The sequence below is a fragment of the Pteropus vampyrus genome, unplaced genomic scaffold (genome assembly GCF_000151845.1).
Source record: "Pteropus vampyrus isolate Shadow unplaced genomic scaffold, Pvam_2.0 Scaffold302, whole genome shotgun sequence".
NCBI lineage: Eukaryota > Metazoa > Chordata > Mammalia > Chiroptera > Pteropodidae > Pteropus > Pteropus vampyrus.
In genome coordinates this window covers 3,568,073-3,640,161 of record NW_011889083.1, presented here as the reverse complement: position 1 = coordinate 3,640,161, position 72,089 = coordinate 3,568,073, and the positions used below count along the sequence as shown (strand labels likewise).

General features: G+C 37.3%; 1 protein-coding gene and 1 pseudogene across 2 annotated transcripts; one reads left to right on the top strand and one right to left on the bottom strand.

Annotated features, from left to right (window-relative positions):
- The first annotated feature begins 26,381 nt into the window (after positions 1-26,381).
- On the top strand, positions 26,382-44,160 carry INHBA (inhibin beta A subunit). Of its 2 annotated transcripts, XM_011376705.2 has the most exons (3): positions 26,382-26,528; positions 29,094-29,618; positions 38,962-44,160. In XM_011376705.2, exons 2-3 carry the CDS (start codon positions 29,231-29,233, stop codon positions 39,852-39,854), a joined length of 1,281 nt encoding a protein of 426 aa, XP_011375007.1. In that variant the 5' UTR covers positions 26,382-26,528; positions 29,094-29,230; the 3' UTR covers positions 39,855-44,160. The 2 variants fall into 2 exon arrangements, with proteins under 2 accessions (XP_011375007.1, XP_011375006.1); XM_011376704.2 differs by lacking the exon at positions 26,382-26,528 and having other exon boundaries at positions 28,931-29,618.
- Positions 44,161-58,023: 13,863 nt separating this feature from the next.
- Positions 58,024-58,141, bottom strand: LOC111730169 (annotated as a pseudogene).
- Positions 58,142-72,089: the final 13,948 nt, after the last annotated feature.

The window sequence follows — 72,089 nt, the reverse complement described above, 5'->3', positions numbered from 1 at the left end:
AAAAAAAGGAAAAGCATGGCACTTACATACATAGTTCATTTTTGAGAATGAGGTCTCCACAACTGGTTGGTCTCTTGGTATGTTTTTTTTTTTTTTTAGCACTTTTCTGTTAAGAGATATGTTATTGTTATTATTATGCAGTTATAATAAACAGTTGTGCTTTACTGTCTTTCTTAAGAGCAAGAAAACAGATTTATTTACTGAGAATTTACAAGGTGTTGGGTACTGGCTCTGTGTCTTTTGTAGTTCATTCAATCTGCCTTGGGAAGATCCATATATTGAAGGTAGAGAGACTGAGGTTCAGTAAGGTTAAATTATGTGACAACAGTTAGACCTAGTCAACGGCAGAACTAAAATTGCACAGGTCCACTCATCATACCAATTTAAAGGAACTGCATTGAATTGTAAAACCAAGGTCCACTGTCAGAGCTGGACATCTGAGGTTATATCATTCTTCCCTATTCTCTCTGCAACCCAAACAACTTTGCTGAAGGCTGTTCTAGAATTCTTGAACTTGGAATTAGAAGGCTTGCCTACTACTTCCTGTTCTTTTCCTTAATAGCTGTGTGACCTTGGGTAATTCACTGAAGCCTCCCAAAACCTGGTTTATTCCTTTGTGGATTGAGGACAATGGTAGTACCTTATTCACTTCATGCAGTGGTAGTGGGAGGGGGAGGGATTGGTTTAAACTCAAACTAGATCCTCTTTGTTGTATATGCTTTGGAAAAATTATAAGCTTTAATCACATTTAATGCATTGTTTTTTATTTATTACTGTAATCCCAAGGTATCATTGTAGAGAAAAAATCTACTTACTGTTTTAGTTTTCAGGCTTCAGGTCACTTAATTAGGAAAATGCTGACTCCATGAACACTTAGTATCCTGTTCATGGCACCAGCCACAACTGCAATCAAATAATCAGCTGTTTAATGTCTACCTTCTTCCTACACAAAGAGGGAAGCCTCTTTCATTTGGAGGTCTATTTTTAGCACCCACCACACTAGTTAGTGTATATCAATAGGAATTTAATGAATTTTAATGTCAGGGCTATTGTCATGTTGACAGGTTAGTTAGGCAATTCCTAAAACCTAAAAGAGTGTATCTTAGTTTATATTACCTGCCACTAGGGTAGTTATTTTGGAAAGGGAGGGCTTTTAGAGTTATGTCAAAGGTAATTTTTTTAAATGAAATTTATTAGGGTGACATTGGTTAATAACATTATATAATTTTCAGGTGTACAATATTACAATTCAACATCTGTGTACTCCATTGTATGCTTACCACCTGAAGTCTAGTTTTCTTCCATTACCATATATTTGACCCCCTATACCCTCTTCATCCTCCTCTCACCCCTATTCCCTTCTGGCAACCATCATTCTGTTATCTGTATCTATGAGTTTGTTTTTGTTTGTTACTTTTTGCTTTTATATTTCACATATGAGTGAAATCATACTGTTTTTATCCTTTCCATTTGACCTATTTAACTTAGCATATATCTCAATATTTACCCATATTGTTGCAAATGGCAATATTTCATCTTTTTTTATGGCTAAATAGTATTTCATTGTATGTGTGTATATGTATATACCACATCTTCTTTATCCAATCATCTGTTGATGGAGACTTAGGTTATTTCCATGTCTTAGTTACTGTAAATAATGCTACAATGAACATAGGGTGAATATATCCTTACAAATAAAGGTTTTCATATTTTGTGGGCAAATAGCCAGAAGAGGAATTGCTGGATCACATGGTAATTCTACTCTTAAAGTTCTGAAGAACTTCCATACTATTTTTCATAGTGGCTGCACTAATCACCTCACATCTGTTAGTATGGCTATTATCCAAAAGAAGAAATAACAAGTGTTGGAGAGGATGTGGCAAAAAAGGAACCCTCATACACTGTTGTAAATTAATGTAAAATAATTTAATGCAATTTAATGCAGGTACTATGGTAAATGGTTTTTGACTCAGACATCTTATAAGGCTGATCCTACTGAGCTATAAGAGGAAGAACTGATGCTGGAGAAGTAAACACAGGAATGCTAGATAAAGTAGATTCTAATTGATGGGCATTTTAGTGCTTCCCTAAAACATCAATTGCCTGTGTACTACATTTACTCACACATAAGAACATGTATTCCTAGCCCCTCTACATGTGTTCATGTGCATGAACACATGCCATAGTAGTGGGAACTTCTGAAGAAGGCCAACTTTTGAAATCCAGCTGATTCTTCCACAGACCACTGCATTATTTAGCAGGGATGGCAGCTACCGTGCAATCACAGCATTAGGCAGTCTCTGGATCCAAGTCTCTGGAACCCCAGGTTTCTGCCTCATCATAGTTTCAAAAATTGAGAAAAGAAAAGAGTGGGTTTTTTTTTTCTCTAATAATACATGATGCAAACCAAACTCAGCTTACAAGTGGTATCCAGGAACATAGTCTTGGACTCAGCTACCTGAAAACAAGACATTGAAACAGGGTTCTGCCAACTTCACTGTCTAACCACCAGCATAGTTCAGGGCAGTATACATGTACAAGCACTGGGCTGAGACATGAAAAGAAAATAGAAACATTAAAGGTAGATGGTAAAGAAAAAAAGTTTTTGATTAGGCAGCCAGTTGAGCAATGAAATAAATTACTTGGGGAAACATTTGTGGCGTCCTAAATAGAGGCTTTAAGGAGAAAATGAGATAGAACACATATTCTTATTGTCATTATTAAGCAGAACTTATTGGGTGTGGACAGGGTAAGAGGTAGCTTTCCAAATGCACAGGCACCCCTAGTTCCTATGGAAAACTGTGGGGAAGAGCTACATTTTGGCAACTCTGGGCTGTGGTAGAAACCATGACTCATGAAGACCCTGCTGGCTGACCAAATGTGTGGCTCTGTGGCAAGTTTACAAACTCTGAGATGCCTCCTGCTCAGAAAATGATGTCTCAGGCTGGTTATGAACATAGAAACATTAAATATTATTGTGATCATTAATGGTAGCTCTAATAGTTAGTACATTTAGAATTCTATGTGTTATTTTACTTGTTGTCGTGTTTTAAAACATTACTAATCAGACAAATCTTTGTCTTGGGTATTTGATAAAGAAAACTGTGATTGTGAATAGCAACCAAGTCATGATGTATACTGCCTAACTTTGAGTAGAAACAGGCTGGTTAACAGAAAATTGAATGAATACAGGGGGCAGGCTGGAAAGTTCTATCTGCAGCAGGCAGAAAGGTCAGAAACATTTAGAGACCTTTGTTTTTGTCCAGAATTTTATTGTATGTCATAAGGGGGAGAAAAGTTTGGTCAAGATGCTCCATAAAAACCTTGCATAGAGATCTGCCTTTCTTTAGAACCATTTCACTGAGGGAAAATAGGAACACAGTTGAACTGGTTCATTGTTTCATAGAAAAACAATTGCTCCTGATTCCTTTTTTGGTTACCTTTAATAATAGCAGACAATCAAACAGGAATTTAGGGGATATTTTCATTAACTCTGATTTCACTGGGGCCTGACTGGACAATCTATGCATTGACCTATGAAATAAAGTAGTGCTTTTCATCAGAAAGAAGAAAGGAAAATACTTTATTCCTCTCCAACTTTAGACTCCTGGCTAGTTAACTGAACACCTCCTCTTTCCTGTATAGATAAGGCTTTCCAAAAGGCCTAAAATATCGTCCTTTTTCCCTCTTTCCCTTTTGGCATTCTGCATTAAGTTGTGAGACTGTCACTTCCAGGAAACAAGGGCACAGATATTGGCATTGAATCCTGGAAATACCAACATCTTAGTAAAACTCTCCTTCAGGGTTAGAAATGGAAGTACTTCCATAAAAATGCCTTGAGAATTGTAGGTTGTCATATATACCACTAGTGCAGAATAGCACAAACCAGTCATATTAAGAATGACACTTGGCAGAGTCTGGGAATTGCTAATAACCTACCTTCCTTCCAGGGTATTTCACCACATCATAGAATCAGAGAACAGAGCCAAAAAATCTGCACACTCTGTCTAATTGCAAACATCAAATATGAATAAATCTCTTTGAAAGTGAAGATGAAAAAGAAAAAAGAAAAGATCAACATAAGAACTATGTGGTTAAAGAAGAAAATTGCCCATGGTATTTAACATTCAATAGAAAAGTATTCTTCTTATAATTATTTACTAATAGAAGAATATGTTACAAATCTGGTAACCTAAAGCAGCCTAAGAAAAAGTGAGCTGAAAGAGAGAGTGATGTTATAAAAAGCAATAGAATAACTTAAGAAAGAAATAAACGATGAAAAAAAAGCTAAATGAGATTTAAAAATAATTGTAAACAAATTAAAATTGTAATAGCAGAATTAAAATCTGTATTAGAGGTTACAAGGAACAAGATTCATATTAAATAAAATAATTCCACACATTTCAGTAGCTCTTCCAGTAAGAAGAAACATACTGAGAGATGAACACTGAGAGAAGAAAGGTATGAGGTTAATAAAATGGAAAGCCAATTATAGGAATTATAGATGTCCTTGGAGAAGAAACCAGACTAATTGTAAGAAAACTTGAGCTAAAAGAAACACCAGAGTGTGCAGATTGAAAAAGGCAGTTTTCAGGAAATGTTAATAAAAAGAATCACAAGTAATTGCATCATGACAAGTTTTTAAATTATAAAGATAAAAAACAGAATAAAATGAAGCTTGTAAGAACCCATGTAGAAAATAAAAAGATAGTAACAACCTAACTCAGAGCAACAAAAAAATCAAGCTGCCTTCAGACTTCTACAGAAGCAAATAGAAGGCCACGGAGAGATAACATTAATTGTGTTAAGATTAAGAGATTACTGCCTGAGAATTTGATTCAATCAAATTCTGCTCTGTAAAAATTAATAAAACCTGTTACACACATTTTTGAAGAATCACTTATAGGCTTATGCTATAATACAATGATAAGTTATGGGACAATTGAAGGTTGTCCCATGAATGAAGGTTGGTGATGAATATTTGTAAAAAATATTGTTTCTAAGATGATTGAAATAACTTTATAAGATATTTACTGAAATTCCAAAAAACAAAACAAAACAAAACAAAACAAAAAACCTTGGGAAACAAGCAGTTGATGAGATTTATGGTCTCTATATTTAGAGAAACTAGGATTTAACTAAATTAAGTAATGTGAATCAGAAGCTCATTAATATAAATGGAGTCAGGATTTGTATCTTCAGATTCTTGATACAGAGTGCACTAGCTATCAGATTAGCATTGCCTCTTTCTCTTTTGATTTAATTTTAGGAAGTTTCTATAATAAAAATAAGAGAAAAAAATTGGCTTGAGGGTTAACCATGTTTAAAATAAATTCCTCTTCTTTTTTCCAGGATTAAGTTAGGGCCTATGTTTAATTAGAAGCTTTCTTTAGATTCCACTAACAGTTTTGTCAACTATAGTAGGGAAAGGCCTTCAATAATGATAGGATCTTATTTTGAGAGTCCTTAGTATGTTCCAGGCACTGTTCTGGGCAGTAGGGCTAAAGTCATAGAGACAGAAACCAAACAAAATCACATACTAATGTCTCCTAGAGTTAGAGGAGAGGCTTTTTGAGAAAACAGACCTACTTAGACTATAGCGAAGGGTACCTGTTCTACCTTTAGTAGTTAACATACCAGCTAGTGGTAATTAACATGCTTCATCTTGAAAATGAAGGGACAACTTAGGATCACCAGGCAGGAGGAAAACCAAAGATATGAAAGATGAACAAACAGAAAAACGGCTGATGGAAAAAACAAATTATTCAGAGCACAGAACAGAAAGTCTTTTCTAATGAAACTTTACAAAAGTGCCCTTAGAACTATTTTAAAAGACATTAAACCCAGAGACAGAAAAGATACAAAGACACTACACAAATTTTTACAGATTAAAAATATAAATATAAATTAAACCAAAAGTAAAGGAAGGACTGGAAGGTAAAGTTCGAAGAAGTCTCGAGAACAAAAAGCAAAAATATGGAAAATATAAAAGAAAAAATAAAGAAGGAAGCAATGGGAGCATTAATCCAAAAGATCCAACAACTGATTAATGAACAGTTGTGGGGTATGGTTGCACAGTTTGCTTCTGTTGTGGTGGTGGTGATTGTTATTGTGTATTAGTAAAAATAATAGCTAACATTTGTTGAGGGTTTTTATTGTGCTGGAACCTGGGCTAAGGTCCTAACCCACAATGTCTCATTTTATTATCCTACCACTTTTTAAATGGAACCACAAGGCTAGGCCAGAGAACTATTTATAACATAAGTGATGATTGGGTTATTGGGGAAGAGAAAATAGTCAAGGGTTAACTCTTGGGTGCTTGGACACCAGTGACTGAGATCAGAAAAGCAAAAGTAGGAGCTGATTTTGGGGAGAAAGATGTGTTCAATTTTAACATGTCGAGTTGGAGGTTCCTAAAGGATATCAGAATGGATGTGATCAATAAATGGTTGGTTGTGTGAGCCCGAAGCTCAGAGAAAAGGTTGGGTCAGAAAGAGATTTAGGAATCACCCACATATCAGTTAAAACCAGAGTGGATATAGTCACTCAAAGAGAGTCTGAGTCTAGACAGAGCAGAACAGAAGGCCAAGGAGAAGGGAGCCAAGGAAGAGGCTGGGAAGAAGCACGTGGGGAGTGGGGACAAGAGAGACTGGGAAGGAGTGGCCAAGGGTGGAAAGAGATGCATTGGAATTTTCCATGAAGAGAATTATTGGTAGGCAGTATTTGCCAGAACAATTTTAATGACATTCTGGGAAAAAGACAGATCACAGCTGAAGAATGAATGAGAAATGGTTTCATCAAGTTCTTCATGTGTGGAATGGATGAATAATGCCTAAGTCAGCAGATATTGTAAGTTTAAGAGATAATGCCTGCAGAGTATTTAGCAAAGTGCTTGACACATAGTACACACTCAACAAATGCAGGATATCTATATATTTATATCTGTCTATAAATTTTTTAACGAATGTATTACAATGATTGGTTGTATGGATTTTGGACCTAACTAGACTTAGGTTTTTAGTTTGGCTCTGCCACTCTATAGTTGTGTAAACTCGGACCAGTCACTCTGTTTCTGTCATTGTCTTTTCTTTCATCTATAAAATGGGGAGTAAATAAGCATCTACCCTCTATAATGATCTTTAAGTATTATTTATTGTTCTTTCTTATTATGAATGGTATATTATTTTGTGAATATTTGTGTTCTGTCATTGGACTGAACTCTCTCATGTTAGCATGTGGATTGATAAGTTAATTTTGTTTGGTTATATAATGGTGAATACAATTTAATTTAATATTGGTTTGGGTTTATTCTCCCTAGCATTCTCATTTCTCTGTATAAAAGGTAGACTACTGCAGGTCAGACTTCCTAAATTTGGAAAATGCAATGGTGGGTTTTGAGACTAGGAGGGGGAGAGTGGACATGGCCACAGGAAGAAAGAGGCCGGCTCTCATCTTGCAGGAGAAGTGGCAACTTGCAAGAGTCTGGGCAGCGCCTGAGAGAGAAGCAAAGTCTCAGTCCTTGTGGAACCTTGTAGCTGAGATACTGGTGTCCCAGTACTAGCCAGTGAGAACCTACGAACAGAGGGGCTTTCTTTTGGCTAAGACCTAGGAAATGTTGAAATAGGGGGAGGGCAAAAATCGTAACATAGGTTGGATTTTCCACTGATTTGTGTTGATTTGAGAACTAAAGAAATGTAACGCATCTTGCACATTTGTGCACTGAAAAATAATACCCACAGCACACTCATACCATCTACCAAAAATATATGTAATTTTGTTTCAATTTTTCTCAGTTTTGCTCATTATTTTTATATTTTGCTTTATTATACTGACCAAAACTTGCAAAACAATTAAGAAGCCTCACAGTTAAGAATGAGGAGTAATTTAGTCGTGATGTACATAGAACAAAAAATCTGGGTGGATACAGGCAAGATAGAATTTGATCACACCTTATGCTCTACCAGCCTACCAAAACTGGGAAAGTAGATGAGCTCTCTCACTCCTCACTACCTTCACCATATCAGAATTCAGGTGCAGGGGAAGATTGGGAAACTCCAAATGGAGTGAGGTTCATTTGTTAGCATATGATAAATTGAAGGCTCATGTAATGTAATGTAATTATAGAAAAACAAAGTAAGTTATCTATCTTAGCCACCTGTGTGTAGATTAAGATTCATTCTTACTTCTCCTTCAACGCTTCTGAAATTTTTATCTTGTATAAAATCCTCATAAGAGCAAGTATAGCAAGAACAAGTCGAATGCTACTATTCTAACCAGGTACTCAACATTAAAAATGTTTTAATCTTTAATGCTCTTCTAATATCTATTAATACATGTAATTATTATATTTAAAAGTTTTCTTATGGTATTAGAGATGAGTATATACATGCCATATATACTGTATTTTAAATATGAAAGTTTAAGGTCAATTACTGTTTGCTTGTCAGCCTTTTGGTCCCTCCCAAATCAAGGCCTTCCAAGAATATGTCCTTTCCAGTAATCCCATCTAATGGATTCTGCGCTTCCATCCTTCTTCTTCCCATGCACCCCTTCCTAATATCCCACTTACCTTGCTTCGCCATGAATAAGCTGCCACTCACATCCAGTTTTCACCCTCAAATGCTTCTTCCACCATCTAATCTTCTCTGACATCGAGTCCTCCTTGGACTCAATCAAGCATGCTCCCACATCCTAGAGAAGACGCAGGTGGACAGGAGCCACTAAGGATTTTTATTCCTTGCTTCTATTGCTAAATAAGAAGGCAATAGAGTTTAGAGCTAAAGTGCATAGGTTTTAGTGCCAAGCTGTTTGGAATAAAATACTAGGTCAATCATACCTTCAGTATATATTTTTGGAAAAGTTCTTCTGTCTTTCTAAGTCTCAGTGACTTCTTCTGTAAATGGCAATAATAAGAAAACCTACTTCAAAAGGTTGCTCAAGAATTAAAGGAGATTTATATCACTTTGTCCCGGGTCTAGCAGAGGTGAGTGCTTGTTAATCGTTAAGTAATAATGGCATCATCTTCATCACATTTTCATTTTCATATAAAAGCAGGGCTTTGAGGCCTTGGCTATCCAGTTGTACATGTTGTGTGCCTTACACCACTTCAGCTTTTTTATTCATCCAACCCTCTGTTACAGAGCTTCAAATGTCATAGCGCCAAGGACTTTCACACTAATTCCACAGAAGAAATCCATCTTATGACCACAGCTTGCTCTTTTTCACCGCTTATAATTGTTTGCCTTTTGAAATCTTAAACTTCAGTATTCCACTCTCTGAGAACTATTTCCTGTCAGCTCTCTCTGTCTTGCTCCAAACATACCATTTTATATCATCAATACCTCTGATTCCTGGAGGATTATATTTTTTACAAACTGTCAGTTGTTTTCTGCCTTCACTTCTTTCTTCATCTACCATTTCTTTATTGCCATTTCTCTCATTCCCATTTTATGTTGTCTTTCTGTGGCTTCGGCTCTGCCAGAAACTCATTCTGTCCAATGTGGTAGCCAGTCACCACTGACACTTTTTAAGTGTTCAACAGGAACATCTGGGCAATGATTACTGTATTGCACAGCACAGATTATAGAACACTTTCATTGTCACAGAAAGTTCTATTGGACAGCAATGCTTTATCTAAACAATTAACTTTTTCTTCTACACTTTGGGGTGAAGAACACTGCTGGGTAAGACAGAACAATTATGTAGTTGCCGGCACTTGAAACTTCACCGTGTTTAATCTCAATAGTCCTTAAGGATGCCTGGAGCTGTTCTAAATTAGCTCCATCTCCTATCTCCCGCCACCATTACAAAATTTCAACTCTCTCCTCAAAATTACCACCTCACCATCCCCACCATGTAAAGTTTCTTCTTATTAGCAGATGAACTTTCTTTCTTTTTCACTGGGAAAATCTATCATAATAAATGAGAATATTCTTAATTCCCTTCTCTATCAGTTACAGTCATCTCTCTCTGTGCTCACACTTTATTTTTTCTTCCTGTTTAAAGCTAATCTGTGCTTAGGATTTATTCACCAGCCAACAAACACTTATTGAGCAATTACTACATGCCAACCATAATTTAGGTGCTGAAATTTAGTTATTCACAAAACAATGTCTTTACCCCCATTCTAGTGTTGCCAGGTAGACAATAAACAAATATCTCTGACGGTGATAAGTATAATAAAAAAACATTTTAAAGGCTGGGTGTTAGGGAGTGCCAGTTTGGAGTCAGTTGCTATTTGACATTGAGTGGTCAAAGAAAGCCTCATCTGAAGACAACTGACAAGAAGGTCAAGAAGTTTGCTGAGGGAATGTCTGATGAAAAATGATGAGATTCCTGGTAGAAGTAGTAATAACTACAAAGTCTCTGGGGCAGATGTGGGCTCAGTATATTGGAGAGCTCTGAAGGGGACCTATGTGAGTGGATTATGGAGTGAGAAGAGTACAGAGAAGAATATGTGATAGGAACAGAGGCAATTCACATAGCTCCTTTCTGACCACAGTAAGGACCTTAAGGTAGTCAAGAAGCCATGGGAGGGCATGGATAGATAAGGGACCTCAACTGATTTACATTGTTTTAAAGGTTGCTTTGAGTGTTGAATTATGAACATTCTATAGGGGCAAGGATGGAATAGGAAGATCTGCTAGGTGGATATTGCAATAATGCAGGTGTGGTGGCAAATTTAAGTCAATGGGATGGCGGGTTGGCCAAAGTGGCAGTGATGGGGGTGGCAAGAAGCGGTCTGAATATGGATCTATTTTGAAATCAACCCATACTTTCTTACCACTGCAGGAAACTTGCTCCTTTTGTGGTAGCAAGGCTTGAGCTAATTGCTTCCTAGGACGGTTGAAAGTTATTTACTTCCCCTTACGTCCTGCCAACCAATCAAAATACACTTTCCTTATACAGAAAGAACATGCAAGTCTGTAACTATATGGAAGTATAAGATGTGTATAAAAGAGAAAGCCCCACTGTGATCGAGGCTCAGCCTTTGGATGTGAATCCGCTGAGCTCGTGCCGGTAACAATAAATGCTACTTCCTGCTTATTGCCTCGGTGTCCCATCTATCTGTCTGAGTGTCCTGCAACACTTTCTCTTCTCTTGTAGCTTGTAAGTTATCTTTGTTTTGGGGAACTTACCCTTAGTCCCCTCACTGAAATTTGCCCCTAATCATGAAGCTGACTTGCTTGGGCTGGAACCAGCACCAATTCAAACATTGTCAGATCTATTAGCCATTTCTGTTTTTGTTGTACTTGACTATATCATATGACACTTCAAAACTCTCACTGTGCTTGGCTTCCTTGATAACGCTCCTGCTTGTTTGTCTCCTACACATCTGGCTCCTTTTTATAGTTCTTCATAGGCTTCTCTTCCTCCACTCACCCCTTAAATATGAGGCTTCCTAAGACTCTGACCATAAGTTTCTATTCCTCTTATTCTCTTTCTTTTCCCTGGAAGATAATAGCTGCTATAATAGATCCCAAAATATATGATGTCTAAAAATCAATGGAAGTTTATTTTTCACTCAAGCAACAGTATGAAATAAATGTTTCTAGTTAGCGGTATTCTAAAACTCAAATTCTAACCCAGAGACCAAGATACTAGATCACTATCAGATCCCAGAATGAGGATGATAACAGACCACTGTGGAAGAATTTTTAAAGTTGATATCTGAAAATAGGTTCTGTGATTTTTAAAACCCCTAATGGATGTTGAGAATACAAAAGTTTGAGAGTGGAGAGGAAGGGAAGGATTTGTGAGAAGCCTTCAGGAAAAGCACCTGCCATGTGAGTCCTCCACCCTCAAGGGGGGACTGTTAACCTTCTTTAACAGGAGTGAGAAAATGTAGGCTTCCACACTGCTCCCTGCAATTGGGAGATACTGTATAGTGATCCTAAGCTCATGTCTGAAAAATGTAAATTGGTCAATGGCAAGACAGAGAAAAAAGTAGGTTATGTTTGTAAAGGAACCATATTCCTACCAATAGTGGGCCAGAAATGCATGAACTTCTTGGGCACCTAACATGGTCTCTTTGGGAAGGAGAGTAGGCCTGGGGCTGTTTTAAGTCCTGCCCAAGAGGATGACCTGGGAGGAGGATATAACAGAGAGAGTCTATATGTTGTAGACTCTGGAGAAGCGGGGCTTGAGTAGGGAGCAGCTAATCAAAAGAGGGTCATGATCTGTGTCAGGGCTACTATAAGAAAAGGGACAAACAAAGTGAGAGCAGCCAGGTGAAAGAAGACTCTTGCTCACAACATGGCAATTGCAGGTAGAGGACTCAAAATGACTCGGAAGCTCCCACAAGGGAACATGTCACATGTAAGCATCTGCCAAGCCCAGAGTTCATGAAGCAATTTCAGTTTTCTCCAAGATTTGTTAGTGATGGCACAGACTCACCTCTAGAGATGGGGGCAAAGGATTTATCATAGGTGAGAAAAGAAAATGAAGAATAAGAGCAGTAAATGTGGAAATAAAGAATGAAGTACACGTAGCATACAAAAGAAAAAGGCTTCAAACTTTGCAGCATTTTTCTAATCTAGTTAATTCCAAAGCCAGGGAACAAACTGAAATTTTAAAGAATATTTCTCCAATAGAAAGTGATGTGCTCCCAACTTGGCAGAATGGGCTCTGGTCTCAGGGTTACATTGAAAGCTCCTGCTTATGGCCTCAGCTCTTTTCCTGGGTTCCAGAGACCATCAGCACTCAGCTCCAACTAAAGATTTGAGACTAGGATTTTAATGGTGTTCAGTAAAGTAGAAAGGAAGATAAATGAGCAGTTATCTATTATTTGGCGGCTAATAGTAGGCCTCAGTTGTCTTATCCCGTTCAAAAAATGAGTTAAAAGAATAGAACAGTGACATAGATCTTATGCATAAACCACGCAACTAACAAGAAGGAAACCAACAAAATAACAAAGAAAGTTAAAAAGTACACCCCAAAGTTAAAGACTTGTTAAATCAATAATTTATACCTTCAAAAAAATTAGAAACAAATTAGAAATTTGACAAAAAAATTGTCAAAAATAAAAAAAATTCTGAGATGAGGAAAGATCTCTCTATTTCTGGAAGAACATAAACTGGTTTTCTTTGAATGATTAAATTTCAGAGCATTTATTTTTACTGCCTTCCTTTCTTCCCTCCCTTCATTCTTTCTCTTCTTCTTTTACTTCCCCCTTCCATAGTGTTCACATTTTTACAACGAACATCTATTATTTTTGTAATCGTAAAATCCTTTTTAAATTAAAAATATTGTTTAATAATATGCTACCATTCAATGACAAACTGTGAGTAACTATAGGTAGAGAAACCTAGAATTATCTACAGTTGTCATAAATTCCTGACACTAAGAAATGATATTTTAATCAAAGTAACTGTTGGGTATAGACTTGAGTCAGATACATAAAAGGGCCGGAGATAAAATGGAACTAAAGTTTAAAATGTAACAATATATAAAAAGGATCATAAACAATAATCAAGTGGGATTTATTTCAGGGATGCAAGAATAATTCAACATCTGTGAATTAATTGATGTGATACACAACATTTAAAAAAACAAAGGATGAAAATTACATGAACTATCTTAATAGATGCAGAAAAAGTATTTGATAAAATTCAACATCCTTTCATACTGAAAATTCTCAGCATACTAGGTATGGAGGGAATTACCTCAACATAATAAAGACCATATATGACATACCCACAGCTAACATCAGATTTATGGTGAAAAGCTAAAAGTTTTCCTCCAATGTCAGGAACAAGACAAGAATGCTCGTCCTCACCACTTTTATTTGACATAAGTGGAAGTTCTAGCCAGAGTAATTAGGCAAGAAAAAGAAATGAATGGCATCTAAATTGGAAAGGAAGAAGTAAAACAGTCTAAGGTGACCAAGGAGACTGTGCCCTGGGCCTTACAGGATACCTACTACATCAGCCCACTCTACCAAGACGTGGAGACATAGCAGCTCTACCTAATACATAGAAACAAACACAATGAAGCAGCCAAAATGAGGAGACAAAGAAACATGTCCCAAGTGAAAGAACAGAAGAAAACTCCAGAAAAAGAACTAAACAAAATGGAGATAAGCAATCTACCCGATGCAGAGTTCAAAACATTGGTTATAAGGTTGCTCAATGATCTCAGTGAGAACTTCAACAAAGAGATATGAGACATAAAAATGGAGTTAGAAAACATTAAAAAAATTTAGAAATGAAGACTACAGTAGAGAGAACCAACAGTAGATTAGATGAAACAGATGCTCAAATTAGCGATTTGGAAGATAAGGTAGCAGAAAACACCAAATCAACAGCAAAAAGAAAAAAAAAATCCAGAAATACGAAGATAGTTTAAGGGGCCTCTGAGACAACAACAAACAAATCAACAGTTGCATCATAGGGGAAGAGAGAGAACAAGGAATTGAAAAACTATTCAAAAAAATGACAGAAAACTTCCTTAATCTAGTGAAGAAAACAGACATATCAGCCCAGGAGGTACAGTGAGTCTCAAACAAGATGAACCCGAAGAGGTTCACACCAAGACACAAAAGAGAATTTTAAAAGCAGTAAGAGAAAAACAATTAGTTACCTACAAGGGTGCTTCCATAAGTCTGTCAGCTTATTTCTCAATGGAACCTTTGCAGGCCAGAAGGGATTGGCAGGAAATATTCAAAGTGATGAAAAGCAAGCACCTACAACCAAGATTACTCTACTCAGCAAAGCTATCATTTAGAATCGAAGGACAGATAAAGAGTTTCCCAGACAAGAAAATCCTAAAAGAGTTCATCACTATCAAACCAGTATAAGAAATGTTATATTTATAAAAAATATATGTATATATAATATTATATATCATATAACAATCTATAAATGCTATATATTATAAGAAATGTTAAAGAGGCTTCTTTAAGAAGAAAAAGAAAAAAGATTTAAAATATAGATAATAATATGGCAGTAACTACATATATATCAACAATTATCTTAAATGTAAATAGATTAAATGCTCCAATCAAAGACATAAGAAAACAATTCTTTTACATATGCTGCCTATAAGAGACTCACTTCAGATTGAAAGATACACTTAGACTGAAAGTAAAAGGATAGAAAAATATTTCATGAAAATGGATAGTAATACTTATACCAGACAAAACAGACTTTAAAACAAAGGCTATAGCAAGAGACAGATAAGGACTCAGTAATACCACTTCTGGATTATTTATCAGAAGAAACCCAAAACATTACCTCAAAGAGTCATGTGTCCCACATGTTCATTGCAGCATTATTTACAATAGCCAAGATATGGAGGCAACCTGGATGAATGAATATGAACACATATGCAATGAAATATTACTCAGCCATAAAAAAAGAAGTACAAATTAGTAGTTGACAGATGGTCACAGGGATAGGGAACACAGCATGGGGAATGCAGTTAGCATTAATGTATAGGCTAGGTGGAGAGTCAAAAGAGAGAAAGAGCAATTAGGGGAATCATTTTATAAACTATAAAAATATCTAACCAATATACTGTATACTTGAAACATAAAATAAAATTTAAAAAAATGAATGAAACCTTGTCATCTGGAACAACAAGGATTGACATAGAAGGTATTTTGCTGAGTGGAATGTCAGACAGAGAAAGACAAATGCCATATGATTTCATTGATAAGTGGAATCTAAAGAACAAAATAAATGAATAAAAAGAAACAAACTCATAGATACAGAGAACAATTTGACGGTTGCCAGATGGAAGTAGGGGTTAGGGACATGGGTGAAAAAAAGGAGAGGATTAAGGAGTATAAATTTGTAGTTGCACAATAGTCATATGGATATAAAGTACAGTATAGCGAATACAGTCATATAAAAATGTTGTAATAACTATAGGTAGTGTCAGATGGTTTCAAGATTTATCAGGGCAATCACTTTGTAAGTTATATAAATGTCTAATGATTGTGTTGCACACCTGAAACTAACATAATATTGTATGTCAACTGTAATAAAAAATAAAAAATTATTTAATAAAACTATATTATGGAGCTATAGTAATCAAATAGTATGACGTTAGCACAAAAACAGATACATAGATCAGTGGAACAGATTAGAGAGCCTAGAAATAAACCCATGCATGTATAGTCAACTAATTTACAACAAAGAAGCATGATTATACAATCAGGAAAGGACAGACTTTTCATTAAATGTTATTGGGAAAACTGGACAGCCACATGCAAAAGAATTAAACTGAATTTCTATCTTATACCATATACAAAAATCAGCTAAAAATAGATTAAAGACTTGAACATAAGACCTGAAACTGTAAAACTCCTAGAAGTAAACATACAGGATAAGCTCCATGACAATAATTTTTTTGATTTGACAACATAAGCAAAGGCAACAAAAACTAAAATAAACAAGTGGGACTGCATCAAATTAAAAAGCTCTGTGCACTAAAGGAAACCATCAACAAAATGAAAAGGCAACTTATAGAATGGGAAAAATATTTGCAAATCATATATCTGATAAGGGCTTAACATCCAAAATATGTAAAACTCATACAGCTCAATAACAAGAACGAGATCCGATTTGAAAATGGGCAGAGGAACTGAATAGACATTTTTCTGAAGAAGACATACAAACAGGTATATGTAAAGGTGTTCAACATCACTAATTACCAGAGAAATGCAAATCAAAACCACAATGAGATATCACCTCACACCTATTAGGATGGCTATTAACAAAAAGACGGGAGATAACGAGTATTGACGAGGATGTGGAGAAAAGGGAACCTTTGTGCCCTTTTGGTAGGAATGTAAACTGGTGCAGTCACTATGGAAAATAGTATGGAAGTTCTTCAAAAAATTAAAAATAAAACTACCATTTAATCCAACAATTCTACTTCTGGATGTATATCTGGAAAAAGGTATCTGCATTTTCGTGTTCATTGCAATGCTATTTACAATAGTCAAGACATGAAAACAACCTAAATGTATATTGACTGATGATGAGTGCATAAAAAATTATTAATCTGTTGTGTATATACAATGGAATATTATTCAGATATTAAAAAGGAAATTATGCTATGAGCAACAACATGCATGGAACTTGAGGGCACTATGTTAAGTGAAATATCAGACAGAGTAAGACAAATGTCATATGATTTCACTTATATGTAGACTCTAAAAAAAATAGACATAGATACACAGAACAGGTTGTTTGGCAGAGGCAGGGAGTGGGGGTGGGTGAAATGGGTGAAGGTGGTGAAAAGGTGCAAACTTTCAGTTATAAGATAAATAAGTTCTGGAATGTAACTTATAGCATAAACATTTTTTATTAAAAATATATGTTAAAAGATCAATATTAAAAACAGAAAAAATATAAATGAAATAGAATAGAAAGCTCAGCAATAGATAACAGATAAATGGAATGAAGTATAATGCTTATATTTGTACACATTAGTCAGTGATAAAAATGGCATTCCAAAAGGAGAAATTGATAAATAATGCTAATTAAATCTTTGGAAACAACTTTTAAAAGTTACAGTTTTTTCTTGTTCTGTATGTCAAAATATATTCCAGACATTTTGGAATAAAGAATAAAATGACAAAAAATATTTAGAGGAAAAAGTTGGTGAGTATCTTTTTGATTTCTTGATGGAGAAGAAGCCTCAGCATAAAGATAAATAAATATTCCTAGTTTAGTCTACATGAAAATGCAAACTTTCTTTGGTTAGAAACCTTATAAACAAAATTAAATGGAAAAGAACAAATGGAGAACAATTTAAAATAATATCTGGCAGACAATAGGTTAGGGCTTTTTTAATATAAGAAGTTCTCATTAATAATATATTTCAATATAAATATAATGTAAATTGTATGTAATGAAATTTTATTTAAAATATAAAACTATATAAGTATAATTTTATAAATAAAATACTTAAACAATGGGCAAAGAATATAAACAGATAATCAAAATAAAGTGTAAATGGATAATAAAATGTTTTATCTTAGCTAATAATTTAAAAATATTAGTTAAACCATATGCCATATTTTTCCTTGGGGAAAAACTATGATAACATTCAGGCCAGAACATGGGGAAAGAGCCAAGCCCCATCACTATTGGTTATAATGTAAATAGGCAAAAACTTTCCAGAGGGCAATTTGGTAATATATATGAAGACCTTAAATATGTACAAATTCTTAAATCCAATAATTCAACTTTTAGGAATTTATCTTAAGGAAATAATTGGAGATGCACTAAAAATATAAAAATATGTGTGCAATACTATTTATAATTGCAAAATTTTTTAAACAACTTCGATGTACAATAATAATAGACTGGTTTAAAAATCAAGGCACATCTATTTGATAGATTATATCCAGTCATTAATATTTTCAAGGACTAATTGGGCCATTTAAAATACTCACCATATAATGATGTCTCACTTTCTCTGGTGGTCATTCCATTTCTAGGTCTCCCAGAAATTTGTATAGAAGTTGGATATACAGTCTTAAATGTCCCTTTAAGAATTTCGTCTGGTCACACTCTTAAAGTGTGGCAGTGCTCTGTCATCCTTTTGCCCGATGACTTGTGCTCTGTCATCCTTTTGCCCTGGTTTCACCCAGGCAGCTGCTAGAAATCGGGAATACCTCCCTCTTCATTGAAGAAAAGTGAGGCAAAATATGATTCCATTCAGTGGCTGTGTCTTACTGGCCAGAGACAGATTCATGGAAGTAGACAAATTCATACCTACAATCTAACCTAGCAACCAGACTCTACCTGAACCCCTACTTTGCTTCTTAAAAATTACATGCTATTCTTCATGGTATCAGTTAGGGGGCAGCAGAAATCATGGCTTCCTTTGCTGTCTAAAGGATGCTTTCAATTTGGAGATCTTAAAGTTGTTATGTATTGTATTTAAATATTACTTCATATAACCTGGTCTGGTAGTTCCTTCTTGCACCAGCTGATGATTTTTGAGAGCCAACCACTCACCTAGTAAAGTGCTTATAATTCACTACTGAGCAAACGTGAACCCAAGTAATAAATTATCCTGTGTAATTACTGCACTCTGCCTTAGCTGAGCCAGTTTCATCACTATCTAAATATTACAAAGCCCCAGACTTCTCTTTTGGTCTGACATTCTGTCTCTCACACATGCTTAAGTAAGCAGCTTTATTTTGACTCCTTAACATACCTTAAGGATGGGACTGCAAATAAAGGGATGAGTGAAGACATCTATAAAATTGCTTCTGCAAGGGCTACAAGATGCTGGTTTAAGAGGATGAACTATAAGCTCAGCCTGTGGTAAAACTTTTTTTCCTGATATATATACATTATGGAGATGCTACTTTTTCAGCTATTTACCAGATATATAAAAGCGGTGAATGCTGAATTTGAACCTGGGCAGTCCAGCTGCAGGACCCACATACTTAACTACCACCTTTAAGTACATCTTTAAATAGACTTTCTCACATTTCAGATTCCTGGGGTGCAGAGCCTGTACCCTTGGTAACCATGAAGCTGTGTCCACCCAGATTATTTGGATTCTCTTCATGATGGGCTGTCCTCTCCAGTCAAATGCCACCAGGGCCAGAGTAAACCAAGAGTCATTTGGGATGCTGTGGTTCTAAAAACTGCCTCCATCTCAAGTCCAGGAAGAAGCTGTTTTGAGGAAGACTTGCCTCTTGGGACACGGACTGTTGGTGAGATTTGGCCTTTATATGCCTCCATCTGAAAACTAAGGTTTTCTATGAGAATTTGGATTGAAGTTTAGAGATGATTGCTCAGAGGGGGAAAGTGTGAAATGGTAATCGCTTTCATATGACACTTGAGAAATGTTATAATAAAACTGAGTAAATTGTAGTATGAGTTAGCCAGTCCTTTGCCTAATGATGTCACCCACTTTCTGCTTCCTCCAGCCTATGATTAATAAAAGGAGGATTATTACAGTAACTCACTCCTAGTGGGCAGCAGTGACGTCAGCAGCAGCTGAGCAAACTGACTACATTTAGTCGTGCGTGTGTATGTGGGCATTTTTTTCCCCCTGTGACTAACATGAAGCTAACAGCATCTAATAAAACAAAAGCTCCCTGAAATTTGAAGAACTTAATGGGTGAACTCTTTTCTACAGGGAGAACCATTTTAATTATTCTCATTTCATAGTTACATGATGTTGGAATTGGCCAAAATTACATGATTAGCTTTCTGCCCCTGTTCATTAAGTCATCACGAATTAACCCCTGGCCTTTGGGAGGGAGGTTCTCTGAAACTTTTTTCCTTCTAATAGAATGGCTCTTCATTTATCATTCTATCTCATCTTTAAAGAGGAACTCAGTGAGTATTAAGAATAGAGACTGTGGCCATAAGTTATTTTTTTGCAAGTTCAAGACTAGTTGTAGAATACAGTAGCTCCAGTTAAACACTCAGAATATTATGTTTAATTAGTTTGCTTTTCCAAGCTGATAAAAACTAAGAGAAGTCCTGCTTGCTATTTTACCTTTGCAAGCTTGACCTTCCTAAAATTAGAGTGCAGCACCGGGAAATACTTACTAACCGAGATGAGCCACTGCCAGAGCATGCTCTCAGTGTATGTGAGAGTACACAGGTCCTGGAACAATGGTGTGCCGTGGTGTAGCCTGAAAGCACCTCAGAGGGCTCCAAGAGGCCGGAATCTTTGGACTCTTTCGATCAGTTCATGAGGAAGACAGCAACTTACTGATAAATCACACACACACACACACACACACACACACACACACACACACACACGACTGCCCCCAGCTTATTCTGCTTTCCCTTCTGAAGCTATAATTTGGGAACAGGTTGTGGGACAACTGTGTGGATAGGCGAATCTGGATTTCTGCCCCTGTATCTAAGTCCAGTGGAATCTAGATGCTAAACCTATATGTCCTCAAGTCAGTAACATGGCACTTATTACCCAAGGGAATCCAGGTGAGAAAAATGATTACAACAGCTGTTATATGTTCTTTTGTGAGTACTTCTCTTAATCTTCTAAAGCAATAGGACAATCAACTGCTATTGCAGATGTTTCCTGATTGAATTAGAACTTAGCTATGATAATCAATTTTAAAATACATGTTGATCAGGAAGGACTTAGAGGGTGTAATTATTAATTTGAGTTAGTGCTGTCTTTTCTGCAATATATGTTTTCCTATGGAGGTTAGAAATGATTATTTCTCTCTATATATTAAAATTTTCACAAGTACTAAATAGTTACTTCTTGGGAAGAAATCCCGGCATTTCTGAATCATTCGGAAGTTGACTGAGGCCTTTGGTTCCAAAATGACCATTTACCTGAGGAGACTGATTCACATGTTGGAGTCAATGAGATGGCGTCAGAGTCTAAGACATTCCTCTCATGGCTCTCTTCATTTTATAACAGTTTCTGACCAACCTCCTCCTTCTGAATGATCCAGGTCACTCAGAAACTAAGTGATGAGTCAAAGAAGTTGACCTCATCATGCAGAGGATGGCATTTCACATGTAATAACCAAGTTTGATCCAGGCAACCCCTTTTGTGTGTTTCACCAACATTCATTGGTTATTATTACTATTTTTCGTGATGTGGGCCCTTCATAATAGTCAGCCAGTACTCACAGGAAAGCAACATCTAAAGGGGCATGGCCTTCTTTCAATAGTCATACCACTTCCTTTGAAAGAGGAAGTTTGGAGAATAAAATCTTGCTTGGAAGATGCACTAGGATTTAGCAATGCACTCTGTTTTATCTCTGGATATCGATAGTGTGTCATTTCACCTATTGTATTAAACAAATAAAATCAAGCTACATTATATTGGCTTGCTCTGAGAGAAAGACATGGTAATCTCTCTTTTGTGAATTTTACTTTAGAGAATTCTCTATCGCATGGATTTACCTTATACTGAATTGCTAAAATGAATAACTTATTCCTCATCCACTTACTCTTTTCCATGAGTTTGTTGCCTCCTAACAACTTGGGTATGGGCTAGCTCATCTCATTTTTTTGCTGGTCACCAAGATTCTGCTTTTGGTTAGAACACAAAGCCAACAGGAAATGTACTGAGGCTACACTGGAAAGCTGGTTGGGACAATAGTAACATTGTTGAAGAGGTATTCTTACTGTGTCAGTGTCTGCTGTGTGGTGTGGGCCTCCACTAATCAGGAAGCACAAGACACAGGAGGAGGCAGAATCATTAGAATTATTAATACTTTACATAGTTGCCAAGGCCCCTTGGAGCATGGATGGGAAGAGAATTAGATGAAACTTTAAAATTATAACTCTAAAGCAGGGTTTCTCAACTGTGAAACAAACAACATTTGGCCTGATAATTTTTCTGTTATGCTGGCTGTCCTGTGCATTGTAGGATGTTTAGCAGCATCCCTGGCCTCTACCCACTAGCTACCAGTAGCACCTCCCCATTTTGTTATGCCAAGCAAAAATGTCTTCAGACATTGCCAAATGTCTCCTGGGAAGCAAAGTCACCCCTGTTGAGAACCACCGCTCTAGACTGAAGGATAATAGTTTATTTACCGTTTTTTTTTTTCCTTTAAATTTCCCTAGTCATTTTTTTCCTAGCACCTGGATTCCCCCTGTTCAGATAAGGCATTTCCAAATTCTTTGAACACACTGCACTTATACATAGTACAAGGTCTTGTGGGATATTCTGGTAATTTTCAGAGAAATGTGAAATTTAGGAAGACAATTTTGGATTAACTATTTCTGACTTTTGTTTTCATATGAATTCTGGAGGAATTTTAATGCATCTTTGTGTGCGTGTGTGTGCGTGTGTGTGTGTTTAGCTCCATTCATTGATTTAACTTAAAAGCAAACAGCTTCCCAGTTCAATTTTGAATATGAAATGCTGACGGTTCTTTGTCCCAACTATGTCTACCTAATGTACAGCCCAAGTGATAGGCAGGCTCTGGCTGTCCAGGAAACAGGCAGAATTTGCCAGCCCATATTCAACCTAAACTGTTTGAGTTGACTCCGGAAATCTTGCTGCAGTAAATATCACTCTGATCCTGCCCACGTTTTCTGGATTCTGAGCTGTATCTCAAGGAAGTCACTGCTCCCCAACTAGGCAAGGCTTTCCTGCCTTGAGCCCAGAATAACACATCAGCTGTTGTGAACACCTCGAGTCCTTTTGATTTCTCTCCATAGTCACGTTTTATGTTCAGTTTCCAGACAGGATGAACCAGAAATCATGCTTTTTTGGAAACAGATTTTTCAAAGGAAGGAATTAAAACACCCTGAGTTGTCAGCAGCTTAGTCCATACTCTGAACTCCCAGCTTCATGCCATTTCAGCTGAATCAGATGACAACTTCCCAGTCACCTGCTAGGGGTGTTCACGTCCCCTGGCATGTATTTTTCACTGAATAACAGCAATGCATGAGCTACAGCTAAAATAACAGAGCCATGAAAAACAGTTCCTTTTTCTAGGGCTGTCTCCTTATTCCAGGACTAGTGAGCAAAGAGACCAATTAATAGCATGGATGGAAGCCGAAGGACATACGGTTTGCTTGAGAAGAAAAATGAACATTCTTGCTTCTTGCTCTATGCCAACTTCGTATGGGGCCAGCTGTTGCCATGGGTAAACACCACTTTAGGTTAGCCACACCCTAAGGTGTATGTCACCACGGGCCACAGGGAGGCACAGACATGCTGGTCTCTCCCCTGGTTGCATCACTGAGCTCTTATCCTTAAAGGAACTTTGTTTTTGATCGGCTCACTAATTGTGATTGAAAACACCAGCTCCCCAGCAAGGCACAAGCCCTGGAGTTAGCAGCAGCAAGACAGGCCCTAATTGCTCCATTTACATAAAAGTAGAAACATACAACTTCTAAATATAAATCTCTGGCACGTCGTGCATTTTGCAATTACAGTAAAATAAGGTACCACAGCTTCCTTTCCTGAGCCTTGTCGCAGCAAGCTGCTTCGCTGGGTTCTCCTGGGGCAGCTCCTCTAGGCAAGAACAGAGCCCTGTAAATGCTCCAGCTAGGAGTCGGGCGCTTTGTGAAGTGGCCAATCAGGCCGCCTGCACTAGGTGGAAAATGCGGTGGCACCGGGCCACTGTGCTAGCGCAGTAGCTGGTAGGACCCAACTCCACCATGGGATAGGGGCGTCAATACCTCTGTCGCACCTCTGTCCGCTCTGCAGCCGGCCCGCAGGTTCCCATCCTGGTGCCTGACATTGGCTGTGCTTTCAGCCCTGGCACTAAGGGCCGGTTCAGAGATTCCCAGATGCACTCACTCAACATGGATTCCCCCCCCCCACACCCCCTCTAAATTCTTTAGCTGCCAAAAGGCGGGGGGTGGGGTGTGTGCGTGTGTGTGTCGGGGGGAGAGATCAAAAGCAGCTCTGGAAAGAAGTTGCCCTGTTGGTGCTCTGGGTAAAAATAGAGGCGGCCGCTCCGCACGGCTTGGCGGCCGCGTTCTGGCGTGATCTCCGGGAGCTGCCAGCAGGTGTTGCTCAAGGTACGGTAGCAGTCTAGCAGCCGGCCGCAGGGCCGGGGGTGAGGAGCTGCTGGGGGAGGGGGCAGGAAGTGAAAGAGAAACCAAACGGAGGAAGGGAGAGGAGATGCTTGTCGGGAGCTGGGCTAACCAGCTTTCCCTGGACCCTGGAGTTTGGAAGGGGAAAGATCACTCCCAGTCCAGAATATTCGACAGAAGTCAGCTTCCTCTACCACCCCTACCTTAATTTCCAAAGAGTTGAGAGGCTGGGGATTCAGGTGGTGAATTACATCACAGCTGGTGGGCTGACCTGGCAGGTGGGCATCTGATGGCACACCCGGTCTGAGTCACACAAGCAGGGTGGCTCCTCTAGTCAGGTATCTGTAGATAACTGTGACACATGTTTAGAAAGGCAACTCAGAAATGGATCCCACTTTATAGATGAGAACACTGAGGCCTGAGGGTACATGGTTAGTAAACAGTGGGGCTTGGGTCTCATTCGGGTTCATTGTGTGCCCCTAAACTCGTGAACATGGTGGTATTTCCAGAACACCAGGATTCATGCATGTGGGAAGAGGTGAGTTTAGATGCCCTGAGAGCCATTGCTTTTGTCCTCAGGGGGCTCATCAAATTGGGTGGGGAGGTTCCTTTCTTATAAAGAGATTGAGTCTATCCAAGTCTAAACTGATGATCAGGTGTGGTGTTAGCCAACACTGATCCTGTTTCCATCTTTCCTTCTCAGATTCCTTCTGTTCCTTTACAATTTAATGCTTTAATTTTCTACTTCGTTTCTGCATATACAGTTCTTAGAATACTCTCTACCCCCATATACAGTTTGGTATCCACACATTTTCTGTGTTCAGCCACGGCAGATCCCCTTATACAGAAAAATTTCTGGTGTCCTAAAGGAACCTGCTTAAAATATAGATCAGGAGGCCAGAGCCTCTATATTTTGCATGTGGGCACAGTGAAAAGTTTATTTTATGCATGTTAAATCCTGGACACAAAACAACATATCTGGTCATATGGCTTTCATTAGCTCCCAGTTTTGCACATTTTATTCAACTTGTCATGAGGACCCAGCTTATGCTTCAGTTGTACTCCTCCAAACTACCCTTCTCCTCTATTCTTGTCTGAAGAGTCCTTCCTCCTGTGTTATTTCCCAGACCTACTAACACTCCCCTCCCCACGCACAAAGAAAACCCTGACGAACTTAACCCCTATTTGAAGGAATGTTCACGTCTGTTCATTAATTTCATGTTATGTTTGTAAGAATTTAGAAATCATAGGACTCGAAGTTCTGATAAAGAAGAATGATGGATGACAATCTTTTTTCCTATTAGATTAGGATTCTGAAGACCTGGGAAAGATACTTACAATGTTCACTTGCAGAGAATGACTATTTTCAAAGTTGTTGGTGATAAATGATTTATGAAGCAGGCATTCAATTTCAAGATGTAAAATAATAGAGGAAGTCTGGCGAGGGGAGACCATCATCATATAGGTATACATATTTTCCTATTTTTTCTCACTGAAATATCTTATTTTAAGTAAAATTAGAATACCTATAAAGAGCACTGTGAATTTCATGCCTGTAAGAAACAATAAAATACTTTGCAAATAGAAGCAACTTCATGAAGTAACAGATGTTTTATGTGAAGACATAAAACTGAACCTGAATATAATGAGAAGTGTGTGTGCAAATAGTGAAAGAAAAGTTGGAAGTTGGACACTCGATGAGATATAGCTGCTCGATTCTAGTATTTTTCTAAAAAGTAGTCTAGTTAGTCAGAGGTTTAACTGGCTCAGTGATCACCCAGTAGTGTCACAGCAGCTAGGAAAGGCTTTCCATTAGATAATGATTATGAAATATGTCTCACACTGGAAAAACCAGTCATCTGCTGATGTCATGCTGATTCTAACCAATCCTAAACAAAGCCCCAGCCCTCCTCTGTTTGAGTGGTACCAAAGCGTGAGTGTACAAGTAAGTAGTACAGTATAAAACTTCACAGTGCCAATTCCATGAAGAGGAACTTGTACAGCTCTTACCACACGACACAAGAGGCTGCTGGTGAAAGAGAGAGCACCGGAAAGGTAATGCTTTTTTAACTCTTACTTGTGAGCTATAGTCAGAATGGTTAGAAGGAATTTTACAACTTATTGGTATTTTCATGCACATTGTGATTTGTACCTTTTCATATTATTCAGGCAGGTAAATAGAGCTTTTAATAGTAGAGCATGTAAAAATAGATTGTGTTTATACAACCAGTTCAGCACATATATAAAGTACATATGCCAAAAAGAAAGCTATTTTTTGAGTTGCATTTACAATAGTACATTTAGGGAACTCACACATAAATTTAGGGGACACAGAGAGAATCCACATACTGATAAGTTGCACTTATCTAAGTACTACTATTAGGACTCTTGAGTTGTTCAGAGTCATTAAACTTTTAGTTCTATTTCAGACTCTCTTGTAAAACTTAATTGGATTACAAAATGCTTTGGGTACTGTATATGTGACGCCAAATAGCTAGATTATGTTAAGTATTATATTTCAAAGATATTCTATTATACAATTATAATGCACATGCCCCCCTTCACCACCCCCCACTAAAAAAATGAGACTTTTTAGTGAATGCTGACAAAGTCTTAACAATAATAGCAGAGTAATTGGTGTTCCTGGAGGTGAAACCCCAAAGCTGATAGATAGCTTATAACACAGAAAGTCTTGCAAGAAGTTGTTTTGGGAAAGGGGGACAGTATATCCAATTGAGAAAAGCATTGTTACCTGTGCAAACTGTAATTTTAACTTAGGGTCATAAGTTTCTCACTTTCCTCCCCTGCCCTCAGGTCTTATGCTTATACTAATGACATTTATTGACTTTCCCCCCCAAACTGTATTGCTCGACTATAATGTTCTGAACACACTAGGTGTCAGATATAAGCTGACTGTATCTACAGAAACTGAGAGGGCTTATGTGTGGGAAAGAAACCCAGAGGGAAGGAAAGCTTTAACAGATGGACCTCTTAAAGATACTTCTGCAAGATAAAAGCAATAAGACAGAAAATGAAAAAAAGGGGCTGGGTGGGGGGTAGGGAGGAGAATAAAACAACTCAGTGGCATTGTTTAGAAATTCACATTTTTCTTTTTCTGTGAACACTGAAATCCATGATGATTTCTTCTGTGCTGTTTCTTTGAGAGAAAAAGAAGCCGTCAAGGGGCCAGTCCATGAACACACTGGTCCAGGATGGGGTGGGGATGGTCTGAAAAACTACCACATGACAGAGAAAATAATTTGCCAATATATTTTAGAGATTCTTTTTCCCATAGGGCCAGTTATTCAAGTCATAAGAGCTCACTATTTATGTAAAATGATGTGGGAAAGGGCAATTAAATTTTGCATTTTATCTATAAAGTCAGGGCAAGTGGTGGTAGGCTATAATTTGTCAGTGTGAGTGTGTGCAGGGCAGGAGGGGCTGGTGGCTAAGGAGAGGGGAAAGCACTGCATATGACAAGAGCATGTAAAATGCTGCCTGCCTGCCTGCCTGCCTGCCTGCCTGCCTGCCTGCCTGCCTTGCCTGCCTGCCTGCCTGCCTTGCCCGCCCGCCCGCCTGCCTGCCTGCGGATCTTTCAGTGCCCACCGGCATTTTATAGCTGGGAAAAGTAGAGTATGCCATATGACCCCAGACGAAAGTTCTGTTGCCCTCCCCTAAGATTGCCAGACGGTGATTACTACTCTAAACATTTAAATATGAATGAATGGGGAAACAAAGATATCCAGGATTTCCTCAGACCAGAAAAATTGACTGGCCCTAGCAGCACAGTGGGCCTCTGGCCTCTCTACCCATCCTTCCAAACTAGTTTCCAGTCCTCCAGGACCCCAAGCCCCACCTTACAGGCAGGTGGGCTTTGAGACAACTAGGACTGTGGCTGGGGGAGCGGGTAGAGGGGCAGACCATTTCAATCAAGTCATCCCTGCTGATTTAGACAGTGCATTTACTTGGGGTTTTCTTTCCCCTCCAAAAGAGGAAGAAGGTGAAGCAAGGGGACTGGGCAAAAGCAAACAACAACAACGACAACAACAATAAAAACCAGTAGAACAAAATTAGAATGATTTCTTTTAGAAAGGAAAGTAGAACTCCAGAGAACGGTGGGTGATATTTGAAGAGAGGTGTGTGTGAGGGAGCAGTGAGCAGAAGGAAAGCAGCCTGTCAGAAAACGGGCTGTCCCTCCCCTTCCTAATCACAGCTTTTACTCACAAGACAAACTCCCTCCCTCTCCCATTTACTCACTCACTTAGGGCCAATCGTTCTCTCTCTCCCTCTCTCTCTCTCTCTCCCTCTCTCCCTTTCTCCCTCTCTCCCTCCCTCTCACTCCCTCTCCCCATTCTCTCCCTCTCTCTTCTGTCCCTCTCTTTTCTCTCTCCCTGTCTCTCCCTCCCATCTTCTCTCTGTCTCTGTCTCCCCCCCACCCTGTCTCTCTCTCCCTCCCTCTCTCCCTCCCTCCCTCTCTCCCTCCCTCCCTCCCTCCTTCTCTCTTACTCGGAGACAGTCAGAACTCTCCTCCCTGAGAGCCACAAACCTACAGCACTGACTGCATTCAGAGAGGGAACCTGCAAAGAAAACTTCACAGAAAACTTTTTGTTCTCGTTCCAGAGAATTTGCTGAAGAGGAGAAGGAAAAAAAAAACCAAACCAAACCAAGCCAAACAAAAAACTTGTGCGTAAGGGGGTGGGGGGTGGCAAGAAAGCAGGGCCTTTAAAAAGGCAACCACAACAACTTTTGCTGCCAGGATGCCCTTGCTTTGGCTGAGAGGATTTCTGTTGGCAAGTTGCTGGATTATAGTGAGGAGTTCCCCAACCCCGGGATCTGAGGGGCACAGTGCAGATCCCGCCTGCCCGTCCTGTGCGCTGACCACCCTTCCCAAGGATGTACCCAACGCTCAGCCGGAGATGGTGGAGGCCGTCAAGAAGCACATTTTAAACATGCTGCACTTAAAGAAGAGACCCGAGGTCACCCAACCGGTGCCCAAGGCTGCGCTTCTGAACGCGATCAGAAAGCTCCATGTGGGCAAAGTAGGGGAGAACGGGTACGTGGAGATAGAGGATGACATCGGAAGGAGGGCTGAAATGAATGAACTGATGGAGCAGACCTCAGAGATCATCACGTTCGCGGAATCAGGTGGGTGCCGGCACGGGGGTGGGGGATGTGTTTCTCTCATAGTCCTAGAAGCAACTTCTTTTCCTTTTAGCTATAAACTGCCTGGGAGGGTCAATAGTTATTAGGTAGGTATTAGTAGCCAGCGGGTAGAAGAGAGGCTGGGGACTGGGAGGGAGAAGACTTTGCAGAAATGGAATTTTGATTGAGCTCTAGCTGGAGATGGCTAGCTTACACTTGCTAAACTCCACCAGTCACCCGGAGAAGGCTCTAGGGCCAGTCTGGAGCTGAAAGCCAGTCTGTGAGCAGCTCCCTCAGCCTGCCTGTGTAACCAGGTCTGAGCAGCCTGTTGAAAGCCCCGGCATGTTTGGGTGCTGGGGGACCCCATCCAAAGTTTTTATTGGAGGTGGAGGTGGGAGTGCGGAGTGCAGGATGGGGTAGAATGGCACAGATGAAGTCATTGTCTTAAAACAAACCTTCCCTTTAAAAGTCCAGTCAGGGGCCACATCAGAGAAGCAGGGCAAATTTATTAGTGACGGTTATTTGTATCTTTAGAAACTGTCTATAAAAGCACAGGAATCACATTCTAGGCAGTAAAGAGTGACTTTGAGGGGCATTTGACATTGAACCAGCAGTCACTTTTGGAACAATGACTTTTGCTCTCTGAACCGAGGAAAAAAAGAGTTTTGTTCTCTGTAAAGTTACTATGAGCTCTCTGCCAAGGAATGCAACCTTGACAAAGTGCTCTCAGATACTACACTGAACTCTCACTTAATCCTTAAGAGGAATAACTTTAATAAATAGATTCTAATCGTTGGCTCAGGACCACACTAACCTGTTGCCGAATAGAAAATACCTGTCAAAAGTGGAGGTGGAGACCTGGAGGCAGGTTATTTTTACAGTTATGTGACATAGATCCTTTCCCATGTCTACAAGCCCATGCATGCCCAGACGATGTGTTAATACTATGTCACTTTCATGGTAATGCCAGGCTAAGGAATCTTATCCCTTGCCAAATCTATTTGAAAGTAATGCCATTGTTTCGTTTGGTAAAGCATATGGCCAGTAAAGTATGTGCAAGGGCTCCCAGCATTTCTGTTTAAAAGTTTGCTGCAGCAGCAGTATAAACAATGAATGCAACACTCAGAATTTCCAATCCTGAAAACCTGTTGACTCAGATGTTCTGTTTTCAAGAAAACTTTTCAAGACCTGGCATCCTTTTGGGGGAGCAGATAGCCTGCTGGCTTCCTGGCTTCCCCCTGTAGGAGAAGCCCTGGTGTCCTGCAAGCTTCCTGGCAGGGCAGTTTAGCTCTCTCACCAGAAGCTTCTTTTAAAGATGGTCTTAACTTTCTTTCCCTAAAACTCTTTCTTGATGCAGCCCCCCCCACCCCAAAGTGATAATTATAACTGTATCTTTTGAAGCTTTTTGAGAAAAAAAGTCAGGTTAAGTTTTCAAGTTGCTGCTCAATTTTTCTCAGCCTTTCCTGGTGCAAGGTAGTAAAGAAAGTGCTTAATGACACTGGGTCCCATGCAAGGGAGTGCAGTCGAAAAGGTCTGCTCCCTGTCTTGACACACTGGAACCCTATGTATGTTTTTATATACCAGTTGCCATATGTGGATGGCCTTAATTGCAGCTTCTCCAAAATTGGCTTTACAATATCATATGACTAAGTATACCTATGCCTTTGACCACTAGTAATATACACCTGATGCTAGTAATATATATTCCCCTCTTTCTAACTTATCTGATTTGTATAGCAAACCACTCTCTTCGCATTGGGAAATTTTGCAGATTTTTGCGGAAAGAATATGACTTTTTACATTTTTTCTTATTTACAGCCTTTATCTCACTGCCAATCTTTTTCTCAGTTATTTGAAATCTTGTAATTTTTAAAAACTTTTTTGTTAGGTGTTCAGTTTGAAAGAAATTGAGCTACTTTTTAAAAGCGATTCATTTGGCCCACATGTTGACTAAAGTTTAAAGTTTGGAAAACTCCTCCTGGTTGAGTTTACAACTTGACTTTGGGTGAGCCGTTGGATTCTTAGAAAAGGTTTATTCCACTTGCTTGTTTTTCTCTTCTGAGAAGTTTCACACACCAACTTCAAGTTGATTCAGTATGATTTCATAGATTTATTGATTGCTGTATGAACAATCTACTCTAAGTAGAGTACCATGTAAATATTTTGCTATTTTCCTGGGAAAGAGATTTATCATCTGAGTGAATATATGAAAACCTCTTGTTGTTTTTGGACCAGTCCAACCATAATAAAATTCAGACTACGTCAAATGTCAAGATTTTTGTAAAATAGCAAAGGGCATTTATTTTTCTTTTATTTATAAACTATTTTGTACAGCATAGGCTCCAGTCAATAAGTGTCACCTGCATGCATGCTACAGATGCAAACCCATAGATGTATCTTTTAACTTCAAGATTCCTCAGTTGGTGAGTCATGTTTAATTTTTGCCTCTAGTCTCCTTGATGGTTGAATAAGCCAAGACATGGCCACAGCAGTTGAGGGACTACAAAAGCTCAAGTGACTAAAAGTCTTTGAACTGAGTCTCTCCCATTGTGCTCAGGTGGAAAGTGCTCATCTTTGTAAAACTGGTATAAGTTGTTATTGACTAAGCAGCCAGGAATCACTCTCAAGCTCTCTGAAATTTATTCCAAGAAATAAAAAATAATTTTCTTTTTATTTATGTCACTTTATGTCAATCGTCATCGCATTCTTTGCGTGGCTGGCACAGAATCCTCTGTGTTTACCTTAAGACCTTAAAGGAAAGAAAGAAGAGACGGGGCAGAGCCAAGCCAACTCTCCCTGTAATTGTCACTGAAGCTAAAATCAATGACCTTCTTGACTGCAGTATCTTATTTCAATTTGTGGCAATAGCTGGTCAGTCAATGTACAATGACAATATATCACTGAGTCTCCTTATGCTCTTTATCTGCTGATTCCAGTAATTAAGTTGGCAGTTGATAGCACTTGTTGAAGAAAGACAAATGAAACATTAGGAATTAGAGAATATTCAGATAGCCTGGGTGGTGTTGAAAGCAACAGATAACTCTCCCCTTTTGGAGAGTCTAGTTATAGAAGATTTGAGTTAGAAATGTACATTTCCCAAACAGGGGCCTAAGAAAGCTTGCTTGGATGACTGTTTCCCCCACCCCAAGAAAGTCATCTCAAAGTGGAGTTGACTCCCACCATTCCGCACCAGTCTTCTAAACTTTTCTGCAAATTACCCCTTCAACTGAAGGGTATCTTACACACTTTATTCTCTGAATAATGGGAAATGATTGGCCACAAGAGGGCGTATTCCAAAGACTTTTGCTCTTTACCAGTTAATATTTTGAGAAACACAGTTTCACCTACTGGAAGCCCCAGTCTGTAGTGCCTTAATCTTAGTGATTATCATTTTCATCTTATTCCTCTCATCCTCCTCAAAAAGTTAGGATTTTATGGGATGGGAGGAACACAACTACCTGTGATGCGTTAAATGAGACAGAAGGAAAGGAAATGGGAATATAGTGGTACATGTGAACTTTCCGGAGCTCTATGGAAGACAGAGGAATGATACATTTCGGAAACAAACAAAACAGTGCATGGGGAAATGTGACCATGAATCATCAGCAATACTGATCTGCTCACACATCTCCCTCTAATACGGCTGCTTGGGCTTTTGCAAATATGTCTTCCGTCTCCCCTGATTTTGTTGCCTAGTTTGCCTATATTTTATCAATGCTTTTCACCAGCAACAAATGACAACTGAATGCCAACAAGGAGAAAGAAGGCTATTTATTTAACGCCTTGTGGGAACGTGATGTACAGCTTTGGAGAATGTATTTGTTTCCAAACTGAGAGTGTGGAGAGAAATGGTGGAGAAATTAAGTGAAAAGAGGTGAATAGTAGTTTGGGCCTGCAGAGTAGGTGTATTGGAGTGGGGGAGGTGTCAGGGTAGAAATTCAGTTTTATTATTCAGAGACCTGGGAATAATACCTTCCCAGATACTTTTTGTAAACTTTTTGTAAAAATAGCTATTTGTCTTGGCTCTCTTTTACTAAAAATGTACTTAAGCATACTCTCATAACTGTATTTCAGAATTCATACTCAACTGATTCCTAGATCCAAAATCAAAAGCATAAAAGTTTTCAGAAACTTTGGAAGAAGTTTCTGAAAGTCTGTGGGTTGAACCTTAAGAATGTTTCTACTTCTCTTAGGAACCTAAAACCCCTTTCTTTCTAAATATTTAATTTTTTTTCCCATTTCCGTTTAAATAGAAATGCAAGAATGTGGCTTAGCATTTACAATTCAATAGCAGATCCTAAGAAAAGATATTAAGGCTAAAAAAATCAATCAAGATAATTTATGACCAAACCTGCAGTTCTGCTACAGGCAAGACCCTTTACTGTAAATTAAAGGAGGCATAACCTTTATGACCTCACTTGCTGCCTCATGCAGCAACCCCTGGAAGCAGTCCAAATACAAAGTTAGTGGTTCAGAGAACACATATGCTATAACTGGTAGCTTTGTATGCTCCCACCAGTTTCTATACCATCTCTAAGCACAGTAAAACCTTGGCAAAAAATGGAAAATTAAAATAACAGCAGCATTTCACAGTGAGGCTTTTCCCCCCATGGTGGAGTTGAAATCCTCTATAAACAACAAGGCTTTCCACATTAACATCAGAGACATAATTATTACCCATACAGAGAAGAGCAGCGTACTTTAAGCAGCACCCCAGTGAGGAAAACAAAACAAAACGAAACACTGTGTGAGTATTGCTTATTTCATTGGAAATGTTCACGTGCTAGTCAGTCCACAGATCCGAATTGCTGGATTTGGGGGATGAGCATCATCTTGGTGTGGGGGAAGGGAACAATGAGTGGCTTGGCTGCTTAATCCTTGGCACGCTTGCTTTCGTGATTGACCTATTACAAACGCTTTTAAAATTCTGAAAGCAAAGGACAAACTGTTTTCAGGTGTTTTAACTTCCAGCTTCTAATCTTTCCTTTTTTCCAATCCCTTTCATCTGGTAACATTTCAGAGGTGTTCCCTGTAAGATGCAAAATTTAACCCTCCTACCCATTTTTATGCACTTTTTTCTCTCCCCTTGGTATAGGTCCACCGAGCTCATAGAGGTTTAAGTGATGGAATATTATCACACGTGGGTTTGCGTGGGACTTTCTTAGTGAATTACTCAGGCAGAGCAGGCTGTGATACAAGCCTTGCTCAGAAGCCTCAGGAGGGAAAAAATAGCACAGAGGATGAAAAGAATATTATCAGAGAGTAGATAATAAAAAGTTAGCAAAGCAACCAGCTATATCTGGTTAGATAGGTAATAGTGTAGGAACCCAGTGTGCACCTGTAGAAACTAATGCTGTACCTGCTCACAAAGCATCATGGGAAGGCTTCCATTTCAGGATTTTACAGCAGGAGATATATTTAAGTCAAAACCTGAAACTGATTAGTAATTGATCCTAAACCCCTCAGCCTTAGGCAATCTCCTTCCATTTTTTAAATTGTTATGAGTAGAGATTTGAAGAATGGAGCATCCTGAAAGCATCACTGCAGTATAGCAATCTCTCTGAGGTAATATACAAATAAAGGGAATATAACCAAGAGGCTATTTTTCCTACCTAAGAAATTTGAAGGCTGTAATATCTTTCTGAAGCCTACAGCCTTGATAAATATTAATTTCATCTCAGCTTCCAGCTGTCTCATTCTCCCCACCCCCTCCTGTAATGAAAGCTAAATGTAAAAGAAAAATATATGCACTGTTTAATAAAGTCAGAATACAATAGAACTTTTAAAATGTACCTGCATATAAGGTAGACATTAGGAAGACTTGATTCTCTCTCTTCCCCCTGTTCTCCTGAGCATTATGGCAACAGCATTTTCATGAAATTGGATCTCAGTTTTACTTTTTTCCTGATAAAATATCATGCAGTATACAAATAGCAGTTCCAGAAATGGACACCAGGAGAAGGAGGCGATAGGCATGTCAATTAGTAAGGGGAAAATCCAAACGTCAGAAATATGGGGGAGAGATATAGCACGCAGGCAATGATGAGAATACAGGGAACAGTCTTTCAGCTAAGATAATGAAACTTATGTGTGAATCAGCACCGTTACTCTCCACAACACCAGGCAATGCCATACAGTTAATTATCCACCAGGACCAGGATGAAAGTCATTTTATGATGACTCTCTGATCCTAATATAACAGCATCTGACAGATTGAGCCCCCTCTAATGAGTACTCTCTTTGTACAATCCTCTCTCAGGAACACTAAATCATTTGCTTCCAAGTACAGCTGCCTGTGAAGAAGGGGTGGGGCTATCTCAAGCATTAGAAACCTGCTCTTGTGAAATGAGTGGCTGTCCTGTAGGCTGTTACTGGAAGTAAGTGGACTCACTGGCTCTACAAAAGCAATTTGCATATGCTGTCGACTGGTTCAAGTCTGCCAATTAGCCCTCCCTCGTCCTCTCTCCACTCAGCATCTGTAGATATTTCTGGATTTTATTTATGGAAGTCCAGTGTATGTGGGTCTGTGCTGCCATCTGTCCCCTCTCTTTACCTGAGGACCATCTACCTTTATCCTCAGGCCCTCCTTGTCAAGCACAGGTCAGAGAAGAGCAGAACCTGTGGGAATGAGTTATCTGAACCCAGTTCTCCCATCCTGTGGAAAAGTCAGTTTCTTTACTTTCACAGAAAGCTCTTTCCTAGAACACAAAACGCAATCTTGTACCTTCTGGCTTCTCTAATTTAGCAGCTACTATCTCTCTGTCTTTTGAGTGGCACCTTGTGCAGTTCAGGATTTCAGAAGCGGGACTTCATGAGGCAAAAGGGAGAGCAGCAGGGAGATTGTTAGCATTCTCCAGGGCAAAGCACTTGTGCCTTCAGTGGCAGGAGTCTGCACACTCTTTCAGGCCATTTTTGGGGGGCTTACGTGGCTTTGGCAGCCTTTTCCTCTGGTCTTGGGTGGACCCTACCACCTTAAAATCGGCTGCTGAACGTCCTCTTAAATGTAAATGATTAAGATCTCCTTCCTGGAATCTTCTTTTTCCTTTCTTAAAAAAAAAAAAAAAGAAAAGAAAAAGAAAAGAAAAAGAAAAAGAAAAAGAAATGAGAACAGCAATCCACCCCCGGACCTTGACCACCACTAATTTTTAGGCAAAGGAGAATACTGGATTCACATTTTGTAAAAAAAGTCATCATGCTTCCTAAAAAAATACAGCTTCCCCCTCTAACTGCTCCTCACTCTGATGATCTAATCCTAAACCCAGCTTTATTTTTCATTTCAACTCCTGCCAGAGACATGAGGTCAAAAAACTCTCCCCACCACCACCACTGAGGCCATTATCCTAGCAAGTTTATGCAAAAATGCCAGAGAACCTTTCATATACATACACAGCCCTCCTTGGCCCTGGCCTAAGTGAATTTACCACTATCATAATCACACTGTGCAGAGTGTGTTAAATTAAGAACAGAATCCACAGTGCACAATGCACAGAAAAGCCTGCCTTCTGCTGCAGAGAACTTGAAACTGTGCCTAAAATTTATAGTACCGTAAACATCTCAGGGCGGAGAGTGATAAGTATGGCTGGATTTCCGTTAGCTATAGAAATCTAGGCAGGGAGACCCTCCTAGGGAGTTGTAAGTTCTAAGATGAATGTCTTTAAGATTGTTCTCGGATTTGTACACGGGATGCGTGTATTCCCAACAGTTATAAGCAGGTACATGTAGGAGGTGGTCATAAGAAGGTTATATTTTAAATACCACCAAATAGTACAGTGGAAATGAGGGAAAATATTTAATCAAAGGATTCCAGTCTGAACATTTGCTCCTTACAGTACTTGCAGGTGCTAATGGAAAGAGAAGGAAATAGATGACTTTCTAATAGATGACTTTCTAACTGAGTGGTCACAAAATCCAATTGCTCCACCAATGCAGAGATTTCCCCTTTATTGGAAGCAGTCGTTATAATTGGTACTTATTAAGCTGCATTAAAGGAAGGAGGGAAAAATTGGGGATACAGAGTTAGGAGGTAGGCCCCTCAATGTAATATAAACTCAATGCTAAGGATGTATCTATTTGTTAATAAAAATCAAGTAATTGCTAAACACTGGGCTCTGACATTGCACAAGATAGATAGGACCTCAGAGCTGGGCATCCTAAACTTGGATGTCAGGAGGGTAGGGGCAGACATGTTAAGGAAGGCTTCTAGAGGCAGTGGTGTTGTCTAATCTGTAATCTGAAATCTTACTAAGAACAGCCAGTGAGGGTGGGATGTTGGGAGCAGGAGTATTCTAGGCAGAAAGGATAGCAGGTGTCACTGCCTGAAGGTGAGAGAGTGCATGGAGTGCTCACAACCTCAAACAAACACCCTGTGGCTGGACCACAGAGAATGGGACACAGGGAGAGAGCTGAGGTTGAAGGCAGGAGCAGTTCAGGTGGAGCCCAAAGTCCTGGGCAGTTTTTGTTTTAAACTGAGGGCAATAGGAACTCAGTAAAGAACTGTAAAGAGCAAGTGACATGATCAGACCTGCCTTTGGGAAAGATTCCTTTCCCACCTTTATGGAGAAATGATTGCAGAGGGCATTGGCTCCCTACTGGAGAGGCAGATTAAAGAGAAAGCTGATGCAGTGACCCAGGAAAGAAGTGATAGAGGAGTAAAGCAGGTTATGGCAAAGGAAAAGGAGGCTACATAGCACACAGACTAATGGGGCAGAAAGGCTGTTTGCATATTTGTGTGGGAATAATATTTCCATAGCTTGCTAGAGCTTACAATGTCTTTTCATTTATGTTATCCCATTTGATCTTTGTAAACCCATGGGATAATGGGTTAAATGTCATTATATCATTCCCACTTTATAGAAGATGACACTGAAATTAAGCACTTAGTCAACAAATGCAGATCTCGTAAAGCCCCCAGACACACTCAGATCTAGGCTCTCTTCTTTCTAGAGCAAGAGTTGACCAATTTTTTCTGTAAAGTGCTAGAGAATAAATATTTTAGCTTTGTGGGCCAGACAGTCTCTGCTGCAGCTACTCAACTTTATGTTAAAGTGCAAAAGCAGCTTTAGACAACCTATAAAGAAATGAGCATAGCTATGGTCCAATGAAACTTTATTTATGGGCACTAAAGTTTAAATTTCATATAATTTTTACATGTCATAAAATACTATTTTTCTTCATTCATTTAAAGATGTCAAAACCATTCTTATTGGCCTGTGGGCCATAGCTTGTTGATCCCTGTTTGAGATGATCTGTAACAGAGGCCCCAAGGTGACCTGAAGTTAGTGAGTAGCCACACACATGGGAACTAACTAGTGTCCCTGCTCTCTCTTGTGCTGTGTTTCATCTTCAGGCACAGCCAGGAAGACGCTGCACTTTGAGATTTCCAAAGAAGGCAGTGACTTGTCGGTGGTGGAGCGTGCAGAAGTCTGGCTCTTCCTAAAAGTCCCCAAGGCCAACAGGAACAGGACCAAAGTCACCATCCATCTCTTTCAGCAGCAGAAGCACCTGCAAGGCAGCTTGGACACAGGGGACGAGGCTGAGGCGGTGGGCTTGATGGAGGAGAGGAGTGAACTGTTGATATCAGAAAAGGCAGTGGATGCTCGGAAGAGCACGTGGCACATCTTTCCTGTCTCCAGCAGCATTCAGCGGTTGCTGGACCAGGGCAAGAGCTCCCTGGACATTCGGATTGCCTGTGAGCAGTGCCATGAGACCGGCGCCAGCCTTGTTCTCCTGGGTAAGAAGAAGAAGAAAGAAGAGGAAGGGGAAGGGAAGAAGAGAGCTGGAGGAGAAGGAGGGGCAGGAGGAGATGAGGAGAAGGAGCAGTCCCACAGACCTTTCCTCATGCTGCAGGCCCGGCAGTCTGAAGATCACCCTCACAGGCGGCGGCGGCGGGGCTTGGAGTGTGACGGCAAGGTCAACATCTGCTGTAAGAAACAGTTCTTTGTTAGTTTCAAGGACATTGGTTGGAATGACTGGATCATCGCTCCCTCTGGCTATCATGCCAACTACTGTGAGGGTGAGTGCCCAAGCCATATAGCAGGCACATCGGGGTCATCACTCTCCTTTCACTCTACAGTAATCAACCACTACCGCATGCGGGGTTACAGCCCCTTTGCCAACCTCAAGTCGTGCTGTGTGCCCACCAAGCTGAGACCCATGTCCATGCTGTACTATGATGATGGGCAAAACATCATCAAGAAGGACATTCAGAACATGATAGTGGAGGAGTGTGGGTGCTCGTAGAGTGCCCAGCCCGGGGGGGGGGGGGGGGGGGGGCGGGAACAAGAATTGTCCAGAGAGGACAGTGGCAAAATGAAGAAATGTTTAAAGTTTCTGAGTTAAATAACCAGAAAAATAGAAATTAAAAAGAAAAAAAAAAACCTTAAAACAAAACCTGAAACAGATGAAGGAAGATGTGGAAAAATTCCCTATCCAGGGCTCAGAGATGAAGTAGTGAAGGAGATGGAAATTGGGAGGGACAGGGAGAAATGTGTATCCTTCATTTCTTCCCACATCGAAGTGATGATATTAGTTGCTTAAATAGGAGTATTGTCCTCTCCTTTTCAGTTCACTTTCAAGGTGGGCCTCGAAGTCAACTTGGCTAGTCTGCAGTAATGTGGGCTAGCACAACCCAAATAACATCTAGAAAGCCATTAGTTTGAAAGGGCCAGTTACAGGCACTTTCCCACCCAGGTCGTAAGATATGTCTGTGTGACCCCTCTCTCTGTGTATATCAGCACGTGCACACACACACCACTCCCCCACCCCACCCCACAGACACACACAGACACATACACACACAGAGGCATTTCTACATTCCATGTACATACACATACTGGTAAGAGAACAGTAGTATGCAGGTGGTCACACTTTCTTTTTCTGCACCACTCTTGCAACAAAACAAAAGCCAACATAAAAAAATTGGAACAAGAATGGGAAGAGTGAAAGATCAAGGAGAAAAGAATACCAAGTTACATTTCGTTAAGGTGCTTATGATCTTAGAACTATGCAACCTAATAGGTTTGAAACTGTTTACCTGAGAGAGAACAAAAAGAGAGACTTTTTTGTATTGGAAGTAACCTGATCAATTTTTATTTTCTTCAAGGAGAGATACTTGAAAGGAATATGTTTGTCCATCTGTTGGATCCAAACATTTCTATATTTTGTAAATGTTGTTTTTTATCGTTTACTATTTGCACTACAATGGTGTTTGACCTGTCCAGTCTTTATTTAACAAGTATTTTCTTTGGGTGTGGGTGGGGGTGGGGTTAAGAGCTGCACTTAATGTGAGCTATAAAAGAACTGCTACAGCACACAAAATAGCTATTTTTATTATTATAATTATAATAATTATTATTATTTTGTACCTTAAAAAATAGACACATACACCAAAGACATTTGTGTGAGCCTTTAAACAGTCTGTCTGTGGTTGGTATCATTCACCATCAATGAGTCAGGGGTTGGGATTCAAGGTTGAGTAGGGTGGATTGTGTTCAGGCCTAAAAGACCTGAGAAGTTTGGTTTATTGACTCCTTTTACATCTATGAAACAGGACATTTCATACTGGATGTACAGTAGTTGTACACTGTTGGATATCAAGTTCAATCAAATTCATGAAATGCTACATGCTTGTATGTGTATATATACATTGCTTGTGCATATGCATATCTGTGTGTATATATACATGTATCACATCATGTCCATACACATTTTAAGCACTTCAGGCTGTCATTTTTTAATGTTCTTAAAGCAATGAATGTTTATGTGCAAAACACAGTATTTTTAAGAAGGATAGGCTATAGTTTTTGCTTCTACTCTGAACTAGGTGGGCACATTTCAAAAGTTTGGAAAAAGCCTGGAAATTCCAGTGACTATTCAGCAGGACCCTCTTTCAATGTACAGGGATCCAATTCCCTCCTCTTCTTTGTCCCCGACCCCCGTCCTACAAGTTATTTTCTGTAGGAAAAATGGGAAACATGTTCATCAAAGCTCTAGGCTGATTTTTTTTTTGCAAGTTATATTTATTATCTATTGGAATCAATCTTAAATCAGAAGCTTTTTCAGAAAAAATTTTAATCTTTAGTCCAGAATAAAAGAGTTGGGTATAATTTTTTCTTTTATGATTAAGGCCTTGTTGGGAGAAATGTTAACTGTACAGTTGGGTAAATTATATTGTTGCCACTAGTTAAAAGATAAATAATTTAGGGAGGGTGTAAAGATAATGGGAGTAAGGAAGAGAACAGTTAGGAGGCAGGGATGGGGGCAAGAGTTAAAATCCCTACTAATTTACAGCCAAAACTCGATATATGTTTGTATGTATTGATTTAGATGCAAAATGGAAAAAAAAACCCATTTTGTTTTATAAACATCAAAGTACATGCTTAAAGCTAAAGTTTTACTAGTTTATTCCACAATATTTAGCTTGCCTAAAACACCTATAAGTTATTCATTTACATGCTTTTTAAAGTACAGAGCCTTATTTTTACTGACTTGTTTGAAGTTTGCAAAAGTGAAAAAAGAATTGTCAAATTACTTTAATGTAATTACCTGGCAGATACACTTGCTACAGTCTGGAGGTATACCTTTTCTTATGCAAGAAATACAACATGTACTGTAAGAGAGTGGATTCTAATAAAGTATAATTAAGAGCATGCAAAATTGGTACTTACTTCCTCACTCTTAACCATTGATCAGGAAATCAGGCAAGTGGGGAAGGTGTAGTAAGCAATGTTCAGCTTTACAAATTTTCATGAAAAGTGTTGAAGGCCTTTTGAATTGCCTCTTAACTGGTAGTGAACCTCATAGTGTAACCTATGAAAGTAGAATGAGGAACCAAGTACTGGTTCACTACACAATTGCAGAGATGGCCAAGGCTATGGAAAAGCAAGAGGTTACAAAGACAGCTGACATGTATGCCATATCCAATATATATGCCATATCCAATATATATGCCATCTTTTTAAGCGCTTTATGTCCTCAACATATTGGGAGTGAGATAGAGTTTGATTAGTGGCCTAGTAGTTAGAAGCAGATCAAAATGAAATTCCATATGACAATATTTTAATGGGATGATTTAATTTAAATTAAATCACTCATTTACAAACTTAACCTTTTTTCAATAAATTTATGTGGCCTTGAAATAGAATTAGAAATTGCTACTACCTTTAATAACTTTGGAAGATATGTAAACAACCCATACTTTTCATGTAGTGGCATGAAGCCAAAAAAAAAAAAGCTTAAATTCTATTATATTTGATTTTTCATAGTATGTGTTCCTTGAAATAAGGGTGGCTATATCTGATCTTAGCATCTCTCTACTCTTTCTTTAGAGCTAATTTCTAGGCTTTAAAAAATCTACCCACACTAATCCTAAAAGCTCAGAAAAGGATTTGTCACCAAATGTCTTTTAAGAATTGTAACTACTTTGTAAATTGGATTGAAACATTTTTTCTTTTGTCAAAAAGTAAGACAAGTTTCAGCACACTGAGTTGCGATTTTCTTGTCCCTGAAGACCAATCAATTTCAGATTTATTTAAGATTGATTCCACACTCTGTTTTCAAGGAGAGTGCCTGATTCTCCTCTTACATAGAGCAAGGGAATTTTTTTTCACCCCAGTGAGATCGTACCTCTAGATATCTCTAAAAAGAAAAAAAAAAAAAAAAAAGAGAGAGAGAGAGAGAAAGCGAGAGAGACTGCAAATGCCTCAGTAGTATTGAGTTTAGATTTAAATTACCATGTTCACTTGAAAAAATTATTTCCTGTGGACCCTTATCAATGTAAAGAAAATTTTAGTCTCCCTGAAAACCTACACAATAAATGAAACTTGTAGATGTGGACAGAGGTTCAGGGATAGACATTGTATGTGTTTAAATTATATCCTTTATCACTGAGAAGCTGTTGTATGAGTCAGAGAAATTGCTTAGAAGCTGTTCACATCTTCAATAGCAGAAGCAAACCACATATCTCAGCTATATTATTATTTATTTTTTATGCATAAAGTGAATAATTTCTTCTGTATTAATTTCCAATGGGTATTACCCTCTATTTAAATGCTTTGAAAAACAGTACATTGACAATGGGTTGATAGTTTTCTTTAAAAGAAAAATATAATTATGAAAGCCAAGATAATTTGAAGCCTGTTTTATTTTAAAAGTTTTTATGTTCTGTGGTTAATGTTGTTTGTTTGTTTGTTTTTATTTTTTATTTTTTTGGCATATTACATGCAGTTCTTTAACCAATGTCTGTTTGGCTAATGTAATTAAAGTTGTTAATTTATATGAGTGCATTTCAACTATGTCAATGGTTTCCTAATATTTATTAAGTAGAAGTACTGGTAATTTTTTATTTACAATATGTTTAAAGAGATAACAGTTTGATATGTTTTCATGTGTTTATAGCAGAAGTTATTTATTTCTACGGCATTCCAGCGGATATTTTGGTGTTTGCGAGGCATGCAGTCAATATTTTGTACAGTTAGTGGACAGTATTCAGCAACGCCTGATAGCTTCTTTGGCCTTATGTTAAATAAAAAGATTTGTTTGGGATTTATTTTTTATTTTTATTTTATGTCTTATTGGTTTTCCAGGATCAACTTTGCACACATATTGCTACATCTTTTTCTGGGTGATAATTTTGTTTCTACTGTAATTATCTGGACTAGTATGAAAAACAGATTGAGAAAGAAAAGACAAAAGCTGGAATGAGAGCTCAATTAGAAAAAGAATATGTATTGCTGTGCAGAGGTTTGTAATGGGTGGCAGATGCTTGGACCAGGAATATTTATATTTTATTCATTTTCTTAATTTCCCATTTCTGAAACTGTAGTGGCAAGTAATGTGAAATAAAGAGACACTCCCTCCCTCCCACTTTCTTCTCTCCTTCCTTTTCTCCCTCCTTCCTTCCATCTCTCTTTCTTCCTTTCCTTTCTGGCTAGAAATCTGGAATTATACAGAGCAACTATAGCTAGAGAACTAGATGCATAGGAAATAAAAGTACTGGGACCAACAGAACCAATTTGAAATCATAGATGTACATCCAAGAATGAACTGATTAGTTGATTTTTTTCCCTATAAATTGTTCTCTAGTATCTGTGCCCATTCCAGAGGGTTTTCCTTTTTTTGAAAATAAATTCTGTAAATGACCATATAAACCAAAGCATGTACCCATTTTTTCTTTTTGCTTTCGTATACCATTGTTTTAATTACCCAGAACAGTAGATAATTGTTTTCTCTGCTTTTACTGATAAATCTGAGGCAAAAAGTAACATTAATTGGAACTAGGATTCCAAGCCAGGTTTATAGTCAAGTCTAAAGTTAATTTTCTTTTTGCTGTTTTGTGTTTTTATTTATGTGTTAATTTCCTTTTGTACTAAGAAAGAAAAGAGGGATTGGGGATGGGGTTGAGTGTTGAAGATACTTCTAATTTAGACATTTTATACTTACCAGATAGTTCACTTTGTACTTATCTCCTAGTGAAATGCCTAGTTCATGTAAATTCATACTATCTCCTTTTTATTTGTTTTAGGTAGGAAAGTTCCCATTTAAAAAAATTTAGAAAATGGAATTGTTATAGTTTTACTTTATATTTATTAATTTGTCTTATTTTTCTATTCTTGTATTTCGCTAGAGGAAACCTTTTGTTCAAAATATTTTACTTTATGGACCCAATGATATTTTTGTGTGTGTGTGTATTGCATGAACACATGCATCAGCCTTCATTTCCTGCCAAGTTTAATAATGAGTGCATTCCAGGAACTAAGAAAAACTACATTGAATTATAAATGAGTAATATTATGAAATTTATATAAATGTCATAGTACTTAAGGCAAAAATAACAAAGAAAAAGTTAAAGTCAGGTATAGAAAACATTGAATATGTATATCTATCTATATATAATATACAATATGTATGTTATATATATGTTACACCTTTAACATATATATAGAGAAAATATGTCATCATTTAAATGGAACATCTAAATCCAGTTCATATTGAGGTTTAATATTTTCTCAGAAAATAGTTGTCTGAGGATGTATACAAATAAAAGGGACTAGAGCAGTGCAAAAATTCCTCCTTGTGTCAAATGAAGTACCAGCTTTTTAAAAAGAATTCTGACATTTCTGATCTAATTTTGAGTTTCTCTTTGGCCCATGAAAAAGGAGGATTCATAAGTTCTCCATTACACCTTTTCAGGCTTTAAATGTCATGTAACTAGTGCCTACTGTAATTAAAATAAGGAAGGCAAATTGTTTATCCACAGATGGAGAACCACAAAGCTATTTCGAGACTTCTTAGAAATAGACAATAATTGTCCCACTTGACTATGGTCACTTTTGAGAAGAGCCTAATTCCATCATGACTTAGAGTCCATCACTGGAGGGACACCAGGAAAGTACTTTTCTTCTAGAAAATGTGACAAAATCTGAAAGCAGTTTTGGGGAATATTAGTTGACTAATTAAATAAAAATTATAAAGAATCTTTTTAAAAATTGATTTCTGCTCAGGAAGAAGTGAGAGGAAGTGTTAAGAGAAGGTCTAGTCACTGTCAGTAAAGAGTAGTGAAAAATTCACCAGGGCAAGAGTTAACTTGTTGCTGTAATTTTTACTATCATGGTGGTGGTAGTGTCTGCATCACTGTTATATGGGGGACACAGTGTTCTAAGACAAATACTATAATGTGGCAACAAAGAACCCATCAAATACGCCTTTCATTAATGAGGTTTTCCCAACATAGTTGAGTACCATAGCCTAGGCCATTTGAAAAGCTTAGTTCACATGGGATAAAGGCAGTCATTGTGGGGAAACTCTTCCATTGTGAAAGAAAGACAAAAAGACAAAAAAAAAAAAAAAAAAAAAAAACCCAAAAAACTGAACACTGCTAATCTATGCCAGAAATGGCAGCCTAAGGGAGGAGGATGACAGAACATTGTACTTCAAAGCATTTATTGTGCTTAAGTACTTTAAAGACAATCACCAAACCCTTCTAAAAAGAACCAGAGAGACTTCTCGCCATTGATCTCAACAACAAATATTTGTATTTCCTGGTCAATTTATTTATCCCTCAAAGATTCTAAGTAAAATTGTCACTAAATAGGATATTTTTAAAGGTAAAACTAATTTTCCATCTGAGTAATTATATCCTAAACATCATCAAATTACCAACTAGATGAAATGGCTTGACATGATATGTAGTGACATATTTAATAGTTATTATTATGTCAAGTATTATAGGGTTTATAATTCTGAAATGAACTAATCCTTATATTCCCCAAATAGTGAATTTTCACCAGTTTCTGTGGACTGGACTATGTTACCATGAAGTTACTATTAATAGTCTCAGATGAAAACATGGGGCACAAAAAAGTAGTCCCCTCCTTTTGGATTTGGGATAATAAGATGTGAATTACATTGAAAACTCTAGCTAATTGGATTTACTTAATCATTCATTTAGCCACTATATGAAAGCAGTCTTGGCAGAGGACTCAAAAGCGTTTTCTCCAAGCTCAGTGCTGCCTAGTAGATAGGATGGCCCTGTGACTCCTTGAAAGTAGAATGGACAGCAAATACTAGATGGCCTTATCAATGTACCAGCAAGCCAAATGTCAACAGATATGGAGAAGCAAGACAAGCATGCCTTTCTTTTCCTATGAGAGCCAGTTCTCACCCCAGTATCTGGGGCCACTCTATCTCACTCCTGAAACCAGACCTCATAGGCTGATGGAGAACAACTTTTATCTTTGGGCTTTAAACATTTCACAAAACAGGAAATGTAATCTTAATCCATTTTATATTGTGTAAGTACACAATTATGATTCTGCCTAGATCAATTCATTATCTGGAAAACTGATTTTCAAAGTATGTAGTAAGCCCAGAATTGGAAGTATATAGATTAAGCACTGAAATTAAATTTTATGACAAAGAAATCACTGTAAGAAACACCTTTCAGATGATCAAAAAATGGGGAAAAGTAGATGAAACCCAAGTATGGTAAGGGTGAGTTCAGGCCCTCCTCTCTAGCTTTAGCTGTGACTTAGATTTACCAGGGAGAAATAAGTTAAATGCATGTACTGGCCTCCAGGAATCACATTGCTAGAAGTTTCTTTTTTTTATTTTCCTAAAGGAAGAGTAGATGCCTAGAGGAATTAAGGTGAGAAAAGCTGCATGCACCACAGGTTAGATTTTCAGGACTTAGGTCTAGATCCATAGAGAGAAGCAGCTGCAGGTGGAAATGAAAAACAAAACAAAACAAACACCTTTACATTAAGGACTCTGTGTAAAGTGGGGATTCCTCTGGTTTTCAAGTAACAGATTGTAATATTATATGGGAGAGAGGACCATTTTCCCTGCTTATAAATTGAAGAAATGTATAATGGGTGCTGCATAAAAAATGGGCCAACAGTTTCGGGATCCACAAAAGATAGGACCTTTAGCAGATTTTGGTATTTTCAAGGTGATATCTGGTAGTGTGCTGAATTCTCTTTGGTTGTATGGAAGAATCTGAGAGACACCTTGTAGAAACTGAAGCTGACTGGGAAGTTTATGGGCATATATGAAACGCCTGAGATTTCCCAGCTACAATTGGATTGAAATTTAGGGATGGGCTATGAAGTTGACTAAGTTCAATCTTTGAGAAGTTGAGGCAAGAGCAAATGAAAGTTGTTGGCTTATTTTAGTTATTACAACCTTTTCTACTTTTATATATTTGTAAGGGTGGAAGAAACTCAATTTGCATTAGAACTGTATATGGTGACACAGAAAAGTGTGGTAGGTCCTCAGGAAATATTATTTGAACCCAAATTTAAACAATCACAAAAGTATTTGTCTTACTAATAAAAATATTTAAAAGCAACTTATTTTTTGACTATCCAAGATAGATTTTAAGTAAGAAATGAGGCCTAGGAAATAATGTCTATAAATTACTAGAAGGAAAAACTTGGAAAAAACAGTCCTTCCTGGGCAAGGGTGGCTGAGAGAAATTACTTACAATGTGAATGGTATACCACATATTTATTTAACAAACTCCTAGAAAGGTCTTATTTTCTAGGCACTGTTCTAAATGCTTTACTCCTTAAAGAACTCTATGAGGTAGAGTTCTTTTCCTTCCACCTCTTAGAAGAAGGACCATTGCCACCATTTCACAGGTGAGAAAACTGTGGCCCAGAGTAATTAAATAACTCGTACAAGATGAAATACCTAGGATGAGTCGGAAGTAAGGTTCCAACCTAGAGAAGTCCTGCACCAGCCATTGCACCCTCAGCCATATGTTCTACGGCCTCTCCACTGAGAACACAATTGCTGTTTCCTCACCAGTTTTGCTGCTACAACACAGCTGCCTGCTTCTACTTCTGCATATGGATTGTGTATTTATAGCTGATACAATGAACTACTTCAGCTGACAACTTGAGGAGCAGAGGCATTGAAGGGAAGAGGAAAGAACACTGTACCATGAGTCAGGAAGTCCAAGTTTTAGCCTCCCTCAGTCTACTAAGTAACACTGTCTTATTAAGTTACATTTACATATTTGGGTTTCATTGTCCTCATCTATAGAGAAGGCTGCATTTCAATCTCAAGATTCTAAAATTCAAACTGACCAGATGGGTTAGACACATATCTTTTGGTCAAAGTACCTACATCTCCCTTTGTAACAGATATTACCACAAGATCCTTCCTAATTATGAGGTCTACTTTTTAATTGATTATTATTCGGGTTTTGATGTTCCAATAAGTACTTTTGTTATAATAGCAACAACAGTAAAACATGACTTAATTATTTCTTGTGAAAAAAATTGTCAAAAATACTCTAACTAGAAGAATTGTTTCAGAATTACTGATATTGCTTTTAAAGAAGAGATCAAAGCAAAGAGATGAGTTTTGGCTACATGCCAGATATATCAATATGCATCTTATTATTGTTTTTAACCTATCTGGCTATTTTTGCATACATTTCCAAATTTCTGGACTGTTTTACTTCACATATCATTGGATTTCTACATCTTTTCTCTTTCACTCTGTACCAAGAGAGTATGTTTATTGCAACTATTTTTTATTTCTATCATTTGTCATTTCTGTAGAGTATTCTTCTCCTGGCCTTTTCTGAAATCTAGAAGGACAGGTCATTAAGAGTAAAACTTTTAGGCAGAGAAAGTTTCAGATGGGGCTTCTTTACACCCTTGTCCAGAAATTCTCCAACTTAAGTGTGCATAATCACCTGGGAAACTTACCATGCTTTGCTCAGCAGAGATTTTGAGACAATAGGTCAAGAATAGTACCTGGGGATTTATAGTTTGTAAAATTTCTGGAACAGTGGCCTGGTGCTTTCTACTTTTAAAACTTTAAGTCAATACAGTGAATACAGGGGAAGGGCTCCATGAAAATGAGTTTTTTTTTTTTTTTTTTTTTTTTTTTTTTTTGGTGGGGGGTTTGTTTTTGCTTTGTGAGTGGATGGAGATAAAAAATTAGAAAAATTGAAACATGTCATATCTTATTGATGACTCTGAATTCCTCTCTGGGAGTAAGTAAGTGATGTGTTAGCACAAACTGGCTAAAAATCAAACTACGTCTGGGTTTTTCCTCTACCCAGATAGCCTTTTCCAGAACCATGAGTAGAAAATGTGAGCATATGGTATAATGACTGCAGACGTAGACACATTCATTAAAAGATTATTAGTAGTCATGATTTAAAGAGAGTTGGAGAAGGTATTAAAGTGTATGTATAGGTATTATTGGTATATTTCTACCTTCTTGTTTTCTCTTTAGATTTAATATGAAGGCAATTTTTGTAATCACTTACACTCATCTCTGAGAAAAGTCAACTTGGTTTCACATGATTGGCTAATGTGCAGCATTAACCTTACTGGAAATTGTATATGCATGAGGAAACTGAAGATGAGTTGGTCATGGAGTGAGTACTAATATATTTGTTTCATGCTGTCCTTTTACTTGGTGATGTGACCTTAAACTAGACACTTTGATTATAGATTTTCTTCTGTAGGATAGAGCCAACGATACCTATTCTGCTTATGTCCTTAAGGTGCTGTGGAGTTTGTGCATGTCAAAGGGCATTAGTGATTGAAGAATCAAAATAATGACCTTGCTCTTTCTATTTTCTTTAATCAATAAATATGATCTCCCAAGACATTAATTTCTTTCAAACCTTTATTTTTTTTAATTCAGCATTTTTTATTTGTTTGTTTGTTTGCTACACATTTACCATTTCGCTCCAGTATAAAGTCATTGGAAATGCATTTATTGTAAGCTATCTCTTTCTAGAGACCCACAGCAGAAAACCTCATGGAGAGTACATGCTATTAGAACAAGTGAAGCTGAGTTAACTGTCAATTGAAGAAAGTGTTGGAAGACGTTTCTAATTATTATATTATGCATGCCCTGTAATATTTAGCTTTCAAGTTTTTTTCTTTTTTTAGCCTGTGACTTAAAATAAATAATTTAATTAAATGTATAACAGTGGTGAAGAGAATAGCTTCTAGGTTAGGTAAGATAAATTTTAGGTCAGCTACTTAGTGGCACAGTGACATTGGACACATTATTTAAATTCAATAACCATGTTTCCTCCTCTTTAAATTTAGTATAAAAAAATCTATATAATAGAACTATTTGGAAAAATTCATGTGAAAAGACATAAATGGTGAAACTCAGTGTCTGACATGATGATTTTACCATTGGCCCTTGCTAGAAATATCTAATTATATTTTCGTGTCCCACGTTCCAAGAATTATTAGAAACACTTCCTTCAGTCAGACCCTTGCCTATGCATTCTAACACTCTAGAGGATCTTTTGATGGTATCTAAAGATAGCCTCACAAGATGTTTTGAGAGTAGATGTTGTTGCTTGCTTTTCATGATGTCAATCATGGAGAGTTAATGTTTTTGGCTTTCTTTAATAAAGCTGTTATATCTTTTTTTTTTCTTTCCCAACTTAGTCCATCTCTTGAGCAAATTCTATTCATTAATTTGCAAATTAAAATAGCACATAATTTCCTCAAATTAATAGAAACTGAAGTGTCCTAATATAAAGAATTCTCCCCCCATAATTAAAGGAGAATCTTTTAAATACTGAAAAAGAAATTAGTGCCCATTTGGCTATAAGAAATAGAACTATAACTGAACAAGTTTAAATAATGACATTTTTTGCTCATATAACTTGGAATTGAGTTTTCAGGCATAGTATAATTATGGCACCAGCTCTATTTTTTTTTATAATTCTCTGATCATTCCCCTTCTCAGTATTTTGACTTGGTCATTAGGTTCGTAATATCAACAAAGCCCTTAGCAAAAACTAAGGGCATTTTTTGTTTTTATTTGCATCGAACATCAATTGTTTCTCATGGTTTTCTTTTAAAAGCAATTAAGAAATTTCATAAAAAATTACCACCTAATTTTTTCCTAGTGACTTTCTGGCCCAAGTTGGCATAGACCAGTCACAAGGACAGGAGACTATGATTGACAAAGACAAATCAGAACCAACTTCCTGAGGTGGGGTCAGCTCCCTAAATTGCATTGCTACTAGGCATATGGAATTGGGTAGGACAAATGGTGTGGAGTCAAGCATCACAGGTGCCAAGCTCTTATTTCAATGTTCTTGATGAAATCTTTATACAGTGTTCCCACTTTCCACATCCTTAATTAGACAACACTGATTATAATTTAACCTTTTGTTGAATGATGATGTAGGGATTATTATTCAGTGATAATCTCAGTAACTATTTACGTGGGCAGAGATGTTTGCTTTTAAATTAAATAGTTCCTTGCTTTCTTGAATTTTATGACTGCTCTTTTGAGTACTTTATCTCCTCAGTTGTGATACTAACAATTTAAGTGCTTGTGGTACAGAAATTCCCTTCCCAACTTTATTTTGCTGTGAGAGGAAATATCACAGAAAATTTCTTAATGGGTCCCACCTAACTGACTCTGGGATTGATAGATGATCATTATTTCCTGCAAAAAATTATTGTCTGGTGCTCTCAGAATACTGAATATGTACAGGTAATGGGTCACTCTGTATAATACATATACATTTTTGCTCTTACTGGTCAAGTTGTATATTTACTAAGGCCAGGTGTTTTTGTTCCCAAACCTGTTTAAGCCAGTTGTATTTGTGATTGTATTACATAATCTGAGAGAGAAACAAATAACTAAGCAAACAAACAAATTAATTGTTTCCATAAAATTTAAGAGAAAATCACTAAAAGCATTTGTGGCTAAACTAGCCATGAGAGAGAACTGCAAAAGACTAAAGATAAATTATAAAATGTAAAAGATTCTACATTCATAAAATTTTGCAGAAATCCTTAAGTTATTGTTCTACTTTAAAGAATCCCAAACTGTAAGTTGTAGAAGATGCATTATAAATATCATTCACACAAGAAAATGATGTCAACCTTCAATTAGGAGATCCACTCTCAAAGAAAAGACCTTGGCTATGCATCAAAAGCTTGGTGAATGAATATACAATGACATACTTTAAGTTAAAACCAAATGCTAAAAGTATACATCCTCTTGAATAATTACCCACTTGAACCAACTTCTCCTATTAAACAACCGCTTTCACATCAGGCAAGAAGGCTTTCTGGTATATTGGTAGAATGGGATAGTGGTGGTGTGAGCATGTGCATAATGCGGAGGCAGTTTGGGGATTATAGGAGTATGAATGCTAAATCCTCATCCATAGTAGCAAGAGAATGTCTAAAATTAATCAAAACTCATAAAAGTATATATTGTTTAGCACTTTAAAATAACCACTCAAAAAATAAATGCTAAAGTGTTAAAAAGCACTTATCTTTGGTAAGTGGGAGTGTTATAGTGTGGGATAGGCTACATATAAGGGACTGTGATCTGCATTATACACTTATTACTTCTGTTTTTTTAATGCTGTGTAATTTTACTCTTATAAATATTAAGCTATTAACAAGAAACATCTACTAATCCTGATTTTGTTACTATGGCATCCAGCTTCCAACACAGCCCCATGAACTATACTTCCTGGTATTCACACTCTTATGAAATCCCCTCCCCCATTCCATATTGTTCAGCATTGATCTGGGTGACCAATAGAATACTTTTGAAATGATGGTATGTCATGTCTGAGATAAATTAAAAAGACTCTGGCTTCTCTCTCCCTCTCTCTCTCTCTCTCTTTATTTCGTTCCTTCTTTCTTGAATCACCGGCTCTGAGAGAAGCCCTCAGCTGTGTCACAAGAAGCTCTATGAAGAGGCATGTGTGGTGAGGAAATGAAGCCTCCTGCCAAATTCTTTAAGTATCATTCCTTATTTACTAATTTTAGATGATACCTTTTTTTTTTTGCAAATTATTATGTAGTTTAGATATGAAATATATAAAGTTCAAGACAAGAAATAGCCCTCAGTCATAGTTGATCTTATTAATGTTATTGATATATTTATTAAACTTGCTAGAGTCATTCAGCTTATATGTGGCAGGGATAGGATACTAAAACAGATCTGTCTACATCCTAAACCCATTGTCTGTTCACTGTCCACTAGTGTAAACAAATACCTGTGGAAATTTGGGTAAATTTTCTTTCTTTTTTTTGGTTACACATTTGTGTGGGTTATAAGAATCTCTATAATTCTCTTCCAGTGAGCCTTGAAAGAAAGGAACCTCCAGCTGGGCCAAAGGTTTGTATGACAGCATAAGACAGAGTACTAAAGGACAAAGCAAGCTCTATGAAATTGCATACTTATAGGAAAAGAGAGAGAGGGGAAAATAAATATGGTGCATATCAACTCAGAGTGAAGGCAATGCCATGCTAGAAAGGCTTCTGAATAAAGAGGGAGGGGTTAGAAGGATGGGAGCAAGAGGATGCTTATAAGGAGGGAGAAGCCAGATGTGCGGGCATGGATGAATGGTTCTGATTAGCAATATCAGTAAAGATCTTGATGTATATCAATCACTAGAAGAAAAACTGACCAGGGACTCCTTGTGGATTTGAACCCAGGGTCTGGGAGGTTGCCAGGTTCGCAGTGAGGTAAATTAGGGCTAGGAATGTTGTTAAAATTGAGCCAAAACACATGATAGGGTTTGGTAAGAAGTTGTAAGGGCTCATCTTAACTGAGAGGTGGAAATGAAGTGAGCCAGTAAAATGTGGTAAAAATTAGTTATGTATTCAAACTACCAGATGGCTAGATGGAAAGAAATACTCTTTAAGACTTGGGGCAGAGGCGCCTGATATCATAGGTAGAGAATTTGGAAAAAGACCATTTTACCTTCCCTGTACTTGGTCATCAATTGAGGTTCACTCTGCTGTCCCAAGGGTGAGAGGACAGTTATACCTGGGGGATGGAAGGGCGTGACAGGGTAAGTAACAGGAAGGCAACTTGATGAGGTATCAAGAAAGAAGAGAGAAAGAAAACACTTTTGTAAACCCAAGTGAGAAGCAGAAATGACATGCAATAAATACTGTATTCGCTCCAGAGTGTGATTTTCCTGAAGGCAGGCTCTGTCTAGCTGGTTTAGAGCACGAGAGCTAACATCAAGAGTTGTCAGACATAAAAGCTCAATAAAGACTTGAATAAATGAATGAATGAATAAATGAGTGAATGGTACATCTTAAGAAGATGTCCAATGTAGAGTTGGAGATATGAGTCTGAACCCACAGATAGAGGTTTTGGCCCAATGTAGAAGTGGGAATAATAAGGGTTTGGATACCATTTTAAGGAGAGACTGAGAGAAGAGGAACCTAGGATGCATGAAAGTTCAAGGAGTAAGCAGAAAAGGAGAGGACATGAAAGGTGAGGATGTTGTTATTGAAGTGGGAATAATGCTAGAAAAGAATGTTAAAGAAATCATGGAAGGAAAATATATAGAAGGGAGTGCTCAAAAGTGGCAAATGCCACAAAAATAAAAAGACCAAGGGAGGTATTGACTGAAAAATACCTGTTGGATTTAGCTGGAAAGAAGTGATCTGTAAATTTGGGGAAAGCCATTTCATTGTAGTAGTGGAGGCAGAAATTAGATTATTCTGATTTAGGAAGTTAATGGAAAATGAAGAGGTGAATACAGTGGATGTATTATTTCAATGAATTTGACTGTAAAGAGGAGGAAAAGATAGTCACAAGATAAGAGCAGAAAATGAAGGATAGCTTTTTAAATGAGAGATTTCAACAATTTGAAGTTTTAACCCACATGTCAGCTTGGTCTTCCCTGCCTCTTGAGATCAAAATAAGATCAACTTGAAGATGGTTCCCAGGTTGTTATGGTGGTTACTGTGATGAGTGTAGGGGTACTGATTGCTTATATTATATAGTCTCCTCTGGCTCTGATCTCATTCTTTATTCTCTTCTTTAGTTATTATTGAATTTACCAGACTGGAAACTCAGCCTCTCAAAGTTTCTTAAAAATCTATACACATTGGCAATTTGGGGACATTTGAGGAGTATTGCGGAATGTAAGCTATCATCCATTTTATACTTCCAAAATAAGCTTAAATTATACTTTCTAAGAGGCTCTTTCTTTGGCTGTTTCTTGGCTCTGCACATTAGAGAGGTTTGTTCAGTCACTTTTGGGGATCCTCTTCCCTTGGTAGCCTCTCAAATATTGGTGTTTCTCAGGGTTCTGCCCATGATTGCCTTTTGTGTTATACTCCTTACCAGAGACATAAACCATCATCCAGTGGGGCCTGTCCAGGTAACACGCTTTTCTTGACCTGCATTCTATTTTTTAATTTAAAGTTTTAAATTTGAGGTATTTGGAGATTCACATGCTGTTGTAAGAAACCATACAGAAATATCATGACCCTTTACCCAGTTTCTCCCAAGGGCATTGAAAAACTGGCTGTAACATTTTGAGATTGGCTTTTTTTTTTTTTTTACTCAGCCTTATCCTCTGGAGATTTATCCAGGCTGTTGTATCAATTCTTTTTTGTTGTTGAAGAGTACTCCATTGAATAGATGTGCCACAGTTTTTTAATCATTCACCCACCCATTGAAGCACATCTGACTTGTTGCTAGTTTTGGACTGTTGTGAATAAAGCTGCTATAAATATTAATGTACAGGCTTTTGTGGAAAGATAAATATTCTTTTTTCTAGAATAATTGCCCAAGAGTGCAATTGTTAGGTTTTATAGTTGCTGCATGTTTAGTTTTATAAGAAACTTCCAAATTTTTCCCAAAGTAGCTGTACCATTTTACGTTCCTACTAGCAATATATGAATGACCCAGATTCTCTGCATCTCCACTAGCATTTGTTGTTGTCATTGTATTTTACTGTAGCCATTCTGATAGGTTTGTAGTGGTATCTCATTATAATTTTTATTTGCAATTCTCTGATGGCTAATGATGTTGAACGTCTTTTAATGTGTATATCAATATGTGCATCTGCTTCTATGAAAGGTCTTGCCTATGTTCTAATTGTATTGTTAGCTTTTTCACTTTTGAGCTTTGAGGGTCCTTTTTCAGATATATGGCTTGCAGATATTTTCTCCCACTCTGTAGCTTGTCTTTTTTATCCTCTTAATAGGACATTTACAAAACAAAAGATTTTAATTTTGATAAAGCCAAATATTTCATTTTTTTCTTTTAAGGATCATGCTTTTAGTGTCAAGTTTAAGAACTCTTTACCTAGCCCTAGATCCTGAAGAATTTCTCTTATGTTTTTTTCCTAAAAGTTTTCTAATTTTATGTTGTACATTTAAGTTCATGATCCGTTATGAATTAATTGTTGTAGAAAGTATGAGACAGGATGAATAGGGCCAATGGATGTGCTCCAGCACATTTGTTGAAAAGTTTGTTAAAAAGTTTGCCTATCCTCTATTGAATTGCTTTTATACCTTTGTCAAAAATCAGTTAGGTTAATTTCTGTTGGTCTAGTTCTATGTTCTCTGTTTGTTTCATTGATCTATATGTCTTTCCTTCTGCACAAGTACTATACAGGTTTTGTTAAATTTAATACCTAAGCATTTCATGTTTTCAGTGACTGTAAGTGATTTTGTATTTTTAATTTCATTGTCCACATAGTCATTTCTAGATATATAAACACGATTGAATCTTGAATTTTTATCTCGTATCCTGTAAACTTGCTGAACATACTTATTAGTTCTACAAATATTTTGGTAGATTATTTGGGATTTTCTACATATAAAATCATGTCATCTACAAAATAGAAACAATTTAAAAAAATTCCTTTATGATCTGTACGCTTTTTCTTTTATTTTCTTGCCTATTGCACTAGCTATAACTTCCAACTCTACATTGAATTAAAGTCGAATAAAAGCAGATGGTCTCGTGTTGTTACTGATCTTAGGGGAAAGTATCCAGTCACCATTCAATATAACATTAGCTGTAGATTTTTTAGATTACGCTTTAGCAAGTTAAGGAAGTTCCCTTTCTTTTCCTACCTTTTTTCTTAGAGAGTTTTTATCTTGATGGGTGCTGAATTTTATCAGATGTTTATCTGACATGGTTTCTTTAAAATCTTTGTCAGATAACTAACATCACTGCCATCTTGGTGTTGGCAGTTATTCACAAACTATAGAAATGATCCCTGAAAGTATAGTCTTGGTGTTGGCAGTTATTGATTGTCTTTTTTCACTTAATTTGAGATCTTCCTAGTTCCTAGTTTAATGAACAGTTTTCAGTTGAAATGTAGACATTTTTGTATTGTGTTATAAGGCTCTAAATCTTATTTAAACCTTCTGCTTTTTCTGGTTTTCCCTGACACCCATTCAGCAGGAGAGGAAGGGGAGCTGCCTTGGTACTGCCAGGTGAAGGTGTGAGTGCAGGTTCTTCACTCAGCCTTTTTTGACAAGGTGGAAAGTCCTTGTTATTGCTTGGTTAGCCAGAAGTTCCAGTTGCTCATATAGTCTCCACTGACACTGTAGTGGGGGCGGTCTTGTTACCGTTGGGTGATAGTGACAATCCCCACTCTCTAATAGGCTTCCTCTGACACCACCCCCCAGCAGGGAGGGAAAGGGATGCCTCATTACTGCTAGGTGGAGTTGGATATCCATGCTCCCCATCACTCCGCTGACACCATAAGACTAGATGGAGCTCATTATTGGCTGTTCAGGATGAGAATCCTGGTTCCCTACATGGCCTTCTCTGACCCTACCCTGTCAAGAGTGTTGAGATACTTTGTTACAACTTCATCAAGATAAAAATCCAGGTGCTCCACTTGGCCTTAAATAGCATACTTTGGGGTTGAGCTACAGTTTGTTTTTTCTGTGGTGATTTATTGAATGGAATAGAACAGAAATTGCCTAAAAGTTTTCTGGTTTGTTAGGTTGATTAGAGAGATCAGGCTTTGTTGGGCTTTTTATCTGTATCTGTTGTTTCCAGGTTGCCAAATTTTTCTGCTCCAAGTCTGAGATATATGAAAAAAAAAAAAAAAAGGAAACCTAGGAACTCCCCACCAATTGTTTCTCTCATCCTAAGGTCCTAATAAATCTGTCTTTCTTTTTTTTCTTTTTTTTCCCCTAACTTTAAGAATCTCCTTAGGTTTGTTTCATATATAATATCCAGTGTTTTTCACTCTATTTAGTGGGAGGAATAGGAAAAGGTATGTCTACTTCATCTTTCCAGAAGTGGAACTTTGATTATCTGAATGTTTACAAAATTTCCTTTGTTATTCCCAAACCTAGATTGTTCAACTAGACCATCCACTGAGCTCTAGGCAGATGAGTTCACCTTTCTGAATGTTTTCACCTGGATATCCCATGAGAAATATAAATTCAACATGAATGTATGGGATCCCTCTCCTATTCCTCAACACCCCTCCTTTTTTCATCTGTCCTGGTTATTATCACATGGCCATCTAAGCCAGAAACCAGAAACTATTCCTTTCTTTTCCTCACCTGCCATGTCTCAGCTATACAAATTCATAACTCATATATGCCTTTGTCTCACCCATTTCTCCTGTGGATGTCTCTTTATTCAGGCTCCAGTAACATTTAAAATTTATAAAGCCCTAAAGTGAATAATACATATCATTTTTGTTCTAATCATGCTTCTCTTCCTTATTTCAATTTTAGTTAATGTCACCCTCATTTTCCTATTACCTATAGTCAAAATTTTTTACTGTATTTTTTAACTCACCTCTGCCCTATATCTAATAGTTCTAAAATTTGTCAATTCTATGGTGCTGGTATCTCTCCCATTATCACCTTCCTATCTATTTCCACTGTCATAATTCAGTGCCTAAATATAAGTGGAACTATATTCATGTTCATCTATATTATTGCAGTTGCCTAATCAGTTTTTCCTTCTCTAATGCATGGCAATCCTTCATATTTGAGGTCTGGTTACTTTTCCTGAAGCATTGTATCTTAACTTGATTCTTCTGCTTCAAAGCCTCCCATAGCTCTCTTTTGCTACTGGGTTCATGTCCAGAGTTTTTAGTTTGATGTTCAATATCCTCCATGTTCACCTCTTTTATTCGGAGTTTCTTCTTTGAGTTTTGTTTATTTCTCTCTCCTGGTTCTGGTAAGTCCATGCAGCAACCCCAGGCAGGTTATGAATGATCAGCTCAGCCTATATCACTGCTTTAATTCAACAGAAGCACAGATCATGTTGTCTGGTTTATTACTTCTGGCCTATGCTGCATGAGATGTGAGGTGAAGGAAGGAAATAAATATAACATAACAAAGATGAGGGGTGTGAGAAGATGCAGATTTAAAAAAATAACTGTGTTGAAGCCATCCTCATGTAAACAAAGTGCTGGGCAGTTATTCTCTACAGGCAGAGGAGGGAAGCACAGGCTCACAGTGAACCATGCATATGACTTCAAAGATAGGAACACATCAGTTGGCAATAAATATTTATAAAATGAGACTTAGATATTCAGACCATAAGCCTGCCACATACTCCTTCCACATGATGAAATATGAAGCTTGAATCATGATAACAACAGGCAAGAAAAAATAATAGAGGATCTAAGTTTAGGCTTGGGTAAATGGTCAAGTTATTTTAAAATATGGATCCATGTACATAGGCATTATAGGTAAAACCAGATATTCAAATGCCACACTGCTTTTCATTCATTTCCCTTTATTTCCACTATAAATTTTTATGAAAGGGAAAAGTTTTTTCTCAACTCATAGTACCTTTTCTTTTGTCTTATCACACTTCATCATAACCAGTATGACTAGAGACATGATAGCCTTGTTAAGTCATATGATTCATTTGTTAAAATAAAAGAAAGAGACACTTGAAGCACATTTTATTCAAACCAACTTTTAAACTTTCTTCAGTCTATGCTAAATGATTCCCTGCTAAGTGTCCAATGTAGAGTCTTCTTTCTCCATAAACCTTTCTATAAATTCATCTATCACAATCATGAACTAATAAGCTTAGGGGTGAACATAGGCTCTTGTGTTAACAGAAGGGGTTGGATGAGGTTCAGAGATGATTCCAAATTCTGGCCTTTCTAAACTCCTGTTGATTAAAAAGTAAATGTCCCATTTTCTTTCTTTTGAGACAATAGGAAGTAACTAGCTAATGAGATAAACCAATTTAAGTTAAACAGCTAAGGCCTGAGGTTTAAGGTACTGTCACTTCTAAATGAAAGGAGTTTCTTTTCTAGGACCCTTGGATTCTCTACTTCCAATGCATGACTGCTGTGGAGGATGATCTCCCAGTCTCCAAACTCTGTCACTTAGGTGAAGCCTTCTATGAATAAGTGTGTGAAATAAACTCCTGTAATCTCCTGAGTTACATGATATGATAATGGAAAAACAAGCATACAGTTTAGAATTTAGGTGATACAAAATTGAGTATCATTTAAATAATTTTGAACTAGTTATTTGCAATTCTAGCCTTTAGTTCTCCCACCAAAAAATGGGAATGATATTCAGTTCTCAGTGTTTTTGTGAAGATTGATTGAAATGGTTCTATGCTCACTTATGACCATTGTTTTTCTATAGGCAGGAAATGCCTAAGTAATAAAGGACTTGCTAATAGTCCATTGAAGAGAAGGACAAATTCAAAGTACTGATTTCTGTGTTCTATTACTTTTTACTATAAAATCATTCAATAAATTTATCATCAGGTTTTTGAAAAACATTTTCTCATTGCATCCTTTCAACTGCCCATTGAGGCCAGGTAAAAAATGATCATTCCCCTCTGACGGAAGCATAACATTAGGCATACAGAAAAGAGTTGCCCAAAGGCACATTGCTATTTTGTTTAGAGCCAAGTCAAGGAACATTTTTATATTATATATACTGTGATTAAGTTCAATAGAATTAAAAATTTTCTCTTTTCCATTGAACAAGACAAATTAAGAAATTCCCAGGCAAGAAACCTTTGATTATGGCACCCATTAAACCTTTCATAGACTTAATCTGAAGTTCATTATAGACCATTTCTACACATCTACACTAGATCATTGCAAAATTCTTAAAAATGTATATTTTAAGTATAACTATGATTAAAATCTCTCTCTCATGTAATTCTCCTTCCTGTAGTATTTTAAACCTCACGACTAATTTATAAATGCACAGATTAAAGCAGAAGAGAGTTAAATAACTTGTACTGTAGCCCATCTGCTACAGTGAAATAATGGATTGGGATCAAGAGACCCTTGGTTCTGAATCCTGCTTTTGTTATTCACCAGTTCTGTGACCTTGGCCAAGTTATTTGACCTCATGAGCTTCAAATTCCTAATTTATAAAGGTGGTGATAACATGGAAGAAGAGAATGATAACTACTTCATAGGAATATTGTGAAAATTAAATAAAATAGTGTTTGAAAATTGCTATGTCATAGACATAGTAAACACAGTAAACATTTGTTTCTTTTTCTTTCCTCCCACATATTAAGTTCAGTATACCTTTCTTGGGTTGAAATTAATGTACCTAATTCTAGTTTTTTTGTAGACTCTTCGGTAGAAAGCTTGGATTTTTTTCCTTATAAAGTACAATTTTATCTAGTCAGATCTCTAAGTCTAGCACTCAATAAATGCACAAGCAATTTAGCTGAGTGAAAAATTTACTGTCATTTCTTATAAAAATGTCAATTTTTTGAGGTTTCTAAAGCATTGTTGAGCTTTTGGAGAGAGGACTTGGAGAGTTAGTTTGTTGCTTTCTAAAAAAAAAAATTACTAAGATTTGTAAAGAAAACTGGGCTATCCTAGAGACAACTCAAGAATGGAAAAAACAGATCCACTGAAAGTCTGACCTGGAAAAGTAGCTGAACTGAAGAACCTTTCTGGTAAGAAATAAAATACGAGAAAAACTAGAATGGTTATATCTTGTGCTCTATTAAAGGGGAAAAAATGGATCCTACCTCGGGAATAGTCAACAATGTTGTAAGATGGAAACAACAGAAAAATAAAAGTGTCTTAATGGAAAATGTTATGTGTCTCTAAATATACACTAAAGTTTATAAAAAGCATATATTTAATTAGGCACACTAGCTTTCTCAATCCCAAGATTTTTGGAGATGTGGGAAAAAAAGCATGCCAGCAGTTTTTGTTTCCAATGGATGGAAATTTAAATTTACCTTTGGGGGAGATTATACATAGATATTTAAACAACTCTAAGGTATATATATTAAGCAAACATAATATAACAATTCACTTACTGTTTTGGAGATTGCATCTTTGAAGAAGGCTGAAGATCTGTAGTTAAGCATGCTACTTAGTAATATAAACTAAGGACAAATTTCATGTGAACAACATCTCTGCAGACTGTATTACTTTTATGGGATAATTATTTTTCTCCATGTAAATTTAAACTCTTCTATAGCTATATAGTTATTGCATGTATTAATGTAATTGTATATTCATTCATTCAACAAAAATTCGATAAATACTTACTAGGGACTCGCCATTATTCTAGATATAAGAGATTCACAACTGAAAGTATAAAAATCTTTGCCTTCAAGGAATTTAATATCATAGCAAGGAAAGATAGTCATAGATTAACATATGGTATATTCCGATTAGTATATTAATATAAAATACAAGTATATAGTTATTGGCAGGATTGAATTTGTCCAAGATTTGGAGATGAGTAAAAGAGATCACTGCGTGTCCTTTCAGTGGAATGTCTTATCTAAGAGATACTCAAGGGATTATATTAATCTATAAGGTGTGCACCTTGATTGTCTTTGATTGACTAGACTATATTACAACTCTGTAGGAACAAAATTTAAGTTATAGAAACTGAAAGGAATGCTAAAGTTTTTTACCTATAGCAATGCAAACACTTCCTGTGCATGGCATTGCAAATTAATTTTGTTAACTAAAGAATATAAATCTCTGCAAGATATATTTTTAGTGAACCAGTTTTAACATCTTACTGGTTCATTCACTGGTTAATAAATAAAACCTTTGACCTGTTTTCATTTATATTTGTATTAGAGTCCTTTTTTACCTTTTTGAAAATTATGTTAGCATTATGTGTATATATATTTATATAGAATATTGTGGTTGTATATTATAAAGGGTATGTGTTGTGAAGAAAAATAATGCAGGAAAAGAGATGAAGAGAGAGGAATTACAGTTAGAAGGAACTACCAGTGCAAAAACTGAGAGATGCAAACTCATCTTATTGTATCAGGAACCATAAGGAATAGATGAACTTGGTGAGACAAGGGAGGAGGCAGCTATCATCTGGCCTTGGGGCTACTTTAAAAGACTTTGGCTTTTCTCTGAGTGACATGGGAAGCACAGGCCAGTCTCTAACAGTTCTGGGTAAGGGGACAGATGGAAGTTCATAGCCACACCCTTGACCTCACCTCTTGGCCATTCCTCAAACTTAAGAATATGCCCAGGTCCTACACATTTTATCTTAGAGACTATAGGCAGAGAAGAGTCTCTCACTGAGGAAGAAGTGGTCACTTCAAAATTCCTGCTTAAGGTATTCAGATTGCAGTGGGGCCAGGGGCAGAGGGGAAAGAGGGGAAACTCTTTTTTGACTCCTGAATACAGCTGTTAACCAGAACTGAGTGGGGCTTGAAAATGCAGGACCCAGGGAACGGGCTCTAAGGCTGGTACTGGGGAAGGCTTAGAGGGTTCTGAGAAAAGTCCTGAAATAATATGACCTAAATGTAAAAAGAATCCATTTAGTCATTGAGTAGAGAATACACAATCAGGGGTGGAAAAAAGTAGGGTATGAAAAAAGTGGCAAATTAGGAGGCTCCTTTATTAATCCAGGCCAATGATAATAGGTACTTAAACAAGTGGTAACAGTGGAGGTTGTGAGAAGAGTTCAGATTCTGAATATGTTGAAAATAGAGCTAGCAAGAGTTATGGGTGCATTGGATGTGAGCTCTGAAAGAAAGAGAGAATTCAGAGATGACTCAAGAATTCTGACCCGATAAACTGGCAAAAGGGAGGCATTGCCATAGAATGAGATTAATTTGAAGTAAACTTTATGTTTTCTTTCAACATTTTTTTTTTCCTTTTGTTCAAGAGAGACTAGTCTGAGTTAGAGAAGACTAGGAGGATTTGACTGGGGGGTAGTCCTCTTTTTTTTTGGAGCCTGGTTTTTGATACCGGAATTCAGCCCAGTTTTACTATCACTCTGGGGAACTGAGGCAATGGCCTGTGCTCAAACATGACACTAAGCAGTGCAGAAAAAAATAACAACATTTTGAAGGAAGGAATACAGAGCTCATAGGTATCCATCACTCTATCTGAGGACAAAATCAAGATACACTGGGGCCCCTGAGTCCTCATACTTACTTGGAGATGTGCTATTTATTTAGTCTTATATCTAGGGATTTTATAAAATTTTGCTTTTTGCAGTGGTTTAGCCCCAAATATATACATATATATGTATATATTTCATATATATATATAAAATATATATATATTATATATATATATGAATTTATCCTGATGATTGAATATGTCTGACTTAATATAGTAAACTTCCTTCCATTTCCATTATCTTTCCTTTGCATTCCTCTTCAGATATCAGTATGTTATTTCCTCCTATTTTGAAATGCAACAGCCTACCATACCATGAGTTCTATATTACTCAACAAAAAATTTTCCACTTTCCACCTATATCTAGGCTTTGCTTTTTCTCTTCTAAGCTGAAAGGTAACATTTATTGACATTCAGTGAGCCTATATTTTTATCTGCTGTTTCAGAAGGATAGCAAGTCATGGCGCATTAGCTTCCTAAGGCTACCATACCAATTTACCACAACTGTGGAGGCTTAAAACAACAGAAATGCATTCTCTCACGGTTCTGGAGACCAGATGTCCAAATTCAAGGTGTCAACAGGCTGTGTTCCCTCTGAAGACACAAAAGGGAAATGATTCTTGTCTCTGGCAGCTTTTGGTGGCTTGAGGCAGTCCTGTTTGTGGCACATTACTCCAGTCTTTAGCTGCATCTTCATATGATCTGTTCTCTGTCTGTGTTTTCTCCTGTTCTGCCTGTCTTAAATCTCTCTCCCCTTCTCTTATAAGGGCAATTGTCATTGGATTTAGAGCCCACCCAGATAATACCAGATTAACTCATCTTAAATTTTTTGACTTAATTAGATTTGCAAAGATCTTCCACTCCGCCCCCCCCACCCCCCTAATAAGGTCACATTCATAGGTTTTAGGAATTAGGACATGGAAATATCTCTTTGGGAGCCACAATTCAACTAACAACACTTGTTCCCCAGGATGAGAGATATTCTCTATTCAGAGGTCTTTGTTACCACAGTGGCTATTGGTTACCAAAAGTAATATTGCCAACGTGAGTCTTAAGAGAAACAGACTTCACTGGGTTCCAAAATAAGCAGCGTGGTATGAGTCTGCTTTTTAGTAAGCACTTAAACCATCTCAAACCTATCCAAAATATTCCTTCTTCATTGTAAAATTATAAGCAGGGGCACATAGTGTGCTAAATAATTCATTAAGAATGATACCAATTCCTGATTAGAATTTGTCACCTTTTTACATTTTCTATTTTTAAAAGCAAAAAACACTTGAAATTTCAATATTGTGTAACAGGTGGTTGGATTTAGCAGATGTCCAAAAGAATGGTGCATGTTCTTTGAAGGTAAGTATTTTCTGATAAGAGGTCTTCAATACTGAAAGGAAAGATTGTAATTGGGCTCATGAGGGCTACAATGTGCAAGGGCATGATGACCATGAATTGCAATTGATTCTGACTGAAAGCTTCGAAGGGATAGAAAGCCACAACTTGAATTGAGGATCAGTAAAATATGAGTTAAGATAGAGTTACTGTAAGTAAATATAGACTTTGACTCAAGTATGTTCATGTGTGTCTGTGTGCTAACATATGCTCATCATTTAGATGTGTGCAATGTACACTTTCTCATGTAAGAAATAACTTGTGAGTACCCAAAATTTGAAGCACATGTTGTTGCCATCATAAGATAGGGTACCAAGGAAGAATTTACTAATGTAATTAGCAAAGATCTAGGGGTTTCTAGACAATTCAATTATATGTAGATATTCTGGTACAAGAATGTGAAAATTGATGAATGTTTTTGCTTGAGAACTATAATACTCTAATTATAGGGCCCAAACTAGTTATGAATCTATTAAAAATTAGAAATGGTAGAATGCAAAGGATTTTAAACATCTCAATCATACTTAAATATAATGAATTAAGAGTGTTTTACAAGAGGCTAGAAAGCTATTTAGTTCAAGAAACAAGATTTGTGGGACTTCGTTACCATCCGTATGAATTAATTCTGTCCAATATTATTGACATGTTTTCTGCACCATACTGATTTAGGTCTTAGTTATAATGAAAAATGTTTTAATTTAAACCAAGTAACTGAATCCTTGTGGCATTGCTTGAAATTTACAATGTAAGTAAAAAAGAAAGAAGCCTACAAGTATTCCTTTTATTTTAGAATTTGGACAACGTTGGTTGCTCCATGGGGCTGGGCAGAGCTTCCAAAAAGATTGCAAAGACATAACATAGGTGATAGTAGCAGGTTCCCTTTAGGAACCAGGCATACAAAGATGACCCACAGACCATCTCTTCAGAGATCAAGTTGAAGACTGAAGCAGGATAGGACTCCAGAGGTATAGATTCAATGGTTCTTATACTTCTCTCTGCAAAACTGACATAACTAAAATAATTCTCACTGACAGTTATGCCCCTCCAAGATAAGCTAAGAAATTGACACTACTGGTTGCTTGGTTAGTATACTTTTACAACTGGTAACTGGGTGCTATGGGGAATGAGAGAGACAAGTTGACTGGTGAATTAAGTCTTCTGATGTTTTTTCACTTGACCTGAAGGAAAGCCTTCTAATTTTTTTTTACTTGAAGGAATTGGGTTTAATGGCCACCATGAGATATGGTGATCCAGAAGGTTTTTTCAAACTGTTTTATACCCCAGAAGCCAAATAATTTTATGGAAGCCATTTATATAGAGTGGAAACTGTTCTTTCAGAGGCAGTGGGACCTGGGACCTGGAAACTCATTCCACTTATCTTTTATCTCAGCTCCACCTTCTTTGAAGGCCCCTGAGGCAGAATTTCAACACAACATGAAATAATTGTTTGAAACATTGCTTGAAAAGTCACTCATCTACCATAGAGATCGAGAAAACACTGCCTTAGACCCAGGAAATAATTTTATATCCTATTTTTCTTTTGTTCCACTGTCACACTGTCTTTCTTTTTCTTCTCTCTCTCTCTCTCTCTCTCTCTCTCAATCTCTCTCTCTCTCTCTCTCTCTCTCTCTCTCCCTCTCTCTCTCTTTCTCTCTCTCTTATCTTTTTATACTTTTATTTTACAGGTTTGGTGTATAATTTTTCCTAAATTTCATAATTTTTTGTTGCCTTGATGATGAATATTTCCAAGTCCACTTGCATAAGGTCGTCTCTTCTCTGTCTTACTGAAATTAAAACCCATTTTTTCCCCTTGGGCTCACCTTCTCCTTGACCACCTGTGCCCCTTTTCTAAAGAACAGGCCTCTCTCTCTAGCAGGGTAGTCCTCAGGTACCCTTCTACCCTGAAATGATGAGGGTACCTTCCTAGCTCATCAGACCAGCTAAATGAATGCTGACACTTGATGGAGTAGACATTACAGTGTCAAGATTGTACACACATCTGCCTACCCCAACTTGTCCATAACATCAAGTTAGAAGGATATTTACTATGGGAAGAGAACTTGGATTAAGAGAACATTATCTGTTTAATTGTGAATATTCTAGAGATCTCTTTCTCTTTTTTCTTTCCATAATGATTGACAGAATCTGATGTAGAAAGCCTACTGGTTATTACTTATTAGCTAATTTTTTCAAAATAAAAATTCTTACAAAATAAAATAAGGTGAGGAGTGGATTAGAAATCTAACCCTAAATAAATATAAGCTATTAACAGGTATCTTGCATGATCAGTGTTTCCCTTAATTTATCTCTTTTGCTTTTGTCACCATTTATAAACTAAAAATTAAATTAAAAATGGTAAATCATAGAAGTTTGCCCACTGTCGCCACAGAAAGCTTGTTTGTCAAGAGCAGTTTAGGAACATTTTATTAGTATATTCTGCTATGTGGACATAAGTTTTTAATGTTTAGCATGATTGAATGATGGTGACTATTGAGCCAGACCCCTGTGAGGCTCTTGCCGGAAACTGAGCCCTGGGTTATTACCATACTGTATCTCATTATTGTGTCACTCTCTATAGATGGTGAAAACACACCTTTGCTACTTGTAGAGGACTTCAGAATCATTTTCCTTATGGATAGCCTTATCATTTTCATTTTACATGGACATATTCAGAAATTAAAATTGACCTAGCAATCTTTTTTTCCTCATCATATAACCTGAGTTTGGTTATGCTGAACCTGAGTAAGTACCAGGAGTAGGGAAAAAAGTCACCCCTAGGATTTTATCCTGGAAGGAAGAGCTCTTCATCAAGCCTCCCTTGGTCAGGACTGTCTCTGCCTGTATGACTTTTTCTTTCAATCTGTGTTCCCCTATAGGAAAAGAATGCAATGCTGGTGCCCACTGTGGCTTAACATGCATACTCTGACTAAATGAGGACCCTCTGGTCTGTCTACATTTAAGGAAGGACTAAAATATATCCAAGTAAAATTCTTTTCCAAACTTCTTAGATTTATGGCTAGTGCCCTCCTGAAAGAATAATGGAGAAATTGTTCATTAAGTGCCTGGTATGTTCCTAGGAACTGGCTCTGGTTCCATGGAATGGGGGTTGGGGTAGAGTAAAAGCCACAGTTCCCTCTGCCAAGGAATAGACATGGCTGACCTTTCCAGTGGGCAGATGAACCAGCTGCCAGCATCTCTGCCCAACTGCCAGCCCCAGTTTCAGAAATGGCACCATTAGAGTTTAATTCTTTTGGGTCTGAAAATCTTAATCTGCAAACACTCTGTATCATATCTCCCAACAATAAAATGTAGATATGTAGATACCCTTGGGATTGGTCAGTTCGATGAGAACGAAGACCAATAGAAATTGAATTTAAATTTCCTAAATTATGGATAGATCAGTGTTTTTACTTTTTCTAGTAAAAGTTCTGAGTTTATCAAGTTAAGAATTTTAAAATACAATCTTCTATAAGGCAGGTTATTAACTTATTTTTTTTGTTGTTTGTACAATGGCCATAATAGGGATATTCATGAGATATTATATAACTATAAGTGACTCTTGGAACTCTAGTGATGTAAATTGCTATGACAAGCACTTAAAAACCTAATAATTATCTATATATGAAGTACACTGAAATTCATTAAAAAGTACTGAAATTCTTCTGATTTAAAAAACTATTTTGGCAATTTTGTTTTATATAGTGAATTTATTTTCAAATTAAAATTAAAATGCATTTGTTCCTATTGATATGGTCACAAGTATTGTCAAAATCTATAAACACATTAGAAAGCTATCTCAGATAAAATAAAAACAGAAGAGACCAACACAAATGCTAAATAGTTGGAGTAAAATGGAGGCCTCTTTTCACTGAATCAATGATAGTGCAGTCAAGAAAAAAACAAAACAAAACAAAAATCCCACAGGTTTGCAAAAATACAGCAATGTAGTGTATATCTTATTCTTTGGTTTGTCATATATTTGTTTGAAATACCTGTTACATATCGACTGGTGTTTCAATAAACTTTTCACATTATTGATATTTAAAGTGTAAAATTCACTAGTAGATATTAGGCAAGGGAGTCTGGATGTGGGAAATAAAGAAGCACCAGTAAGCTGTCTACTCTCTCTACTTGTCTCCTCTAGTAAATGCTTTGTGCTTTTATGCATATGGGCCCACATACATTTGAAATGTGATATGAAATGAAGGCCAACTGCTCTCCTGACCAAGCTGGGAGACCCACATACATGCAGACCTCTATATTAGTACTGGGGATATGGATCGTGCCTCATAGAAATGTGCCTGCCAGAAGAGAGGACATTGGTGATTATTCTCTATCAGACATGGTCTTTCTTGAATGCATCTACAGTTCAGAGAAAATGCAGCTACCACTGGAACTCTAAATTCATTCAGAAAATGTGGCAGGGATATGTAAGACATATTCCTGATCCTGAGCCAGCATCGTAGGCAAAGTAACACCAGCGATATAAAAGCTGGAAATATGGATTCAATAAGAATACTCTCAAGGAAATGTGCGTTGAAGATAACTTCAGTCTAAGTGGAGGCTTGCACAGACCTCTACAAAGCCCTAAGATGAATATCTGAGATCTGCATAATGTAAAAACAATGAATTTTAAAAAAAGCTCATCTTTCTTCCTAAACCATCTCTTTCTTCACTCAGTATTATATACTTCCAGATATCATGGTTTCTCTGATAAATCTTGTTTTCACTGAGTAAATTAAAATATAGATATAGAAAAAAATTGAACCATGAAAATTTTAATTACTAAGTAGCTTTAGACTTTATGCAGATCATAAATTAAACATTATTTTAAACATGCAAACATACACACACACTTCACTTATAAAATACAAACAAATAATTAATTTCATCCTTTGGAAATAATAATAAAAAACAGCCTAAATTTTCTAGGGGAAAAGTGGAAAGTTTTACATTCAAAAGAATATATCATATAGAGGCCATTTTTATTGGCATAGATCTACTAGTTGTAAAAACACAAAAACAAAACGAAAAAGACAAAAGCCTCTAGATGATTTTTGGTATGCATGCTGCAAAGTAAAGTAAGTAGTAACAATCTCACTTCAAGTGAGGTACAGGCGCATGCTCTATCAACTTTCTTGCCACTTCTGTGAGTTTAGTGCATATGATCAGAGCTCACTGCCTTTGGTGCATGTGGTGGGGGGAGAGAGTCTGGTTGTAGTCAAAAGTTTGACTCCAGAGCAATTAGATGTGTTGAACTTCAGAAAAGTTCAGATAGTAAGATTAGTTTCTCTACAAGTTTTCAAAGGTCTATGGACACAAAGCTCATCTGAACCCTCTAAACCTATGAAGTCGGCCAAGTTGGCTAGAATCAATGACAGAATTGGGCTTTTTCCCAAGCCTTCCATCACCTCCACTCTGATCCCTGCCAGAAATCAAACAAGAAAACCCTTTCTTGTCGTGTTTTG

Coding starts and splice junctions, on each gene's coding strand:
- INHBA (XM_011376705.2), top strand. CDS start 29,231: ATGCCCTTGCTTTGGCTGAGAGGATTTCTGTTGGCAAGTTGCTGGATT. Junction 29,619..38,961: donor CATCACGTTCGCGGAATCAG/GTGGGTGCCGGC, acceptor TTTCATCTTCAG/GCACAGCCAGGAAGACGCTG.